Source organism: Lissotriton helveticus, chromosome 4_1 (genome assembly GCF_964261635.1).
Source record: "Lissotriton helveticus chromosome 4_1, aLisHel1.1, whole genome shotgun sequence".
NCBI lineage: Eukaryota > Metazoa > Chordata > Amphibia > Caudata > Salamandridae > Lissotriton > Lissotriton helveticus.
The window spans coordinates 1,239,248,381-1,239,320,469 of NC_136063.1; positions in this window are offsets into that span (position 1 = coordinate 1,239,248,381).

Consider the following 72,089-nt stretch of genomic DNA (forward strand, 5'->3'; position numbering starts at 1 on the left):
ATCAAGAGAACTGATTTATTGAAAGAAAAACAACCACCAAACCAAGAGGACCAGAAAATTCGATTCATCACCACTCACTCAACAGCGAATAAAGCAATCAACCAAATCCTGAGGAAGAACTGGCACATACTACACATGGATTCTACTGTTGCTCAAATTGTAGGGGATCATCCTAACGTGACATACCGAAGGGCCAAAAACGTAAACGACAAATTGATCCACAGTCACTTCCAAGAACAAAAAAAACCTGAGACATGGCCAAAACCGAAGGGTTTCTACAAATGTTCAGAATGCAAAGTCTGCTGCATCGCGAAAACAACAAAAGAAATAGCAATGGCAAATAATAAAACTTGGAAAATCAACCAATTGATCAATTGCAAAACTCAATTTGTGATATACGCCCTGGAATGTCCGTGCTCCTTGAAATATATTGGCAGCACCAAAAAAGAACTGAAATTGCGCATCTTGGAGCATGTCCGAGCAACCATAAATTCAGATCGCAGTAATGCCATGGCGAAACACATGGAAAAGGAACACAAAGGAAATTAGAAAGAATTGACTTTTTATGGAATTGAAAGTGTTGGACCAACCCCCAGGGGTGGAGATCGTGAAAAGGTGATGCGACAAAAAGAATCCAAACACATTATGACATTTCGAACTTTAAGCCCTTTTGGACACAACCAGGATGAAGAACTACATTGCCACCTTTAAATATGCTTCCAAATGAATCTACAATCTGTGTAAAAATGATGCCTCCCTTGTAAATAGTTTTAAAGACACCAACTTATTGAATTTTTTCATTAGTTTTCTGAATGAATGGACTTGTAAACTTAATGAGTTAGTTCAATCGATATATGTTGCTTTGGAAATGAAGAGTATAAACACTGTTTCTGTTTTCAATATAGTGAAACCAAGAGGTGGTTCACAGCCCACTGGAGGGCTTTAGTATTAGACAATCACTTTTTTCAAACTCGAAAATGTCAGTATATATATGAGTTTAACAGTTTCAAACATTCAAACTACAAGTCCCAGAAACCCTGTGTGTAAACAGGAAGTGAAGTAATTGTAATGATTAATTTCCTTTGATCGTTTTATTTAAATGTCAAAAAATGGCCGATGTTTGTAAACCTGTGAGCAAGATCTCTGTGGAGATCGAAACGCGTAAGGTGTTGCTGGTTTATGAAGCAAATAAACTGTAATTCCGGCTGAAATTCGAGTGTGGAGTTATTACCTATCACACGAGAGTGCATGAGGAAAAGCGTCTCTGCCAAGAGACAAACGGAATATTATATATATATATATATATATATATATATATATATATATATATATATATATATTACCTACTGGCGGTCGCCAGTAGGTATATATAGTTAGGATTTTTTCCCTATGGGATTTTTGAAAATTCTATGTCTAATAACTTTGGCGTTTGTGGACGGAATTGGCTGAAATTTTCTGGAAAATGGAACATTTTGTTTCTGAGCAGCCCCTGGAAATTTGGGGGGGTTCGTCAAGGGGGGCCGAGAAAAAAGGGGGGTCCCAAAACGTGTTTTTAACATTGAGTTTTCCATAGGGCGGTTGGCCTCACTTTTAGCCCGAACGGCTGAATGGATTTGCACGAAACTTGGCAAAATTGTAGGGACTGGTAGCCCGATGTGCCTTTTGTAGATCTCAATATATGTGCTCCAGTGGATTTTGAGAAATTAACGTTTAAAAAAAGATATATATCTGTAACAGCGGACCGGGCAGCGCCCCGGTTCGCGGACCTTACGCGTAACGGAACTTCGCGTAGCGAAGCTGATTGGCTCTCCGGTGTCTGTCAACATTCTAAACAGTCCGGAGCGGCCGCCATCTTGTCTCTCGGTAGGATTGAGAGACAAGAGGAGGCCAAAACAAAGGTGGAAATAACCATAAGGGGGCATAGTAGATCCTCCCTGATCCCCTAGGTTTAATGTGGAGGCTTTAAAAGGGCCCCGCGGGGCAAAAAAAATAATATTTTTTTTGTTTTTTTTCGTGGGTAGCGCCCGGTCCGCGAACCGGGAAGCGTTCTGGGCAGCGTACTGCAATGAAAAATGAATGATAGACTTTTCAAATGCTGTATGTTCATTGATTGTTGGTTTTGTTGATTATTTTTAATTTTTTTTTATTTTTTAAGCAATTATTTATTATTGTAATTGTGTTTGAAAATTTAATAACATTTCTAACATTTAACTAGTTTATGAATTACATATAAAAATGATTAAAGACTCAAACAATTTTTTAATATTACATACAATTTTATTTTTCGGATTGTTTTTCAAAATTTAATAGAACGTCTAGCATTTGACTGTCCGATATGTCCTCTTGTTGAGTGAACATAAGTTCCCACATTTGACCGTCATCATAATGAAGTAAATGATCCACAGATTCTACACATTGAACTAATTCATGGTCCCGTGATTCATCCATGAAATCTGAGTCATCATTGTCCTCAATATCTTTTTCTGTGTTGTTCTCCAGAACAATTTCGAAGGAAACATTCTGCTCACCTTCCATTTTATTGCTGTAATTTGCATAAAAAATAAATATATCAGTAGAGATAGGGCACTGTTGGGTTTAAGTTCAGACAGGTACTTGTGAGGCGTGAAGTAGTACTATTAAAAAGTGCCTGTGAAGAAGCCTAAGTAAATTCATAATTATACCACAGAAACCTAAATCAATCCATAATTATAATAAACAAGCCTTTCTCAATGTCTAACTCTTACAGAGGGATAGTATATAACTATCTGAAAATGTTTTCAAATTTATAAAATAATATCTCACCTTCTAAAAACAAGTTTAAGTTGTGAGTGAAAATGATCTTGCAATGTAGTTCAGGAAGTAGTAGTCAAAATGGCTGTGTTTCTCTCTCTTCCTTTATATATATTCAGGTACATAGCCAATCAAATGTCAGGTAAAAAAAGTAGAAAATTAAAGTAACATTTTCATTGGTTGTCAATTCCAACACTTCAGATGTGTTTTGTGAAGTAATTTACCTCAGGGTATTTAGAGAGGTCTACAGGCTAAATGACTAAATGGAATTCCAACCAAATTTGTGAAAATGGTAGGGATTGGTATGTAGTATGAGCTAATCTATATTTGGTGAAATTGTCTCCAGTGGCTTTTCTGTAAACTACTTTCCCACCTTTTTTGATGGTGCGCTTCCCAGGGACCGACCCGGTACGCGAACCGTTGAGCGCCTCGGTTCGCGAACCTTAAGCGTTCCGGGAGTCACTCATTCTGTCTCTATTAATGTTACTGTTTCTGAATGATCTCAAATTTTTTTTAAAACAAGAACTGTAAGTATAAGGATAGGAAACAGACATTTATGTTACAAGAAAGACAGCTATAGGAAGTGAACAAAAGATACTGTTACTTGCAATCCACTGCTGATGATGTCACTGACCATGTCAAGAATGATATAATATGTGACATGATCAGAAGTGGATTGCGGGTAACAGTATGTTTTCTTTACTCCCTGTAGCTGTCTTTCTTTTAACATAACTGTCTGTTTCCTTCCCTTATACTTACTGTTCTTTTTAAAAAAAAAATTTTTTGGTTCGCTCCTGGTTCGCGTACCGGAGTGCGAACTGGAAGCGAACTATAAGAAATAGAGATTGGCAGAGTTTCAAAAATTCTACCAATTTTTTTTATAATGGGGAGGTAGTTCTGAAAAGCACTTTTTTTTTGGTTTTTGTTGTTTTAAATTTTTTTTATTATTTTTCTGAACATTTTTTATATTTTTTTTGTTTTTTCTGAACATTTTGTAATTTTTTTGTTTTTTTGGGGGGGAGGGGAGAAACAAAAATGATTCATTGAGAAGGGCTCAACAGGAGCAACGAAAAAAAGAAGAATTTATTTTTTGGGGCGTTTCGGGCAATCATGATTTCTGATAGCTCTCATTATAAGAATAATGCTTCTTTCTCCGTTGCAAAGTGTTTGGCCGCACCACACGCACACTTGCCTTACTTCCCCCATGTTTATTTGAATGTTCGGGATCACCTCCCTCGCCTCTGGTCCCGATATTTCTTTCACAGCAGATGTTCTCACCATTGCCAGGGGATTTTGTTGTTCATCACGAAGCTGGGCAGCACTATAATTATTTGGGTGCCACCTACTCATATGCCTGTGCATTGTATAATTGCCGAAGCTGTACTTCTTGTCAGTGCCCCTTGACAGTCGATCTTTGCAAATACGGCAAAACACATATCTTGCGTTAACTTTTTTTTGCCCAGCTGGAAATGTAAAAAATTGCCAGATGTAATTTTCTTTTCTGTTGTACCTCCTGGGCTCCTCTGGCAAAAACTCAGGCTCTTCCTCCTCTTCCTCCTCTTCTTGATCTTCCTCAAACATTGGTTGAGCAGGTGGTCCTTTCTTCCCTTGAGGAGGTGGGGGTGGTGGTGGGGGAACACTACCTGAAGCAACAATGGAAGCCATTTCTCAATAAAGTAAAAGGGTCTTTCTCTCACCAAGATGAAAGTCAGAGTGAGGAAAGAAGGAGGGGTTTTCATCATTTGGGAAAAGCAAAAGTTCTCAACCAATGAAAAGTGTTATTTTTAGGTCACCTGACCTAGCCTTCCATTATTATGAAACCAAAAGTGAAATGAACCAATGAAAAGTTTTATTACCAAGTCACATGACCTCTCACGCTCATGTTACGCGCTGCGGAACGCTCCCCGGTTAGCTTCCGGTTCGCTGCGCTTCGCGCCTCGGTCCGCGCCCCGGGACACTTCCGGGTGCGCTAACGCGATACGTCACAAGACGCATTACGCGGCAACGCGATACGTCGCGCTTTCGCGACGCGCCGCGGATCGCTTCCGGGTCGCTGCGCTTCGCGCCTCGGTCCGCGCCCCGGGGCACTTCCGGGTGCGCTAACGCGATACGTCACAAGACGCATTTCGCGGCAACGCGATACCGTCACTATGTTGATTTCTTACTGGTTCGCGGACCGGGTCGCGGCATCTATTTGAGCTAACGGAAAGCTTCCCGGTTCGCGGACCGGGAGCGAAACAAAAAAAATATTTAAAAAAAATTATTAATAAACATATAAAATATATTTTTATATTTAAAGAAGAATACATTTTACAGCTATAGATATTAGCTTTTAAAAAACCAATGAAATTCATTGAAAAAACCATAGGTTATAGACCATATATAGTTAGGAATTTGCATTTACAAAACCTTGAAAATTCACTGAAAAAACCATAGGTTATACACCATATTACCTACTGGCGGTCGCCAGTAGGTATATATAGTTAGGATGTTTTCCCTATGGGATTTTTGAAAATTCTATGTCTAATAACTTTGGCGTTTGTGGACGGAATTGGCTGAAATTTTCTGGAAAATGGAACATTTTGTTTCTGAGCAGCCCCTGGAAATTTGGGGGGGGTTCGTCAAGGGGGGGCCGAGGAAAAAACGGGGGTCCCAAAACGTGTTTTTAACATTGAGTTTTCCATAGGGCGGTTGGCCTCACTTTTAGCCCGAACGGCTGAATGGATTTGCACGAAACTTGGCAAAATTGTAGGGACTGGTAGCCCGATGTGCCTTTTGTAGGTCTCAATATATGTGCTCCAGTGGATTTTGAGAAATTAACGTTTAAAAAAAGATATATATCTGTAACAGCGGACCGGGCAGCGCCCCGGTTCGCGGACCTTACGCGTAACGGAACTTCGCGTAGCGAAGCTGATTGGCTCTCCGGTGTCTGTCAACATTCTAAACAGTCCGGAGCGGCCGCCATCTTGTCTCTCGGTAGGATTGAGAGACAAGAGGAGGCCAAAACAAAGGTGGAAATAACCATAAGGGGGCATAGTAGATCCTCCCTGATCCCCTAGGTTTAATGTGGAGGCTTTAAAAGGGCCCCGCGGGGCAAAAAAAATAATATTTTTTTTGTTTTTTTTCGTGGGTAGCGCCCGGTCCGCGAACCGGGAAGCGTCTGGGCAGCGTACTGCAATGAAAAATGAATGATAGACTTTTCAAATGCTGTATGTTAATTGATTGTTGGTTTTGTTGATTATTTTTTAATTTTTTTTATTTTTTAAGCAATTATTTATTATTGTAATTGTGTTTGAAAATTTAATAACATTTCTAACATTTACCTAGTTTATGAATTACATATAAAAATGATAAAAGACTCAAACAATTTTTTAATATTACATACAATTTTATTTTTCGGATTGTTTTTCAAAATTTAATAGAACGTCTAGCATTTGACTGTCCGATATGTCCTCTTGTTGAGTGAACATAAGTTCCCACATTTGACCGTCATCATAATGAAGTAAATGATCCACAGATTCTACACATTGAACTAATTCATGGTCCCGTGATTCATCCATGAAATCTGAGTCATCATTGTCCTCAATATCTTTTTCTGTGTTGTTCTCCAGAACAATTTCGAAGGAAACATTCTGCTCACCTTCCATTTTATTGCTGTAATTTGCATAAAAAATAAATATATCAGTAGAGATAGGGCACTGTTTGGTTTAAGTTCAGACAGGTACTTGTGAGGCGTGAAGTAGTACTATTAAAAAGTGCCTGTGAAGAAGCCTAAGTAAATTCATAATTATACCACAGAAACCTAAATCAATCCTTAATTATAATAAACAAGCCTTTCTCAATGTCTAACTCTTACAGAGGGATAGTATATAACTATCTGAAAATGTTTTCAAATTTATAAAATAATATCTCACCTTCTAAAAACAAGTTTAAGTTGTGAGTGAAAATGATCTTGCAATGTAGTTCAGGAAGTAGTAGTCAAAATGGCTGTGTTTCTCTCTCTTCCTTTATATATATTCAGGTACATAGCCAATCAAATGTCAGGTAAAAAAAGTAGAAAATTAAAGTAACATTTTCATTGGTTGTCAATTCCAACACTTCAGATGTGTTTTGTGAAGTAATTTACCTCAGGGTATTTAGAGAGGTCTACAGGCTAAATGACTAAATGGAATTCCAACCAAATTTGTGAAAATGGTAGGGATTGGTATGTAGTATGAGCTAATCTATATTTGGTGAAATTGTCTCCAGTGGCTTTTCTGTAAACTACTTTCCCACCTTTTTTGATGGTGCGCTTCCCAGGGAGCGACCCGGTACGCGAACCGTTGAGCGCCTCGGTTCGCGAACCTTAAGCGTTGCGGGAGTCACTCATTCTGTCTCTATTAATGTTACTGTTTCTGAATGATCTCAAAAAAATTTTAAAACAAGAACTGTAAGTATAAGGATAGGAAACAGACATTTATGTTACAAGAAAGACAGCTATAGGAAGTGAACAAAAGATACTGTTACTTGCAATCCACTGCTGATGATGTCACTGACCATGTCAAGAATGATATAATATGTGACATGATCAGAAGTGGATTGCGGGTAACAGTATGTTTTCTTTACTCCCTGTAGCTGTCTTTCTTTTAACATAACTGTCTGTTTCCTTCCCTTATACTTACTGTTCTTTTTTTTAAAAATTTTTTTGGGTTCGCTCCTGGTTCGCGTACCGGAGTGCGAACTGGAAGCGAACTATAAGAAATAGAGATTGGCAGAGTTTCAAAAATTCTACCAATTTTTTTTATAATGGGGAGGTAGTTCTGAAAAGCACTTTTTTTTTTGGTTTTTGTTGTTTTAAATTTTTTTAATTATTTTTCTGAACATTTTTTATATTTTTTTTGTTTTTTCTGAACATTTTGTAATTTTTTTGTTTTTTTGGGGGGGAGGGGGGAAACAAAAATGATTCATTGAGAAGGGCTCAACAGGAGCAACGAAAAAAAGAAGAATTTATTTTTTGGGGCGTTTCGGGCAATCATGATTTCTGATAGCTCTCATTATAAGAATAATGCTTCTTTCTCCGTTGCAAAGTGTTTGGCCGCACCACACGCACACTTGCCTTACTTCCCCCATGTCTATTTGAATGTTCGGGATCACCTCCCTCGCCTCTGGTCCCGATATTTCTTTCACAGCAGATGTTCTCACCATTGCCAGGGGATTTTGTTGTTCATCACGAAGCTGGGCAGCACTATAATTATTTGGGTGCCACCTACTCATATGCCTGTGCATCGTATAATTGCCGAAGCTGTACTTCTTGTCAGTGCCCCTTGACAGTCGATCTTTGCAAATACGGCAAAACACATATCTTGCGTTAACTTTTTTTTGCCCAGCTGGAAATGTAAAAAATTGCCAGATGTAATTTTCTTTTCTGTTGTACCTCCTGGGCTCCTCTGGCAAAAACTCAGGCTCTTCCTCCTCTTCCTCCTCTTCTTGATCTTCCTCAAACATTGGTTGAGCAGGTGGTCCTTTCTTCCCTTGAGGAGGTGGGGGTGGGGGTGGTGGTGGGGGAACACTACCTGAAGCAACAATGGAAGCCATTTCTCAATAAAGTAAAAGGGTCTTTCTCTCACCAAGATGAAAGTCAGAGTGAGGAAAGAAGGAGTTGTTTTCATCATTTGGGAAAAGCAAAAGTTCTCAACCAATGAAAAGTGTTATTTTTAGGTCACCTGACCTAGCCTTCCATTATTATGAAACCAAAAGTGAAATGAACCAATGAAAAGTTTTATTACCAAGTCACATGACCTCTCACGCTCATGTTACGCGCTGCGGAACGCTCCCCGGTTAGCTTCCGGTTCGCTGCGCTTCGCGCCTCGGTCCGCGCCCCGGGACACTTCCGGGTGCGCTAACGCGATACGTCACAAGACGCATTACGCTGCAACGCGATACGTCGCGCTTTCGCGACGCGCCGCGGATCGCTTCCGGGTCGCTGCGCTTCGCGCCTCGGTCCGCGCCCCGGGGCACTTCCGGGTGCGCTAACGCGATACGTCACAAGACGCATTTCGCGGCAACGCGATACCGTCACTATGTTGATTTCTTACTGGTTCGCGGACCGGGTCGCGGCATCTATTTGAGCTAACGGAAAGCTTCCCGGTTCGCGGACCGGGAGCGAAACAAAAAAAATATTTAAAAAAAATTATTAATAAACATATAAAATATATTTTTATATTTAAAGAAGAATACATTTTACAGCTATAGATATTAGCTTTTAAAAAACCAATGAAATTCATTGAAAAAACCATAGGTTATAGACCATATATAGTTAGGAATTTGCATTTACAAAACCTTGAAAATTCACTGAAAAAAACATAGGTTATACACCATATATAGTTAGGAATTAGCATTTATAAAACCTTATTTTACTCACACAAAACCAAGGAAATTCCATATATAGTTATTGGTACTAACTATATATCACGCACCCGCAATCCACTGCTGATCATGTCACATATGACATCATTCATGACATGGTCAGTGACATCACTGATGACATCACTGATGACATCTCAAATGACATCACTGATGACATCACTGATGACATCACTGATAAAATCTCATTTGACATTAATGATCACATCACTGATGACATCATTCATGTGATAATACGATGAACCTCTTCAGACTCTAATATAACCTTAGATACACTCAGTGTAAACAGACACTCACAGACTGTCACTCATCCATGGAGTTACTTACACACCTAGTCAGTCATGCAAAGAATCAATCACAGCTCCATTTTCACAACTATACAGTTATACACACCTTATTTATTCAAACATATAGTAAAACATATTTACTCACTTATACAATCCTGGATACAAGAGCACAATGATCCATACAGCCACTCACACATTCACTGGCTCTTATGCACAGTTATTTATATATGTCAACTCTCACATGTACAGTATTTTACATATGTACTTACTTTGACATGTAGCACTGAGATATGTATTCACTCACCAATACAGTCATGCACACAGTCAACCGCCCATACAGCTGTTTCCACATGCACTTTTGAACCCATACATCTATGCACAGTCATACACCTCCCAGCCACCCACACACACTCTCAGTCTCCCATACAAATGCTTGGGCAACCAATCAATAACCCATATAGTTACTCATATAGCTAATGATCAACACATGCAGCAGTTTACAGAACAACAGACATAATGATGCACAAATTAAGACAGTTTAGTCACTAACCCATGCACTCAGTGAGACAAATGTAACCACTCACTCATACAGTCAGTCATGTACCTACTAAATCCTTCATCCAGACACATATACATCCACTCATTCTTAAATATGTAAGACATATTTTCACTTTACAGAAAAATACAGTCACTGGATGTTGTCATCAGTGATGTCATCAGTGATGTCATTTGAGATGTCATCAGTGATGTCATCAGTGATGTCATTTGAGATGTCATCAGTGATGTCATCAGTGATGTCACTGACCATGTCATGAATGATGTCATATGTGACATGATCAGCAGTGGATTGCGGGTGCGTGATATATAGTTAGTACCACTAACTATATATGGAATTTCATTGGTTTTGTGTGAGTAAAATAAGGTTTTATAAATGCTAATTCCTAACTATATATGGTGTATAACCTATGGTTTTTTCAGTGAATTTTCAAGGTTTTGTAAATGCAAATTCCTAACTATATATGGTCTTGACCTATGGTTTTTTCAATGAATATATATATATATACATACAGAAGCAAATGGTGCTCCACTTATTGAACATTAACACAAAAGTTATGAAGTCTGTGTCCGAAGTTATTCTTCAAATCTTACTTTATTTAATCATAGTTATTTTAAACATATCAAGTCCAGTAGAACAGCCAACGCGTTTCATTCAAAGAGATGGTCTTTTTCAGGGCTGTAGAATAACAGATATATACACAAAAATCAATACACAAAAAAAACATTTAAAGATTCAAACATTTAAAAAACCACATCCTGTGCTTTGTGGCAAAAACATTTTGAACTTAACAGGACTGGCTGTGTTCTTGTGTAATTTTGAAGAGGTACTACACAAGGATTTGTACAATAAATGTGATGTTATGTTATGTTAAATTGTTTTATATAGCGCATGGCTACCCCAGCAAAGGGGCGTCCCAACGCTCACGGACATGTGTGACATGGCAGCAGTGTATAGAGTGAGAAAGTGATAACAGCATCCGCTGCTTGGACTAATCAGATGGAAGAAAATAGCCAGGTTTTAATTAGTTTGCGGAAAAGCTGATGATTCGTGGTGGACCGTGCTTGAAGTGGAATAGAGTTCCAAAGTAATGGAGCCTTATGTTTGAATGAGCGTCCACCCGCTCTGCTCCTGCAAACCCTAGTGGTGCAGGCAAGATGGAGATCTGCAGAGCGGAGAGCACGCATCGGGGTATAGAAAGTGTGCAGTCCCTGCAATATTTGAGGACCATGTCCACGGAGAATTTTGTGAGCCACACAGAGGGTCTTAAATTGAATTCTCTATTTCAGAGAATGTACAGCATACACAATAACAACATCTACAATGACAGACCAAGACAGGACTCTGTACAGCAATATATTTACAAAAAATATATCTTTACAAAAAAAAGAAAAGAGAGATAATGGAAGAATCCAAAACCTTTTATCATCTAGTGTAAAACACTGTCGCACTCCCCATCAAAGAAATGTCCAGGAAGGTTTTGAGGTGTCCCTGCATAGAGACAAGATTCCAGAAATGCAGAATGAGGAGAGAGAAATAGATTTCAGAGTGGTAATGCTTCTGGTGGTTCCAATGAAAACGTGAGGGCAATTCATAGTAATACCCACCATATGCAAAGTACTCCTGACCTATCACATGAAGGTGTCTATAGTAGATAAAAACGACCACCGTAGGAAAAATAGAACACTTCGTAACCAGTCTATCTAAACAAAGGGAAAAAATAACATATCTCAATAACCACAAAGAATATTCCAGCTAGATATATGGAACGAGAGCAACTCTAAACCAATATCCAACACTCACTTGGTTTGGATGTAACAGTAATTATGTGTTGATAATGAAAGCCGGAATTCAGGGGTATCAAAGTAACAGCTAAATTCATATGGTCATGCACATATGAGGTGGGCCAAATCAGAAGTAATCAAGCGTTCCACACCTAAAAGCGGAGAACGAGAGTGTCATTCATGGAGCTTGTGTTGGTCTTCCAAAGAGACTTGTTAGTGTGTTAAGTGTATCATTGTGTCCATCCGCCTTCATCGTACATGCCTATATTAAAGTGTACTTGTCACATCGAGAGAGCAAGAATATTGCTCTAAGATGTGTCTATAGAAATGGACAGCATCTTGATATCTTTATTTACACAGAAAAACAGCACCTATCTACACTTTTGACCGAAGGACCCTGGGACCTCAAAACATCGGCATAACTTTTGTGGTAATGTTCAATAAGTGGTGCACCATTTGCTTCTGTTTTGCTATACATTGTTAGTTCCAGTAGTGGACTGCACTGTGACAGTGGGTGCATACACCGTGTGCACACGTCATTTGGACATTTCCCATTGTTCATTTCATACAGGGGATAGCAGGTTAGGTGCTAGTTTCTTACAGGGTTTCACTGCCTACGGAAACACTACTGAAATGTGATTGGCTGCCAACACTTTAACCAGGAAGTGTTGGCACCCATCTTGGCACTGGGTTGAGCCGAGTTCCACAAAAATGATTTACAAAAAAAGACAAGGGGGCAGGGTAGAAACACCCTGACCCCCTAGGCCTCTTGGCAGGGTCCCACAGGGAACCCCCAAGGCCAAGCAAGCATTTTATTTAAAAATTTTGGATGGATCCGGGCATCTTGCCAAAAATGTAAAAAAGAGTGTGGGCTCCTGCGCTTCATTCATTATCCACCCCCTGATAGGCTAGGTCCTGAGGCATTGTTTTAACAATGCAGGGGGATGCACTGGGCTGCCATCAAGCGGCTTATTATGTCCCGGGAACCACCACCCCCCCCATGCGGAGGAGGCCCAAAAGTCCTCCCCGCAGCCCTTCAGACCATCACCCCTCTGGGGCTTATTTAATTTTAAATGGGGGGAGGTCTCTCTGGCACCCCCAACCCCGGGGACCACCACCTCCCTGGGGCTTTATTGTTTATTATTTGTGGGGGCTTCATAGACCACTGACAGCCCTGTGAGCCTCCAGCTCCCCAGGGCTTTCATTTAATAGAAATTCAGGGGGGCTGCACAGACTCTCCACAGCCCCTGGAACCACCACCTCTCTGAGGATTTCTTTCCATTTAGTGTTGCGGACGCAGAGCCCCCTGCAGCCCTAGGAACCACCACTTATCCAGGGTAAATATAAACAAAAGAGGGGAGCCACCTGAAACCCCTCCTGGAGCCGTGGGTGGCACTGGAGATTTCCACTCACCAGGGCCAGCTCCACCAATGTCCTGGGGTGCCCATCACTGGGACATTGCAGTTTGCTACCACCAAGCCATAGCAAACACTGCTCCACCTGGAGTAAGCAAGAGCAGCACATGCTCTCTCTTACTCAGAGGACAGCAGAATTGTTTTTAGACAGAAGGAGCTGCATGTTCAGCAACCCCCATTGTCCAAAAGCAATGCCGGCTCCTGCAGGAAGCAGAAAGATGGCAGGGACCATGAGGTCCTTTAATGCTCCCCCCACGATCCCCAGTGTGAAAAAGTGGGTCGGACCAGGGCAGCCAGTATTGTGGCCCAGCCCGGGATGGGTTCCTCTGGGCCAAAATCAGTCCTGGAGAAGGGCCCTCCCTTGCTCTATATATTTAAAAAAAACATGAAGTACAGGCCCCAGGGTATGGGGTCCTGGACCAGAATTTGCCCAGGGAAATTGGTACATGCGCCCCCCTTTCTTTGATTAAAAAAATATATATATATATGTTTTCTTTTCAAGAAACGCTGGGCCCTGGAGGATGTGGTCCCTGGGCCCATAATCTGCCCGGGGTGCCTGGCCCCGGGGCTGGGGTCTCCAGTGCTAAATATGATCCAATGGATGGGGGCCACATGGCCCCCTTTCTTAATAATTTAAAAACAAAAGAGAATTAATCATCGAAGAGCTTGCCTCTCCTCAGTACCACTCTGCAATCACCACTCCTGGCGTGCTGCTGGTTGGTGAAAGAATTCCCCTTGGTTGTTGAGGGGCCTTAGGGGCCAACAATACCTCATGTTACCTCCAGTAAGAGCCACACACCTGGATTGCTGAGAGGTGCTCAGAGGCCATGCCCCCTTTCTCTACCACTCTGCAAATGTGCCTCTCTGCACACTGCTGGAGGAGGGATGATATCCCGTTGCCTCCTGAGTGCATCAGGACTAAAAAGGACTTCTTCCCTAATCCAGTAGTGCTCCAGGAGTTATGTTTGCGTGTGGTGGAGAATATAGGCATGGCATCTGATGACATCTCAGCAATCCAGCTGTGTGGAGGTAAGAGGAGGGGTATTTTGCAAGCCTGGATGGTTAACTCCACTCCGTTTGTGGAGTTTTTGGACCCTGCCCCCAAGTTTTTTCCTCGCTCTGCTTTGCCCACAGTAAGTGGGCAAGCACATGCAGGGAAAATCCATTGCTAGACCACTTTCCTTCAAGATTTCTCAATGCGGGCATTTGTTAATGGTCGCTACTGCTCGCATTGAGAAACCTTCTGTTCATGTTGAGGTAACTGCTGCTATTCAACGTGAACAGAACTAGAGAGGCAGAAAGAAGCAGCACGTTTGCATTGTGGGAGATGTCATTTTACAGCGCAGGACAAGTACCTGGCACTAAGCATCAGTGTGAACAGCGCAATGTAACCCACTCTGCCACTCGCAGAACTCCACCCAAGCTTAGTAGTTGGCCCGAGGACCCTCAAGAGCCATGGGGACTTCACCCCCTTGCTAATAGTACACCCAGGAGGTGCATTTGCAGAGTGGTAGAAAAAGGGGGAGTGGGCATTGACAACCTCTCAAATATCCTACTATGTGGAACTTACTGGAGGTAACAGGAGGGGAAGTTGGGCTCCAATGACATCCTTTTATACAGCTACTCTCACTCCCAGACAAACATTCACAAACCCATACACAGACCCATACCAGTACTTATACATCCACTCACTGATTCATAGACCTACACACAAATCTACTTGCTCATTGATACAGCCACTCAAAAGTAGACTCACTCAATAATGCAGCCACTGAAATATCCATTCATACACCCATGTAGCCACTCACACATTGAGTTAATCACCCATAGAGCTATATGCACACCTAATCACTCACACGTACAGTCAATCACACAGCCACTTACTCACACATTCTGATACACACACAAACCCATTCACTTACTCATACAGATACTAACACATACTCACTCACCTACACAGTCACTAATACAAACGCACACTCATCCATAAAACCACTCTGACAGTAACTCACTCACCAATGCCAGTTACTTCAATACCCTATCACTCACCTATAAATCCTTTCACATACCCAGTTACTCACCTAGATATCACTGGCACATCCACTTGCTCACCCACACAGCCATATACATGCATACTCACCCATACTGTCCCTCACATGCGTACTTACTAAACCATACACCCACAGACGCACCCACACACTCATCCATATAGGCAGTCACATACCCCCTCACCCACCCACACATTCAGCCAACCATCCAGGCACTCAGAAAACCAATCCCTCAGCAATACAACCAATCATGTACCCACTTACACGCCCACTTAGACACCAGCTGACTGACTGATTTATACATTCACACAACCAGCCACTGACCCATAAATTCACTGAGATACCTGATCACTCACTTTTACAGTCAGTAATGCACCCACTGAAACATCCATACAGGCACTCATATACCCACTGATTCACCAATACACCTTGGTATGTATATTTAAACACTCATAAACCTTTTAAAAACAATCACAGTTACCAGATGATGTCACCAGTGATGTCAGCAGTGATATAATTTGAGATGTCATCAGAGATGTCATCAGTGATATAACTGATCATGTCATAACTAATGTAATATGTGAGGTCATAAGTAGTGCTTTGCGGAACACAAGTTATAACTAGTTCAGATAACTATAACTGCTGAATTTCACTGGTTTTGCATGAGTGAACCCTGAGTCTAACTATAAGTTCCCTGTTTTTTCAATGAATTTCTAAGCTTTTTTAAATTCCATTTCCAAACTATAATGTTGCTAAAACCTTTGTTTTTTTCAGTTAATTTCTAAGGTTTTTCAAATTCTATTTCCCAACTATAACGTCGATGTAACCTATGATGTTTTTTTCATTGAAATTGTGAGGTTTTTTAATAGTATTTTCTATCTTTATGAGGTATTTTTATACGTTTGTATTTTCTTTATTCGATTAATAAGCATTGGTTTTTTTTGTGTACATTCTTTACATTCACAACGACATTGCAATCCCCGAGGACAAAAAGCAGAAAACAAAAGCAGACATACAATGACTATAAACACCTCCAAAAATAATATGTACAAAATGCATTGTGAACTTTACCCTACACATATTACTATATACATTCTTCTTTAAAAAAGTGGACTAAGTTTCTTTAAAATCCATCTCTCAGACCAATTTCCATTTTTGCAATTATTCGGAACATTGTGATGGTGTCATTATCTACGATGATTGTTATCTATGATGATTGTGCCTTTTCCATAAAGTGTAAAACACATATATCCACCCATACAACAATATTTCACACACTAGGGGTTTCCTACAGTATTCTTTAGAGTCATGTTTTAGTAGAGAGTTTCCTAAAAAACATCAAAAAAACTGATTTTATCTTTTCGTTGTGACTCCGTAGACCGCAATGACGTCCATAATAGTGATCCCTGCAGATACATCGTGAAAACGGAAAACAAAAGCAGACATTCAATGACCACCAACACTTTCCAAAAATAATATGTCAAAAAATCAATTTTGAACATTACCCTACACATATTACTTAGATAAAACTCATATTTCGTACTAAGTTTCTTTGCCTATTTTCCGTTTTTGCTGTTATTTAGGATGTCAGGCCCTTTCCTTGAAGTGAAAACACATATATGCACACATATTACAGTATTTTACACACTAGGGGTTTATTACTGTGTTTATTAATGTACACTTCAAACACTTTTTCTAGTGTATTTCTAGAACAACCATCTCTAAAACCAATTTTCCATTTTCATGGTAAGGTTGGAGATTGCAATGACGCTGGTCATTGCAGTCCTGGCGGTTGCATCATTAAAGAGGAAAGCAAAAGCAGGAATTCAATAGCCACCACCACATTTAAAAATGATAACTAAATAATTATTTCGAACCATCAAAGTAGATAACTCACTATATAAATAACTCTATAGGAACATTTATAAAAATCTCAATATCTCTATAACAATAGATGTATATACTCACTGAAGAAACCAAACGTTTTACTGGGACGTTATAGTTAGGAAATAGAATTAAAAACCTTAGAAATTCACTGAAAAAACCAAAGGTTACAGGGTCGTTACAGTTAGGCTGACATTTCACTCATAGAAACCCAGAGAAAATCAGCAGTTAAAGTTAGCTGAGCTAAGTATCACTCATGCCCCCGCAATGCACTGCTTATGACAACACATATTAAATCACAGACAATCAGTGACAACACTGATGACATCTCAAATGACATCACTGATTACATCATCTGGTGACTGTGGGTGTTTTAAAAAGGTTTATGAGTGTTAAATATAGATACCAAGGTCTATTGGTGAATCAGTGGGTGTATGAGTGTGTGTATGGATGATTCAGTAGGTGTGTGACTGACTGTAGAAGTGAGTGATTAGGTGTCTCAGTAAATGTATGGGCTAGTGACTAGGTTGTGCGAATATCTGCATCAGTCTGTCAGTTGATGTCTAACTATCTGTATGGCTTGGTGAGTGGGGACATGAGTGGCTGTGTGGGTGATTGATTGGTTTCTCAGTACCTGTATGAGTGTATGTGTGGGTGGGTGAGAGGGTGAGGAGGTGTGTGACTGCCTGCATGGATGAGTGAGTGGGTGAGTCAGTGCCTTCTTGGGTTAGTGAGTGTACATGTAAGGGGCTGTATCATTGACTGAGTATGTATATTGATGTTTCAGTGAGTGAATTAATGTGTCAGTGGTGTATGGGTGGGTAACTCCATATGTAAAAGGCAGAATAGGTGAATGTTGGAGTATATGAGTAACTGTATGTGTGAGTGAGTGAGTGATTGCGAGAGTGGCCATATGGTTGAATGTGTGTTTGTGGCAGTGACTGTGTAGGTGAGTGATTATGGGTTATATCTGTATGAATAAGCGAGTATGGGTGTGTATAACTGTATAGTTGTGTAGATAGCTGTGTAGTTGACTTTATGGGTGAGTGACTAGGTGTGTGAGTAGCTATGTGGGTGATTGACAGTGTGTGAGTGGCTGAATGGGTGTAAAAATGAATATATCATTAGCTGTATTGGTGAGTGAGTTGGCTATGAGCAGCTAAATGTGTGAGTGAGTGAATGAGTATATTGACCTACAAATGTGTATGTTGGTGTGTAAGTACTGGTATGAGTGTGTCAATGGTTTTGAGAATGGTAATCTGGAAGTTGGAATGGGTTATAAAAGGTTATATTGGGATGTGAGTGGGTGCGTCAGAGATTTTGTAGATGATGTCATCAGTGATGTCATCAAGATGTCATTAGTGATGTTTCTGACCATGTCATGAGTGATGTAATATGTGAGATCATAAGGAGTGCATTGCGGGTGCGTGAGTTATATTTAGCTCAGCTAGCTATAACTGCAGATTTTTTCTGGTTTTGTAAAAGTGAATTTTCAGCCTAACTATAACATCAGGGTAACCTTTAGTTTTTTCAGTGATTTTCTATGGTTTTAAAAAAAATCTATTTCCTAACTATTACGTCCCTGTAACCTTTGTTTTTTTCAGTGAATTCCGAAGGTTTTTTAAATTCTATTTCTTATTTTGTCCATTTTTTGTGAGCTTCTAAAATTTTCGTATTTTCTTTCTATAATTAGATATAGTACTTTATGTACATAATATATACCATCCATTTTTTTATTTGGTATGTGTTTATCAGAAAGTACATTAATAACTGTTTTTATTATTAATACTTTTTTGAGTCAGCACAACATTGTCGCATTTACTGTGGAGAATCTGTGATCAGCAAATGTATTTCACATTCTACAAAATTCTCTTACAGACATTTTTTTAATAAAGTATACATCTAGATATGATGTGAGAACTTGTTTTAACTTATCTTTTTGTGATCAATTTTGAAGAAAATCATCTCTAAAAAAATTGTTTTTATATTTGAAACTACTGACGTCATCCCAATGACTTCAGTAGTCGCAAACAGTGCGTGCTTTGTACAAAGTGCTAAACATATACATAGACACGTGCTACAGTATTTTTAACAGTAGAGCTGAATTAGTGTTTAAACTCACATTTTTGTAGAGAGTTTCCAGAAAAATCATCTTCAAAGCCTATTTTCTGTTTTCGTGGTGACGCCAGGCATCAAAATGACATCCATAGTTGCAAAGAGCGCATGAAATTTATGAAGTGTAAAACATATATTTGGACACATTTTACAGTAACTTTGACAGTAGAGGTGTTTAAAGTTATGTTATTGTAGTTATTATGTTAAAAACTAATGTTGAAATCTAATTATCTAATTTTGTGGTGATGCTGGTCATCGCGACCTTATTTATAATCGTGACGATGGTGTCTTTTTGAAAAGTTTAAAATATAGTATACACATATTTTAGAGTAAGTGTGACAGTAGGGTCTTATATACCAGAACTTTAAAGTTATGCTTTTATAGTTACGTTATTCAAACCTAGTTTTATATTCCATTTCCAGTGTTCATGAATATGTACGTAGTTGGGAAGATCACGTAATCTGAAAAGAAAGTGATATTATTGGATAAAACAGTTTTCAACTATATTAATTGGAAGTACCCACCTATATTTTTTTCTTGAATGTTCTATTCATTGTGGAATCATACTGTGCAGGTGTGTGTGCAGTGTGGAGGTTGGTTGCTTTTTCATTTTTTAACATAAAATGTCAGCAGGTGGTGCAGAGGTGAAACAGCTCCAACCGGAGGCTGAGCAGGATACTGAAGAGGTGGAAGGAGAAGAAGAACAAGAAGAACAGCCCCAGCTGAGGAAGAGCAGTATAGCTCAGGAGTTTTTCACTATCCCATCTGGGGAGTATAAGACAGTTGCAACATTTGTAAAATGTTCCCTTTGCCACAAGACATTGTCTAGAGGTTCCAACAAAACGTACTCATGTTGTACTATGTCTATTCTCTATCATCTTAAAGCATACCACAAAAATGATTTAAAAAGAGCAAAGAAAGCCAGAAAAGCTGTGGCACCATCAACATCATGTAGTGCTCCACCTGTCCCCAGAGAAAAAGTGCCAGCTGAAGTAGAAAGTCATAATGTGGGGTTGGTCCCAGAATCTAGAAGGATGGCTATGTATTCCACGGACTGTTCAACTATTGTTACTGCTGGAGAGCAGTCATTTCCATCTTTGAAAAATGTAGCAAAGAAGCACAGTTGTAAAATTTATTTTGATGCAATCCTTACTTTGTGCAGTTTGTTTCTGCCGCATGTCTTAATTTTTTACACCGTACTTACAATTTGCTTGGAAAAAAAGACATAAAAAAAAGTATAAAAACAAAAATAAATTGGGTGTTTTTAGCTGCATTTCATTTTCATTTAAAAAAAGAAAAGCTGAATGAATTTATGACTGCATGGGTAGTAACTGAGTTCTAGTATAACTGCAGGGGTAGTATCCGAGTGAATAAATAACTGCATGTTGAGTGCCTGGGTGATTGTATGAGTGCATGTGTAGTGCCTGAGTGATTGGATCAGTGTATGTATAGTGCCTGGGTGATTGAATGAGTAAATGGATAGTGCATGCATGAATAGATCAGTGCATGTAAAGTGCCTTGGTGATTTAATGAGTGCATGAGCAGTACCTAGGGGGTTAGATCAATGTATGGGTAGTGGCTGGATGATTGGATGAGTACATGGGTAGTGCTTGGGTGATTGGATGAGTGGATAGCTACTGCATGAGTGATTTTATGAGTGTAAGTGCAGTGCCTGTGTAAATCGGGGAAGTGTCAAGGGGAGTGTCTGGTGAATGAATGAATACAAGCGTAGTCCCTGGGTGAATGCATGACTGCATGGGTAGGGCCTGAGTGAATTGAGGACTCCACGGTAACTGCCTGGGTGATTGGAGGAGTGCAGGTGTAGTGCCTTGGTGAATGAAGGAGTGCAATTGTAGTGCTCGGGTAAATGGATGAGTGCAATTGAGGTGCCTGGGTGACTGGATGAGTGCAGGGGAAATGCCTGGGTGATTGCCTGACTGCATTTATAGTGCCTGAGTGAATGGATGAATGCACGTGCAGTGCCTGCATGAGTGCAAGTGCAGTGCCTGGGTGAATGGATAAGTGCAAGTGCAATTGCTGGGTGAATGGATGAGTAGAAGAGCAGTGCCTGGGTGATTGTATAGCTACATGGACAATGCCTGACTGATTGTATGAGTGCAAGTTCACTGCTTGTATGATTGCATGACTGCGAATGCAGTGCCTGGAGTGCAATGCCTGGGTGAATAGATCAGTGCAAGTGCAGTGGCTAGGTGATTGCATAACTGCATGGGTAGTGAGTGAGTGAATGTATGAGTGCAAGTGCAGTGCCTGGATGATTGTATGAGTGCAGGTGCAGTACCTGAGTGAAAGGATCAGTGTAAGTATAGTGCCAGGGTGAATGGATGAGTGCAAGTGCAAAAGCCTGGGTGGCAAGTGCACTGCCTGGTGAATGAATGAGTGCACTCCACTGCCTGAATGATTGCATGACTGCTTGTATAGTGCCTGAGTGAACGGATGACTCTATGACTACCACCTGGGTGACTGAATGAGTGCCTGAGTAGTGTCTGGAAGATTGGAGGAGTGGAGGTGTAGTGTCTTGGTGAATGAATGAGTGCAAGTGTAGTGCATGGTGATTGAACGAGTGCAAGTGCAATGACTATTGATTGCATGACTGCTTGGGTACTGCCTGAGTGAATTGATGAGTTCCAGTGCAATGCCTGGGTGAATAGATGAGTACAAGTACGGTGTCTGGGTGATTACATGACTGCCTGGGTAATAACTGAGTGATTGTATGAGTGCAAGTACAGTGCCTGCATAAAAGTATTTGTACAAGTGCAGTACCTTTATGTTTGTATGAGTGCAAGTGCAGTACAGGCCTGATAGCATGATGCAAGTGCACTAACTGGGTAAATTGATAAGTACAAGTGCAGTGCCTGGGTAAATGAATGAGTGCCTGTATGATTGTATGATTGCATGACTGCGAATGAAGCGCCTGGGTGAATGGATGAGTACAAGTGCAGTGGTTGAAGAAATGGATAGGTTCAAGTACACTTGCTGTAAAATTGCATGAGTATGAGTGAAGTGCCTGGATGATTAGATGAGTTCAAGTGCAGTGACTGAAGGACTGGATAAGTACAAGTGCAGTTCCTGGGAGAATGGATGGGTGCTAGTGTAATGCCTGGGTAAATGAATGAGTACAAGTTCAGTGTATGGATCATTGGATGAGTGCAAATGCAGTGCCTGGGGGGATAATAAATAATTGCAAATTGCATGAGAGAATGGATGAGTGCAAGGTTAGTGTCTGAGTGATTGCTTGAGTGCATGTGCAGTACCTGAGTGATTGCATGGCTGCATGAGTAATTCCTGCCTGATTGCATGACTGATAATGCAGTGCCTGGATGATTACATGAGCAGACGTTTACTGCCAGGATGATTGAATGAGCGCAAGTGCAGTGCCTGGGTAAATAGATAACTGCAAGTGTAGTGCCTGGGTGAATGGATGAGTACATGTGTAGTGCCTGGGTGATTAGATGAGTGTATGTGAAATGACTGGGTAAATGGATGAGTGCAAGTATACTGCATGTTTGTTTGCATGACTGTGAATGCAGTAGGGCTATATATGTGAGCCTATGTTCCTACCTTTCAGACAGATGGTTGATAAGCCAGGATAAATCCTTATTATCCGGATGTATTTCTGTCAAAAATCTTTATTTCATTTGTGTTCATTCACCACTTAATTTATCCATTTCACTCTTGGTTTGATTATAAGTTTTTATTGAGAAGAGAGAAGACGGCTGACACGTGTTTCGCCCTATGTGGCAGGTAGGGCCAGGGCTTTCTCAAGGCTGTAACAAAGTAAAGATGCAATAAGTACTGTATAAGGCAGTAACCAATGACCCCAAAGAGTGTGCAAGTGAGAAGAGGAAAAACCAAATCTAAAAAATAATAAAATCTAATTTTATTATGGTACTTAAAAATTCTAGAGAAGAACGAAAGAAAGAACCTTCTACAAAATATCACCATATTTGTGAAACTTGTGAAAGTGAGCCATTTTCCCAAAGGCAAAGTATCGGAAATGAATTATTTAAAAAAAATATTTGGTTAAGGTACTGACACACGGATATTTCTTTGAAACGTTGAAAAGTTTAGAATACAGAGGGACTATTTATGTTTTTTAGTATAAGTGCATCATACAATTAAAATAGGTGCATTCAAATAGTTAGATGAAATCATGCAAGCGCAATGCATGCCATATGAGATGGATGTAAACCCAAGATATTCATTTGCAATACCTAAACAGGTTCTATAGTCTTGCACTCAAGTCGCGATGATAAGCATTTCAATACATTTCAATGTCAGCATCCAATTTCTAAAAAAAATACTTGTTTTGGTAAAGATTCGAAAGCTTCTTTTTGTTTATGTCATAAAACATCTTTAGAAAAAATAAATATGTTCTCAAATTACAGGCTTATATGCATGTCCAATAATGTACAGGCCAAATAACAGGTTTCACTGTCGGGTCCCTATTAATTCCCATGAATTGCAAATTAAGCTGCATTTTGTAATAAAACAGTCCACACTCATCGGAGTAAATTCTTTTTGTGTAATACGGTGAGCAAAGTTTTTAGCTTTTCCGCAATAGAGTAAGTCTAAAAACGGGCATAGCATAAACGACTCATTGACCCCAATCGTTGGGGCATTGATATCGCATACACCTTTTCAAAACTGAAATTGAATACTTGGACCTGTCAATTTACATCGAGAACAACAAACTGAACACCAAAATCCATAGAAAACCTACCTCTGCCAACTCAATCTTACATGCGACAAGCAGTCATCCTTGCCACACTATAACTAACATTCCAGCAGGAGAATACCGTTGTGCCCGCATGAATTGTAGTTCAAATGAAGAATATAAGATGAATTCTGACAAAATAACACAACGACTGAAACAGCGCGGATATAAAGACCATGTCCTAAACACAGCTCAGAAAAAACTTGCTGATACTGAAAGTCATTTGTTACTGCATAACAACAATGTTAGAGATTGTAAAGAAGTGATTCACTTCTGTACCCAATATAACAATGGACATCACTACATTCGGCAGACTCTTAACAAACATTGCCATCTTCTGAAAGACAATCCGACTGTATCCACTGCTCTTCATGAAAAACCACAACTCAGTTTCTCTAGAAGTAAAAATCTGAGAGACATTCTTTGTCCATCTTTTTGGGAAATATCAAACAAGAGCCAACAACCTTCCTGCAACAACCCAAAGTCATTTTCACATGTTCAAATAGCTTGAAATGCAAATTGGGTAAGTCAAGAACGAAGGAAGTTACAGTCAATGGCCATACGCACAACATAAATGATTTTACCAACTGCGAAAGTACCAACATGATCTACCTTATCTCCTGCCCTTGTGGACAACACCACATTGGGAGCATCATCAGATCATTGAAAATTCGTATTCAAGAACATTATCGGAACATTCACAAATCAGATACAAGACAACCTTTGGTAGATCATTTTTTAACACACCATTGCCACCAATGGACCTCCTCCTTTGTCGGCCTAAAAAAACTGAAACAACACAAACGAGGTGGGAATTTAGAACTACGCCTCCGCAATGAGGAAAGCACTTTGATTATAGGCCTGGAAACTGTTGAAAAGGGACTCAACAAAGAACATGAGTGGCACCACTGGCTTTAAACTAACTACATGGTTGACATATTCGATGAGACACTAAATACAACGTCTCTGACAAGCAGAACTCATGACTTAACATCCAATATTTTACTGAATATGTGTTGACTGGTTTGATATGAAAAAAATGCATTTGTTGTACAAATTATCTGAAGTACGTTGTTTCATCAACATATCCCAACTTTAAGACTTTCGGTATTCACAGAAGGCATTTAGGAGTCCTAAAATTAGGAGTCCTAACTTTACTACTCCTAAACTGAGAAAAATCCCAACTTTAAGAGTTCGGTATTCACAGAAGACATTTAGGAGTCCTAAAGTTAGAAGTCCTAACTTTACTACTCCTAAACTGAGAAAAATCCTAACTTTAAGACTTTCGGTATTCACAGAAGGCATTTAGGAGTCCTAAAGTTAGGAGTCCTAACTTCTGTGAATACCAAAATGATTAAGTGCCTTCTGTGAATACCAAATTGAGTAAGTGCCTTCTGTGAATACCAAAATGGTAGTAAGTTTAGGATTTTGTCTTAAGTTAGTTATGTGAAACGGGCCCTGGATGATTGCATGACTGCATGGGTAGTGCATAAGTAAATGGAGGAGTGCAAGTGCACTGCCTGGGTTAATGGATAAGTGCAAGACCGGTGCCTGGGTAAAGGAATGTGGGCATGTGTGGTGTCTGGGTGATTGTATATCTGCATGGGCAATGCATGGTTGATTGTATGAGTGTAAGTACACTGCCTGTATGATTGCATGATTGTGAATGCAGTGCCTGGGGAAATGGTTGAGTGCAAGTGCGGTGCCTGGGTAAATGGGTGAGTGTTAGTGTAGTGCCAGAGTGGATGTATCAATACACGTGCAGTGTCTGGATCATTAGATAAGTGCAAATGTAGTGCCTGGGAGCATAATAAATAATTGTAAATATAGTGCCTGGGAGTATGGATGAGTGCAAGTGCTGTGCCTGAGTGATTGCATGACTGCATGAGTAATGACTGACTGATTGCATGAGTGATAGTTCAGTGCCTGGATGATTGTATGAGTAGAAGTGCACTGCCTGGATCATTGAATGAATGCAAATACAGTGCCTGTGTGAATAGATAACTGCAGTTGTCATGCTTGCATGAATGGATGAGTACACATGTAGTTCCTGGGTGATTAGAAGCGTGCCAGTTTAATGCCTGGGTGAATGGATGAGTGGAAGTGCAGTGCCTGGGTGATTACATACCTGCCTGGGTAATGCCTAACTGATTGTATGAGTGGAAGTGCGGTGCATGGATAAGAGCATTAGTGCAAGTGCCCTGCCTGGGTGATTGGATGAGGACAAGTGTGATTCCTGGATGAATGGATGAGTTCAAGTGTTCTGCCTGGGTGAATAGATGAGAGCAAAGTGCAGTGCCTGGGTGATTCCTACCTGCATGGGTAGTGCATGAGTGAATGGATGAGTGTACTGGAGGTGCCGTGTTGATTGTATGAGTGAAAGTGCAGTGCTTGGTGAATGAATGAGTGCAATTTTGGTCCCAGGGTTATTGCATTACTGCTTGGGTAGTTCCTCTGTGAATGGATGACTCTATGGCTACCACCTGGGTGACTGAATGAGGGTCTGAATAGTGACTGGGAGATTGGAGGAATGCATGTGTAGTGCCTTGGCAAATGTAGGAGTCAAGTGTAGTGCCTAGGTGAATGAATGAGTGCAAGTGTAGTGCGTGGGTTATTTGATGAGTGCAAGTGCAATGTCTGGGTGATTGCATGACTGCATGGGTGAATGGATGAGTGCAAGTGTACTGCCTGGGTGAATAGATAAGTACAAGTGCAGTGCCTGGGTGTTTGCATGACTGCATGAGTAATGCCTTACTGATTGCATGAGTGATAGCACAGTGCCTGGATGATTGTATGAGTAGAAGTGCTCTGCCCAAATGATTGAATGAGTGTAAGTGCAGTGCCTGTATAAGAGCATTAGTGCAAGTGTACTGCCTGGGTGATTGGATGAGGGCAACTGTGATGCCTGGATGAATGGATTGGTTCAAGTGCACTGCCTGTGTGAATAGATTAGTGCAGGTGCAGTGCCTGGGTGATTCATGCCTGCATGGGTAGTGCACAAATGAATGAATTAGTGCACGGGTAGTGCCTTGGTGATTGTATAAGTGCAGTGCCTGGGTGAATGAATGAGTGCAAGTTTAGTGTCTGGTGAATAAATGAGTGCAAGTGTAGTCCCAAGGTTATTGCACGATTGCTTGGGTAGTGCCTCAGTGAATGGATGACTCTAAGTTTACCACTTGGGTAACTGAATGAGTGCCTGAGCAGTGACTGGGAGAATAGAGGAATGCATGTGTAGTGCCTTGGTGATTGAAGGAGTGCAAGTGTAGTGCCTAGGTGAATAAATTAGCACAAGTGTAGTGCATGGGTGATTGTATTAGTGCAAGTGCAGTGCCTGGGTGATTGCATCAGTGCATGTGCACTGCCTAGGTTAATGGATAAGTACAAGTGTAGTGGCTGGGTGAATGGATGTGTGCAAGACCAGTGCCTGGGAAAATGGATAAGTGCAACAGCAGTGCCTGGGTGATTGAATATCTGCATGGGCAATGCCTGACTGATTGTATGAGTGCAAGTATGCTGCCTTTTTGTTTGCATGACTGTGAATGCAGTGACTGGGTGAATGAATGAGTGCACGTGTAGCACCTAAGTGATTGCATGAGTGAAAGTGCAGTACCATATATTCGTACCTGAGTGATTTTATGACTGCATGAGTGATGCTTGATTGATTATATGAGTACAAGTGCAGTGCTTGGATAAGAGCATTAGTACAAGTGTACTGCCAAGATGATTAGATGAGTGCAAGTGCACTGCCTGGGTGAATGCATGAGTGCAAGTGTAGTACCTAGGTGAAAGGATAAGTGCAACTGCACTGCCTGGGTGAATAGATGCGTGCAAGTGCAGTGCCTGGGTGATTTGTGACTGCAGTGAATGGATGTGTTAATGAGTAGTGCTTGAGTAATTGTATGAATGCAAGTGTAGTGCCTGGATGATTGGATGGCCACAAGTGGGTTGCCTGAATGAATGGATAAGTGCAGGTATAGTAACAGGGTGAATGGATGAGTGCAAGTGCAGTGCCAAAGTGATAGCATGAGTGAAAGTGCAGTACCTGAGTGATTCTATGACTGCATGAGTGAAACTTGATTGATTATATGAGTTCAAGTGCAGTGCTTGGATAAGAGCATTAGTACAAGTGCACTGCCTAGATGATTAGATGAGTGCACACGCACTGCCTGGGTGATTGCATGAGTGCAAGTGTAATACCTGGGTGAATGAATGAGTGCAACTGCACTGCCTGGGTGAATAGATATGTGCAAGTGCAGTGCCTGGGTGATGTGTGATTGCAGTGAATGGATGAGTTCATGAGTAGTGCTTGGGTAATTGTATAAGTGCAAGTGTAGTGCCTGGATGATTGGATGAGCACATGTGGGTTGCCGGAATAAATGGATACGTGCAAGTGTAGTACCAGGGTGAATGGATGTGTGCAAGTGCAGTGCCTGGGTGAATTAATCAATTCAAGTGCACTGCCTGTGTGATTGCATGACTGCATGGGTAGTACCTGAGTGAATGGTTCACTCTATGGGTGTCACATGGGTGACTGAATGACTGCAAGTGTAGTACTTGGGTGAATGGATTAGTGTAAGCGTAGTGTCTAGATGAATGAATGAATGCAGTGTAATGCCTAGGCAGTTGCATAACTGCATCAGTAGTGCCTGAGTGAAGGCATGGTTCCATTGGTACCACCTGGGTGATTGGATGAGTGCCTGAGTAGTGACTGGAAGATTGAATTAATGGAAGTGCAGCACCTGAGTTATTTGATGACTGGCTAGGTAGTGGTGTGGTGATTGGATGAGAGAAAGTATAGTGCCTGAGAGATGGGATGAGTATATGAGAGGTGACTCAATAAATCCAGCACTAGATTAGTGATTTGACACATGTAATATATTCCGATCTGCAACTAATGAAAAAGATATAAACAGAGTAAAATGTATACGGATTTCATTTTGAACATTAGGTAACCAAAATAATACACAATATTTTCTCTCCAAATCTTTAATTCAACATCGACAAATGTTTTTCTGTTTTTGACTGTTTTTAGCTTTCATACTTCTTCACTTTCAACAGTGCTCTGTATGAAGCATCATCCTCAATGGGGAATACAATCAATCGGTTTGTTGTTATTAATTTCCAACCCATAATCTCTGCCATATACATAGAACTTTTCTAAGAGAGTAGATAAACCTGAGGGTTTTTTAGATAACAGCAAGGTGTCATCTGCAATAATAAGATATTTTCTAATATTTAATCTTTGGGGAGTCATTTTTGCAGATAAAAAGATATGATAAACACTCATTAATATATAAAAGGAAGAACCTGAGAGCAAGTATGCACCCTTGGGGTACTCCTTCAATAAGCATTTCATCTGACAAAACACCTGCAGGTCCCCACCTAACTCTTGCCTAATTGTCAGTATACAACTCCTATATTAGGGTCAACAGATCTCTTGGAACCGTTATCCTAAATAATGTCTCCCATAGTTTGGCCCTTCGGATCAGATCCACAAAAGCCACAAATAGTCTCCCATTCTCAAGTCAACAGTCCTCCACTTGATAGCTAAAGAATTAATGATTTGGTCAACCGTACTAAGTTTTTGCCTAAACTTCAACAGTAAGTGGTATAGAACCTTATTTTGCATGACCCCGTCCCATAGTCTGTTAAGTATATTAGAGCTAAAGACTTTCTGTATATTATCAATCAGGCTTATGTTCTGTAGTTGCTTGGAATAGCTCTATCTCCCTTCTTATGGATCTGAATCATTATAGCTCCCTTCCAGGAGTATGGACACTGGATTCCTGCCATCAGGGCATTGGACACTGAGTTTATGTATGGGCCCGAATCTGGGAATCACTTCATAGCAGTCTACTGGAATTTTGTCCAGGCCAAGGGCTTTCCCAGATTTCTTGCTAGTATAGCTGTGATTGTTTCTTTAAGAGAAAACTCACCTTTCTCTTTGTACCCATCAGTGGTCAATGTTGTTGAATTGAATTTACTTTCAAATATTTGGGGTCTTTACCACATAAAGTCCCCCAAATATAAGACTCATTCATCGGGGAGGATGTGGCAGTCTGTCCTTGATTTGTCAATGCTCCCATTTTGGTATACCAGTTGCTAAAAGCGCTTGCGGTCTTTTTTTCTGGTTGCCACTAATAAATTGTCCCAGACTTCCTCCTCCCAATAGGCTTTACTTTCATAGTACGGGAGCCAGAGTAGGGGTAGGATGCAGTCTAGTTGCGCGCCACCCGTTTAATCGAGCAACAAAGTGCTCATTTGGCTAAACCCATCAGCACCGGACCTCAATTTCAGGGGTCTCAACAATCCAGGCCGCAACCCTGGAACTTCAAGAGCAATGCCGGTGACAAAAACGATATTCAGCACCGGCATTGCGGTAGTGTTGTTAGGAATACATTTTTCCTTCCCCTTTTTAACTATACACCGCTCCTGAAGAATCGCCGATTGACCAGTTAGGGGCTGTAGGCGATAAACATGTCGACCACTTGCAAAATCTTGACCCTGTAGGACCATAGCCTTCTGACAGGGTGCACTTATTTTAGTTAGGTTAGTACACCCCCAGAATAAAATTGTGTTCCACACAGGGCAGTACTAGACCTATTTTAACTCATTCTTCACTCTCAACTCACTACCTTGACCACATACCCCCACGCACCTAACGGCTGTCTCTAAAAAAGATCTCCGGCAAAGAGCCCCTTCGCTGGTGCCAGTCAGGCATTGCAGGACCGGCCTGACGAGGAGCACAGCCCAATGGTGAAGCATGATATCCTTCGGGGGGTGTGTGGGCATTCAGTAGATTCCTGTGCACTCCCCTCTCCCCCTTTCTCAGGAACTGCATCCCCACTTGACTGACTGACTTTCAGGAGCATGGTGGAGGACCTAATTTAAAAAGCTGCAGGTTCTTCCTTTTTGTAGACCTTACTATCATACTCCCTTCTAGCCAAAGTAATCAGGGTTCTATCCAGCGGCGGCAATGAGCATGAGGTTAAATAAAAAAAGTAATGCAACTTACCTGCTTGCTGCACCCTCCTTGCTATTCTTCCTGGTTGCGTCTCTGCTCCTCCTGCTGGCAGAAACATGAAGCATCCTGGAAGCACCCAGGCTCCCCTGAGCCAATCACAACACTGTAATGTAGTGCTGTGATTGGTCTGAGTGCCTTGGCTCAGTGCTCAGACTGGGCATTGGGGCCTGGGTATGTTCTCAACCCAGGGTGTAATGCAGCCTGGGTGGAGAAGAGGGAACATGCGCATGACTGTTATGGTCAGCCCGAGAGGGCCAGCCAAACAGTCATGTGCACTTAGGAGTGGGGGCAATCACCTCCTCAGCTGCTTAGTCAGCCCAGCCTGCCATGCCTCTCCTCGCAATGCTGCCAGGCATGAAAAAGGGAAAAATTAAATATATATACCTGAGTTATTATAATTGTATTTTTTCTTATACTGCAGAAACAAAATGTGGGGCGACGCTTCTCCACCTTAAGGGAGGAGCCGCCACTGGGTTTATCGTTATGTTTTATGGCTTCAATAAGGGCACCCTTGGCAATTATGCAAGTGTGGTTAAACCACTTATTGGACCTCACAGGTTTAGGACCCATTTTCCCCTTCCAATCTTTTACGAATAAGAGGCCCAGTCTGATAAAGGAATTGGTATAAGCAGCCCCTGTTTGTCCTGGTGTGACTTCTTTTGTAGCAGTGCTTTAAATTCATTCTTTACAAGTTGGTATAAATTAGCTAATAATTCCTCAGAGTTGAGGAAGGCCTCCATTTGACAGTGTGTTGTTGTTTTCTAAGGCCTCTCTTCCCTTGTTTATCATCTTGTTCCAGAGTAACAAAATGGGAAAATGGGCACTATCATAGCGGTTGCTTACTACCAGGTTTGATATTGGGTGCCTGATTCTTAGATTTAATTGGATATAAGAAATGTGGCTACAATTATTCCCCCTAGTCAAAGTAGGCTTCACGTCACTGTCTGAGGGGAATCGCCCGTTCCCAGGGCTTAGAACATTTGAAACCATGATATCTATAAGCTGTAGTGCTGCTGCACTTATTGTGGACAATTTCAATGTAGAACTGAGGGATGGGATCACCCATAAAGTGTCCTTTTCGTTCATAAGGTCCAGATAAGGTGCAAAAGGCTCAAAGCAGGATTTAAAATCACCAGCAGTAATTTCTCGATGTTACCATTCAGAGCTTAACTCAATAAATAATGTCACTCTTCATAAAGCAGATACCACTCATCAACACGAACCACTCATCACTTTCCTCAAATAGAAAGCGCTTTGACCTGTACATTACATAATATGACCCCTTAAGCTTCAAAAGTCAAACCTGCTCCAATTTACAGTCATGTAAAGGACATGAGGGAGACATAAATTGAACTGCAGTGGCATAATGCAAAATGAAGGACCCCTCTGCAGAATGTGATTAGGAGTCACTAACCCCATATCTCTCAGATATTCGTTGGCCTTGGGCTGAAGGGTTGGGGGACTCCTTGTGCCGTAAGGGCTGTTGGGGTCTGTGTTACCCCCCTAACGAACTGCCACCCAACTAAATGAAGGGGCTTGGCTGCACAAAGTGGGGCACTGTCAAAACAAAATGGCGCTCAGGTAAACCATGCCCATAACTATCTAGGTACAGCCCAATGCAACATGCTCCGTGTATTACATATAATGACTCCATCGGCTCCAAAATTACAGCACAGTTGTCAGAGCTTACATAACGACGTGAAAAACAATTCTGTGGAATGCGTCTTGTCTAGATTCATATATTTTCCACTGAGCAGAAACATATTTTGACAGACATGGTATATTAATTATTGTAAAAGTAGCATTCACTTGTAAGTGGAGGATTTTCAATGATCCTATATTATGCTTCCCTGCACTGCAGCGGGGAAACCTTCAAAATGTAAGATGGTTTTCAAGTAAAATCAATTTCTAAAATGACACCTGCCACAGTCAAGCGACAGGATGTTAATCCTGACCTACTTTGGAGGCAAGAAATATGTTCCTTTCTACTGTAAGAGAATGACAATAATACATTGCAGTTCCTCCCTTGGTGCAGTTTTCCTTCACATCCCCCTGTACGTTTCCTTAAACTTGCATGCACAAGGAAACTACTTGCAGCCAATATCACACCCAAATAGTATCTAAATGTGAGATGGGGAATATGCTGAGAGCCCACAGACATTTGGTTTGATGAAAGAATATTTTAATGGAGGCGAAATTTAACGAACAATTACAAACTTCCTTGAACTTTGACCTTACAAACTCATAGAAAAATATAATCAGGTAACAAGCATATACATTTCTGTGTCTTGGCCTTTCCCCACCTGCTAAATAAACCCCTTTGCCTCTAATGTCCCCTTATTGGAAGCATGCCTGCCCTTCCATGGTTATGGAAAACGGCCCCTTTATTGGCTCCTAAGCTTCCTTATCCTATGGATTCCTCGATCTTTCTGGTACTACTGTCTACCTCCCCCTCCCCCCATACAAACAGAGTGCAGTCAAAACTCCTTCCCCTCTCGCTTTTTAAAGAAACCCAACCTGCATAATTTTACAGTATACTTTAAAGCCTAATCTATTGTTTATTTTTTAGTTCTTCTCATGTACTGTTTTCTGAAAGCCACAGCTTCTTTGTGAACATTGTTTCTCTGACCTGCCTCAATTCGAGAAAGCATGCTCCTCCAAACTCAATCAAACAACTCCTACCTTATTACAAGATCTCTTCCTCTATATCGAATATCTGCCTAGCGTTTTTTTCTCCGACCCCATATACCTCGCAGGAGGAGAGTGTAACTACACTTGATCCCTCCGCTTCATTATTGGTCATGACAGGATATTTGTGATAATAATACGTGCCAGGGGCGGCTCCTCCGCTAAGGCATAGGAATGTCACCTCACAGGAAAGATAAAATGATATTAACAGCATGTTATTATCATTTTATTTTTCAGTACTTCTCTGTAAGGGAGGGATGGTCTGGACAGCCCACAGTGGAAGGAGTGGTGCGCATGGCGGTTTGGCCGGCCAGCCAATCCGTCATGTGCACTTGGTATGTTCTCCACTGGACTGTGTTGCACATCGTGGGTGCAGAACATGCTGTTAGAATAGAAAAATTCATGTTTATGCATTGGTCTATGTGTGTTAGCATTCGCAGCGCCATTTTGAGTTATAATCAAAACGTATTCTTCACTATTTCGGAGAAAAGGCCTCTGTTGAGTTGTGTTTCTCCAAAGCTGTTTTGCTTCACTAATGAATACACTATTCTTATTAGCACATACCTTTCCATCTATATATAGGCCTTCTCCCACTTGTCTAGTTGCGGGCATGGGCAGAGCGGCCTTGAGTAGCAGATAGTGTGTGCCCAGCCTTAGAATTGAAACGTATCCTCTGTACTTCATTGTTTAGCTGCATCTGCTTGGAAAATTCAATTGTGGGCGTGCTTTTATTGGTTCTAATATGTACATAATGTATCTTTATACTGATGACAATCCCGCTGCAGCACTCCTAAGCAACTGGCCAGCCTGGGCTCCACTTTGAGTGTACCTGAATAAAAAGATATTGGTTTGTATTCTCTACTGTCTGACCAACTCCTCATTTGGTACAGAAGGCTGACAGGTGGTTGTGAGTGACCTGGGTTACCCTAATCAGGTCACTTCCTTGAATGCTCAGGCTCCCAGTCCCCATCTGAGCGCTGAACTAAGGCACTCAGACCAAATACGACGATGCTATCAGCAGCGTCATGATTGGCTAAGGTAGTCTGGAAGCCTGAGTGCTCCATGTTCCTGCTTCCTGCGTCAACGGAATAAGAAGACAACAGAAGAGAAGCGTGAGCCTGCATGTGAATTAGATTTATTTTCCTTTCAATTTTTCTAATTTTTTAACCCTCCTACTCCACCACTACTGCCCTGTAGTAGCCACTACTAAACGTGGATTCGAAGTGTATTTTTAGAAAATGCTTAACAGTTAGGAGAAGTAAATCGAGTATGGATTCTTAGTAAATTAATTGTTGGTACAGAAAAGTCTACTGCATGGTGGCGGATGCGTACCTGTGACCTGAGTGCCCCAGCTGCAACAATATCTGGATGCCTGGTACTGATTTTTGGCCATGGGCAAACATGGATCATACATGAATGCCATGACCTAAGCCTGACTCTGGGTAAAGCAGTCTGGGAGTGGCATACCAAGTGCTCCCCATTGTGAAGCTAGGAGGCTACTGCTCCTATCTGGAACTAAGTGAATCAAGCATGGTAGTGCCAGAATGCCAGTTTTTGTTTTCAGTAGAATCAGAAATCTGAATAGGCCTCTTAACCTGTGTCACAGGCGAGGTCTTACTGACTCATTAGGGTAAAGTTCAGTAGCTGTGTACTTAGCTCACCATTGGTGTGCATGGGTTGTGTACAGTGCCAATCAGTGCATGATGCTTTTTTGTGCGTGTTGGGACGCCACATTATACTTGTGCATGCTTGCTGGAATGCATATGTGTGTCTGTGAATGGTACATACCATGGTGTACTGTGGTTCATTTTTTGAAGCACAGGGTCTGCAGATGCTGAAGAGGTGAGGATTGCAACCACCAGACAGGATATATCTATTGCTCTGAAAACTGGCTCTGACCATGTAATCCGCCTGGATTTTTCGCTTTTTGATCACCTGGTTTTTTAGCTTTTACCATGGGAGAACTTCACAACCTGTGACTCACCCACAGTAAGCTCATAATAAAATGAATAGGCCATTACGTAGTACTGCATAGTGGGCATTTTTTGCTTGCTCGCAGTCCTCAACGTTAAGTTCGCGACCGCGAGCAAGCAAAATCAACATCCCGGCGAGGCTTTCCGCGATCAGCAACATCAAGTTGCCAATCGCGAGCATGGAAAATCAACCTCCCGGCAAGATTCTCAACATAGAGGGGTCAGGTTTCTCATTGCGAGTGGTCGCATATGATCGTGGCCGCTCGCGATGAGAAACTACCAGTCCACGTTGAGAAAGCTTCTGCTTGAGTACAAATCTACTTGAGCGGCAGAAAACGACTACTTGCACTGTGCAAGATGCCGTTTGCAATGATTGCACAGTACGGACAAGCATCTGGCACTGTGCAATCAGTGCAAACAGCATTTTCCCTACCGCACTACGCAGTTTGCATAGCTGCGCATAGCTACGCGTAGCGCTACTACACAAACTACGCCCAGGGTTAAATATGGACTACACGTGTTTATCGCCAGTGTATGCCTTTTAAGGTAAGGCTGCTGCAATGCAGCCAGAGTGAGGGGCACTTGGTTGGTTACCCGTGTACTTGTGTGCACATGTGTGTGAACATGTGACGGCTGTGAATGGGAGACTCCTGTAGTGCCCAGCCCCGGAATTGCACACAGAAAACCTGGTGCGGGAGGGACTATGCAGGGTTGGGTAGTGACCCGCAGTAGGCCTTTTAATGTGGGTTTACATGTGTAGGGAAAGTCAGTGTGCTTTACTGTCTTAACGATAGTGATGCTCCATTATATTCTTATAGGAAAGGCTGTTTTGGGGAGCAGCTCCAGTTCCCTTTGGTCTACAGACTCCAGAGTCTCACCAATTTACACTGTAACCTGTGTGAAAAGAACAAGTCTGGAAAGTTCAAAAGCATATCTGTACAGCTTATGAGTCATCCAAGGATGACATATTTCTCTGGCTAAGCTCAGAATCAGAGCCCAATACTTTTGTCACCCTGCTAGGCTGAGTTAATTACTTTTCTCAACAGTGGCAGGAACAAATTCCTCCCCCCACCAAGTGAGCAACAACCCTTGATTAGGTCTGTTCCTCAGAAGGTAGAGATGGGGTAGACTGCTTTGCCTCAATCAGCCAGCTGTCAGCCTGTGCCAGGAAGACGGCTGGCCCAAGCCCACTAAACAAAGGTAGAGAGCCCAGACTCTGGAGCCAGGCTAGCAGGAGGGCTCCTTTGACATTTTGAGGAGGCAGGCCCTGGCAGTGATGTTAGTATGGGGTGGGGTGGAGCTGAGATTCCCAGAGCACATTTGGCAAGTGACTCTTTGGTGATGCATCTCCATTCTAAAAGGCTGTGCAGGAAGGTTGAAACAGGGGCGGAGAGTTGATGTGGAACCTCTGGATAGGCCAGAGGTGCATCCAGGCTCTTACCTCCCTCCCCCACTTAAAAAGTCTTGGGCAGGGAGGAAAGCTCTCTCTTGAATATGCTGGCTACAGACTCCTCCTGTGATTGACCCCAGGACCAGGGATGTTGGTACCCTGACAATCCCTAAGAACCAGTTGTGAAAAATACTGGGCTTCTGCGCAGGAAGGAAATAAGTCCAGAGGAAGAGCAAGCAAACGGCCAGGGCAGGGAGCCAGTGAAACCAGCTGCCTGCAATGTTTGCCACCCTTTGAGGCCTGGAGGCCTGAAGAATTGCTCCAGGTAACTAGGGCTCACCACTAGGGGCAAAACGAGCCAAACACTATCCAAATTGGCAAACGGAGCTGAAAAATATCTGTTTAAAGTCCCAGTGACCATTGGCATTTGGCAGCACCAGCCAGGAAGCGTGGGAGCTCCACTGTCATTTTTCTCCTCTGGGGTGGGCCAGGGCCCTGAGGCTGCCCCCCTCCCTAGGCCCAAAGAAGATTTATGGTGTGATGAAACACTGTTGCATTCCCCCTGTGAAGAAGAGGAAGGGCCTCGGATCCCTACCTAAGACCCAAAAAGTGACAAGGACGAGGTAGAGATGTCATGCAACCCTGTGAGTGCTGGAAGGGTGCCCAGGACCCCGTCTCTGGGTCCTGTCCACAGAAGAGGAGTGGGGAATGCTGTCTCATTCCATCCCACATGGCCTGCCTTCCCCGATCTGCATGCCTGAGCCTGGGGGGAGCAAGAAGGCCCATCACATAGAGTGTGTCTGTCCGCAGGATTGAGCAGGTAGACAAGAATGCTGCTTCCAGCTTTTGTGGCAGGACGTCAGTGTGCTGATGCAGGGAAAGCCAGCTCAGGTGAAGCCCTGGTTGGGCTCCTGAGGCTGTCCCTCAATGATGGAGTAAAGTAAATATGGAGCGAGGTCACTGCTAAAACAAATTTCAAAAAAAGAAACAAAGGGAACCCTAACCTGACTAGGATTCCCTACCTGGACAGGGTGTATACCTCTGCTGAAGGCATGCCAAAGGCAAACCCTGTCTGCACGATCGACCGCTGCCAGCCGCCAGGAACCTTGCATCTTCCTTGTTAGAATTAGGATACACTACTAGACTGTACTATTCCAATGGTGCTGTTATGAAGAATAATACAGCAATTATATCACCGAAGCCGAAAGACTTATTGTGTCTGTTAGAAATGGGGGTCTCTAGTTGGCAGGGGCTTATCTTAGAGGCAGTGTGTAAATCATTTGCACACAACCAACAGTAATACAGTGAAATCACTACAAAAAGACACTACACCAGTTGTAGAAAATATCCAATATTTTATATACTTAAAACAAGACCAAAATGATAAAAATCCAAAATACAGCACTTAAAAAGATATGTGTTGCAAGAATGCTTGAATATCACAGTTCGTATGAGTTGTTAGCTCTGTCCGGGGCTACAGCAATGCTGAAAACAACACATTGTAACAGTTCCAGCCTACTGCGTTGGTACGGGCCAGAGAAAGCGGGGACAGACACGGTAACAGAACCTTTCTTGTTGCGCTGACACAGTGGTGCGAGCTGGTCGTGGCAACCGTCGCGGTTGCGTTGCAAAATGGAAGCGGTGCAGGGTGGAGTGTCCTCTTTAATGCGGTGCAGGCAGCGACAAGTTGACGATCATCCAGACGACATCGGTGAGACCAGGGCTTATGGTGCAGGGCCAAACGGTGCTCGATGCGATGCTGGCAAGTTGCGGTGCAGGCGACAGAGCCGGCTGGCAGGAGCTGGAGTCGGTGGGCCTAGGCGGCTCTGTGGGACGAGGCGGTGCATTGTGAAACTTACAAGTGTTGCCCCTAACCACGATGCGGTTACAGCTGTTATAGTCAGCAGCAGCGACACCGCTGGTGAGACCAGGATGGCGAAGTGAAGCAAGGCGGTGCGGAGTGCAGTACCCACAGGTCACAGTGCAAGCAGCGGCTCGGAGGTAGTGGCGGGTGTCGTCGTCAGTGAGACCAGGTTTGTGGTGCACAATGCAGACGATGCGGTGTGTGGTGCCGTCAGGACACAGAGCCAGCGACAGAGTCGGTGACGGGGTCGGTTGCATTTCCCTTCTCTGGTGCAGCTTAAACAGCGGTTCCAGAAGTGGTACCCACAGGTTGGTGAAGTCTTTGCAGTCCCTGAGACTTCAGAACAGGAGGCAAGCTATATTTCAGGCCCTTGGAGACACTCAATAAATAAGTTGCAGAAAGTTCAGTCCAGTCTTGTCACTGCCCAAGACAGAAGCAGCCACTACAAGCCAACACAGCAGAGCACTCAGAAAAGCGGTAGTTCCTCCTCACAGCTTCTCCAGTTCTTCTTCTTGGCGGTCTTCTTGGTCCAGAAATATTCTAAAGTTCTGGGGTCTGGAGCCCAATATTTATACCATAAACTCCTTTGTTCTGTGGAGGCAGAGAGTGTCTTTGTTGAGCCAGAAACAGTTCGCTCCTCTCTGGTGCAGCTTCCTGGCAGGAGGTGGAGACAGCATTGTCAGAGGCAGAGCAGGACCATTCAGGTGAAAGAAAATCTCCTCCCCCTACTCTAAATGCTGTCCAGACCTATTTAGTCCAGCCCTGACCCATCCAGACTCGCCGGAGCCACTGTTCCTTCCCAGCCCCTGTCACCCAGGCAGATGCACACTGGATGGCTAAGCAGGAAAATACCTAATTTCTAAAAGTGGTATTTTCAAACACAGAATGTAAAAAATCACCCTAACTAAAAGATGCATTTTAACAATCTGAGTCCAATCATACTAAACTGTATTTTCCTACCTTGTACCCAGGGGTAGTTAGGTTTATACAACATTATAAGCAAACTCCCCATTTAGGTAGGCTTGCAATAGTGAAAAACGAAATTGGCAGTGTTTCACTATCAGGACATGCCACACACTCCAGGGAATGTCCATATTTCACATGCAATGCACCCTGCTCACAGGGGTATCTTGGGCCTACCTTAGGGGTGACTAATATGTGAGAAAAGGGAAGGACAGGGCCTGGCAAGTGGGTGCACATGCCAAGTCAACATGGCAGTACTAAACTGCACACAGATACTGCAGTGGCAGATCTGAGTTACCTTGTCAGGGCTACCCGTGTGGGTGGCTCAATCAGTGCTGCAGGCCCACTAGTAGCATATGATTTACAGGCCCAAGCACACTCAGTGCAGTTTACTATGGATTGATTAGTAAATCAAATATGCCAATCATGGAAACCCCAATCCATAATAACAATTTACAACATGAGCATTTGCACTTTAATACTGAACAGCAGTGAGAAAGAGCATGGAGAGACTAAACCAGCAAAAACAAAGTCATAACCAGGAGATCAGAAAGCAAAAACACATGGGAAACATGCCAAAAGATGTCAAGTCTAACAGTGTGACACTCTGCTATCACTGGAACATGGTATGCCAATTAAGTGCAATTCTTGTAGCATTTCCTTTACTACACGTCTTCCGATGTCATGTAGGAGGCACTACCTCTCAGGTCCATTTTACAAGCACTCAATGTGCACCCCTAAGAGAACACACTGATAAAACTCATCCTGTGATAAAAAAGTCTTTATTGCAATGTCTGCTCCCTTCGCTCACATACAATTAAAATATGGGACCTTGTCATCAACCACAAACCCGATTTATGTTACTTTTCTGAAACTTGGTTTAATACTTCGACCACTCCATGCATTCCCATAGCCATCCCCAAAGATTTTAATTTACTCAGACCATAGAGAGTGAAATAAAAGGGGGTGGAGTTGCTATCACTTTTCGTAGCACATTTAAGGTCCTTCGTTTAGACACTCTCTATGAGGATAGGATAGAGCTGGGTATATTTAGTCTAGAAGTTACAATGGGAGAACCTTGGAAGGGTGCCTTAGCCTATCGCCCTCCAGGACCCAAAAACTACCTTAGCCATAAACTCATGGAATACCTTGCCCCCCACCTGCTTACCTCAAAAGATTTTCTTCTAGTCGGGGACTTTAACTACAATGTCAAATTCGTCATAGATCCGAAAACTCAACTCAACGGTTTCTATCAATGCCATGCAAACTAGCAGGAATAAGGAACCAATAAATACAGAACGGGCCCTAGAAAAGTATTTCTGAGTCCTCATTCTCCTCTAATTTTCCCACTCAGTACATTACAGAATTATCAAATATTTATAGTGTGCTCACATCTTCTCAAGAGTCTTACTCAGACCTTGGATACAATTGCACCTTTAGGATCTGGTTGTGTGATGGAACAAAGCATGCATTTACCATGCATGCCGGTTTCACGCAGTATCAGCCAAGTAAGTCTTGACCACGCATATGCCTTTACCATGCATGCCTTTAGAAATTAATTCTGCGTTGTTAAGGCATGTATGGCAAATACCTATCCGTGTTTAAGACTTTCAAGGTAAGTCTTACCCCGAACCCTGCCCCCTCCCTGAGTAATACAACTTCCCCCTTCCTCCTGAAAACCAACTGACTCCCCTCCAACTCCTAAAAATGTCCATGCTCCTCAGTCCTCAAAACTACCCCACAATCACATCCACTAAGCCCAAAAATCTACTCTGATCCCTACCCCCATCCTGAGCCCTAACATGGTTCCCAACCTGCTGCCCTGATACCTAAAACGACCCTTTCCCTCCTAAAAACCAAGCTCCTCCCCTCCAGCCCTCAATACTTCCCTGCCCCAAACCCTAAAAACGACCCCAACTCCCCATAGCCCTAAAACCTTCCCCAACCCCACCTAAGCCCTGAAAACAAACCCGATCCCCCCTGACCTGTAAACTACCCCACCACCACAGGCCCTAGAAACTACCCCAACCCCCAGCCCTGACAACGACACTGACCCCCCGAGCCCTGAAAACTACCCAAACACTCCAAGCCCTGAAAACTACCCAACCTCTAGCCCTGAAAACTACCCCAAACCCCCAGCCCTGAAAACGACCCCAACCCATGCAAATTATCCTCCACCCAACCAAAACCGCCACCTGCCACATATACCTCACAGGGTCCTCTGGCTCTCCCTATATTTAATGCTTCTGCCCAGCAGTAGCTAGACCACGCATTGCCTTAAACTACACATATGCGTGATGAAGGCATATGCATGGTTAAGGCAAGAAAGGTAGCGCTGGCATTGTTGGAACACATGTGGGTGAGCCTTCATTTTTCCGGCTGTTTCCCTTAAGATCTAATTGCTGCAATTCCACTGACCTCCTGCTTTATGGTTCATCAAGGAATTTAAGCCAGAGAAATGAGCTTGTATGAAACTGGAGAAGATATGGTGTATATCCAAAGCTCTCTCTGATAAAATTACCTACAAATCAGCCCTAAGTAGCTAGTACAAAAAAAATAGAGCCACTCGCAAGCCATCTCCTCAACAGAGTTGATAAAGCCGGCAACTCCTCCAAAGTACTTTTTAAAGTTCTCATACCAATTGACTTCCCTGGTTCTGCAGGATACTGGGTCACCCCATTTGCTTTACCGACATACAGGCTGCAATAGTAGGCATGAGACATGAGACATGTTTAAAGGGCTGCTTAAGTGGTTGGCACAATCAGTGCTGCACGCCCACAAGTAGCATTTAATTTAAAGGACCTGGGCACATGTGGTGCCCTTTTACTAGGAACCTACAAGTAAATCAATATGCTAATTTGGTATCAGCCAATGTTACCATGTTTTAAGCACTTTAGCACTGGTTAGCAGTGGTAAAGTGTGGAGAGTCCTAAAGCAGCAAGACTCGATCAGCAAAAATGGTGGAGGTAAGCAAAATGTTTGGAGGAAGACAACCCTAAGGCTGTCGAGAAATCTACTGAGCCCAATCATATGTGAAACATGTCACAAACTATACTTTAATCAAGTAGTAAAATTTTATTTTTGTTACGGTACTCTTACGAGGACCACAAATAAAATATACATTTATACATTCCGTATTAATACATTTTCAATGAGATTTTCAAAAACTTAAAAATTCTGTAACAAACGAATTCATCAGGGGGGCTTTTACATAGTGATAAAAAGTCTTGTGAGCTAGTGATCCTGCAGGACCGGTAGATGGGCATAAGACATGTTGACCTTGCATTTACAATTTCTGCATTAGGGCATATAAAAAATAAGTGTTCCAAATTTTGGTTGCCTCCTTGACAAAGGGTACAAAGGGCAGAGCTGTCAGGCCTCCAAGAGGAAGTGAAGGTTTGTACAGGAAGTGTTCCAAGGCGCAACATCATGATTGCACGCCTTGCGCCATGTTGAAGAGTATACTCTAGGTAAGGCTGACGTTGTTTGTATTCCTGCGAGGCTACATAAAATTTATATGACGATAGACTATTACAATGAAAGTGATCAATCTCGTAGCTCAATTTGGGAGTGAAGTTTTTTAGAAAAAGTTTGAGTTGAGCTGGTGACCACGTAGACAAAATTTCCACATTGACTTTTGCAAGCTGTAGAGCCTCTCGCATATTTTTAATAAAGGTAGTATGAGTAGAGCTACTCTCGAATGTTTCTACTTTTAGCAATCTTCTTAAAGTACCTTCTTTTGAAAGAAGAAGATTATGGGCCCACCTTATGATACTCGCTATAGCTGTAGCATATGCGCTCGTGATGGTGCATTCCAGTCTCAATGCCTGTACTGGGGTAGATGTTGAAATCTTCAGTAGTTTTTTCAATATTCTTCCTTCTGTTAAATCCATATATGACCATTGATTTAGAGGAATATATTCCGATGCATAGGACAGGACCGGTGTGATTTTAGCTCGATAGACTTGAATCAGTGCAGAGAAATGTCTATGTCCAGTGGCCGAATATAAGCGTGACAAGGCCCCAGCATGCAGATCACTTTTTCTTTTCAGGTGGTTGATTTGATTGATGTTACTCATGTTTTGTGAGAAAATTCTACCCAGATATGTATACTCCTTTACTTGTTCTAGTTTCTCACCTCCCAGCTTCCATTCGTACCGTACCCTTTTCTTCTGCTTTGAAAAGGCAACCACTTTTGTTTTGTTCGTATTTGGAATTAGGTAATTTTTCCTTGAGTACTTATATAAAATATGTAAAAGATTTTGTAATCCGAAAGGTGTTAGGTCAAACATGACTATGTCGTCTGCATACAGCAGGGAATGGATATATTCAGTGGCTATCTTAGGAGGAGTGCATATCCCTTGCTGCAGTTGGGAAGGTAGGTCACTTAAATACAGTGAGAATAAAATTGGAGCCAAGAGGCACCCTTGTTTCAGGCCATTTGATGTTCGTATTACCTTCGATAGGCCCTTGTCACTTCCCATTTGGACGCGGCACCAGGTGTCACTGTGTAGATTCACTATCAGGTGTAATAGCTGCTCCGGGATCCCCATTATTCTCAATTTTAACCACAGGGTCGGTCTATCCACTCGATCGAAGGCTGTCGAGTAATCAATGAACGCTGCGTAAATAGTTTGTTTTTTCCCTGTTGCGTACTTATCTAAAATAGTTTGGAAGATTGCTACATTGTCAGTAACAGAATGGTGTGGGCGAAATCCGGACTGAAATTTAGGAATTAGACCTAATGAGAAAGCCCAATTTTTCAGCCTATCCAGGATTTCTGCTGCAAAAATCTTCCCAGCAGCGTCCATGAGGGCAATTTGCCTATAATTTCCCGGTGTGTTTCTTTTTCCTTTTTTGAAGATCGGGATTATGATACTTCCTTTCCAGGAATTTGGCATTTGACCACTGTCAAATACATAGTTAAATAGCGGCGAGAGCACCGTTCCCCACTCTTTATGGTCAATTTGGTAGACCTTGACAGGTATCTGATCGGGGCCAGATGCACCTGTGCTCCTTGCCTTCCTAATATTCATAGAGACTGACACTGCCGACGTTTTATTGATCTTAATATCTTTAGTTTCCACGTTTTCTCCTCCCACTTCTTCATTTTTAATATATTGATTCTGTTTGTATAGCTCGTGTAGGTATATGTCCCAGTTCTCTTCTGATACAGGTGTAGCCTCCAGCTTTTTTTTGGATCCTGTCATTGTTGCGATCAGTGACCAATATTTACGCTGGTTATTATGTTTAACTGCTAGCTGAATTTCAGTCCAATTAAAGTCCTGCTTCAGTTTTTTTCCTTTAGTTTTTTCTCGTCGTATTTGATTCTTTAATCTATTGATTTCCTTTTTGTTTACTGACGAGAATTCCAGATACTGGGCACGTATCAGTCTATTGATTTGTTTTACGACTGGTTGATTCCAGTTTTTATTCTTGTTTTTCCATTTTCTTTTTGCTGGTCTGTGGTATTCTAGCTTACTTTGCAGAGCTTGTTTGAGATTATTCGTTAGATGTTCAAAGTTCTTTACAGGGTCATCTGAATATATGTTGGTCAATATATTGGTTTCAGTAATTAGTTGGCGCAGATATTCCAGATTTTCTGTCCCCCAGTAAATGCGACGCCTAGTTGTGTTTACTTCCGTTTTTTCTGTAAGAAATAATAGCAGGTTATAAAAAGAGGACGGTGCAATCCAGTGGGTTGAAAGGTTTAAAAAAGCGTGATCACTTTCTGCAGTGAATATTATCGAAAGTTGACTCATTTGTTCTTTTCCTTCTGTTCCGCATATAAAGTAATCAATAGTTGAAGGAGATCCATTTCCTTGCCGTGTGTATGTTGCTGGTATATCACCATTGATGTTACCATTTAATATAATCCCATTAATGCCAGAGAGAAAAGCTAGTAGTGCGCGTCCCCTCTTATCCGATTTAGTTCCTTTTGGGAATTCAGGGAGTGATGGTTCCAGAGATTCCTCTTTGAGGAGACGAGCCCATTTCTTTATCTCGCAGTTAGAAATTTTAGCATTCAAGTCCCCCATTATGAGGTATGGCAAGTGAGATTGATCATCAATTATATGGGTGATAATTTCCATTAGGCGGTCAAACAGCAAATCATTATTATTACTGCTGGGAGGTGCGTAAATATTGAAGAGTAATATTTTTTCTAGTTTGGCTGAAGCATGGGTTCTAAGGGATACTTTTAAACATTGTAGATTGTCTGTGTTTGTGTTAATTATTTCCTGTGACCAAGAGTGATCTTCTTTTAATAATATTGCCAGACCACCCTTGGCGTGTCCCCTTCTTGATCTTTTTGCCAATGTTTCGTATACATAGTATCCTCTTTGAGTAAAGGTATTGATTAACCATGTTTCCTGGAGGGCGATGATATCAGGGGAATTTTTTATTGCATGTTTCATTTTTATATCAGTTTTCCCTGCCAGGTTTCAGGACAATAGCGTCAGACCTTTGCTAAACTTCGCGTTGTTGTGAATTTACCATTTTTTTGCTGTTTAAGGTTTCTGATAACCATGCCCATGATTTTATTGAGTTCTCATTGTTACTAAAGGTGGAATTCCGAGACCAGACTGACCTCTCTCCTTGAATTACTTGTGTTTTAAGTAGATCTTTCCTCATAGTACTTGATGCTAGGTCTCCCCGATTAGAACTGTTGTTTTCTTTTCTTCTGTGGGTTTGTCCTAATATACCATTATTTGAGTTGTTGGTTTTAAAATCTTCCACCGAGATTACATCATAGCCATTTTTGTGAAGAATTTCCTTCTCTCTGATTATTATTCCAGGCAAAACCGGTGAATAAAAGGATACCTGTACTAGTTTGTTATTTTCTTTTATTGGAAACAGAACTAAGTCAATTTCATTGCTGGTCAGAGATTTCAAGGATGGAATTTCATGTAATAGATTAATGATTTTACCGCGATTAAACGGCTCCTTATCTGAAGGAAATAGCTCTTCAATAGTTATGTGTTTGGATGGATTTATTTCCCATGATTGGAAATTATTGTCATATGATTCTTTTATGACCATGTTATTTTGCGATGTAGGTCTATTTTCTATCGGAGGACAAAATTCATCTGCTTCAGGATTTAAGGGTTTTTCTACTGATGTTTTTTGAATTACTGGAGTGTTCACCAGATTTACAGGATTAAATTTTTGGAATTTGAGCCTATTCCCTTTTTTCCTCTGTATTCTCCTCATAGGTTGTCTCTTCTTCTTCCCCCTTACTATTTCCCTAGTATTACTTTTTTCAGACTGTTCTCTTTGGTTGAAATCCTGTTCAGCAGTAACTCCTGTTAGCTCAGTTTTATTTTTTCCGATAATCTGATCGCGATTGTTATCGGATACTTTATTCGAAAAAATCGGATAGTGTTTGGTATTGTTCTCAGCTTTGATTTCCAGTTCTTCTTTGAACAGTTTTTTAAGTGAATATGTGATAGGTGATTTTTCTTTGTTTTTTGATCCGTTAGTTTTATTGTTGATTATTAGTACGTCGTTCGTTTGTGTGCTTGCTTCCTGTTGTTTTGGGGCGGCACTTCCATTTTTATGAAATTCATCTGTTTGTTGTGATTCGACTTCTCCAGTTTGTTTTGATGAGACTTTAGTTAGATCTTTTTTCTTTTTTTCTTCAACCAGGAATTTAAGTATTCCTATTTGTACGTCTAAAGTATCATCCGAGTTAGCTAAAATGTGTCCAAGATGTGTTAGTACTGAATCCAGAATTTCTTGCAGTGAGAAGAGTGCTTTTGATATGGGAGAGACAGTATTTCCAGAGTTTAGGTTTATAAAATTTGGGTTTATAAAATTTGGGTCTGATAGATTGGTCAGATTAGAAAAAAGGTTAGGTGATTTTTCTGGCGAACTGGTTTGGGGATGTCTTTGACTTAGCAATATTTCTTTATTTTCTTCTTCAGTCTTTGAGTTATGGTTTGCGGATACGTCGAAAAATAAGTCATTGTCCTGATTTTTTATAGGTGTTATAGTTGTTATTTGAGACACAACCAGACGAGATTTTTGACATTCTTCCGAAGGAGAGTAATTTGCCAAATTACTCTCTATTGTTATTTGACCTTGTTTGTTGGATTTCTGGTCAGAAAAATGTAACGGATCAGGTTCAACCAACTTATTTTGATCATCATTAGAATTTGGGGAAAAAAACTTTTTCTTGGAGAGGGTAGAGAAGTATTCACTTATAGCAGGAGTGCTTGATATTTGTCCTGGTTTTAGTGACTTGTCTACAGAATTTCTTACAGCTGCGTCCGTCCCCATTCGCCTCATGTAGATTGTCCGTGAGCGTAGTTTTTTTAGCGCCCTCATACTTGGGGACAGAAATCTATTTTATAGATGTAATGTATAGTATTAATTATATGCTGTGGCTTGTCTTAATCACACTATCTCAGTTGATCAGTTAAGGAATGAGGGTTTTTTTACACGTATGAATCAAAAGTTTAGTTGAAGAGTTTCCTCTTATAGTGAGAGTTAGTGGGGTGGCCCGTCCCGTCCTCGGTCGTCCCCGGACGGCCACAGACGGCCCGCCCTTTTGCCCGGGCTTATCCCCGCGCTTAGTCCCACGCGCGTCCCGCGTCGCGGGATGCGAGATGTTATCTATATACGTTTCGTTGGGGGCGTGTCCGTGGGCGGTTCGCCTGGGGGAAGAGGAACCAGGTGGTCTCCGCTAAGGATTCTGGTCCTCGCAGTCCCCCAGGCTAGGTGCTCTCGCTGTTTGCACCCTGGCCTCAACCCCTCTGACTCCAGTTGGGAGCGACAGGCAGAGCGTGCCGAGTGCAGCTCACGCTCACACCAGCGAGTCAGGGGGAGGCAGCACCACGACACAGTGAGGAATCAGCGTCAGCTTCAGACAGCCAGCACAGGCTGCAGACGGTAGAACGAGTTCTCTTGCTCAGCTGAAGTAGAAACAGTAGATCAGCAACAGTGTTTAGCTCCTGTGAGTGGCGCCCGCGAAGCGGGTGTCACGAATCTTTAACCAGGTTGTTGGGGGCGTGTCCGTGGGCGGTTCGCCTGGGGGAAGAGGAACCAGGTGGTCTCCGCTAAGGATTCTGGTCCTCGCAGTCCCCCAGGCTAGGTGCTCTCGCTGTTTGCACCCTGGCCTCAACCCCTCTGACTCCAGCTGGGAGCGACAGGCAGAGCGTGCCGAGTGCAGCTCACGCTCACACCAGCGAGTCAGGGGGAGGCAGCACCACGACACAGTGAGGAATCAGCGTCAGCTTCAGACAGCCAGCACAGGCTGCAGACGGTAGAACAAGTTCTCTTGCTCAGCTGAAGTAGAAACAGTAGATCAGCAACAGTGTTTAGCTCCTGTGAGTGGCGCCCGCGAAGCGGGTGTCACGAATCTTTAACCAGGTCGTTGGGGGCGTGTCCGTGGGCGGTTCGCCTGGGGGAAGAGGAACCAGGTGGTCTCCGCTAAGGATTCTGGTCCTCGCAGTCCCCCAGGCTAGGTGCTCTCGCTGTTTGCACCCTGGCCTCAACCCCTCTGACTCCAGCTGGGAGCGACAGGCAGAGCGTGCCGAGTGCAGCTCACGCTCACACCAGCGAGTCAGGGGGAGGCAGCACCACGACACAGTGAGGAATCAGCGTCAGCTTCAGACAGCCAGCACAGGCTGCAGACGGTAGAACGAGTTCTCTTGCTCAGCTGAAGTAGAAACAGTAGATCAGCAACAGTGTTTAGCTCCTGTGAGTGAGCTAAACTATACATTACATACCACACGCTAGGTGGCAAAAAATGCTACTAGTTATGGAGATCCAAATAATGTTGTCAATAGGGAATGGCCAGTAAGGGTAGGTGTAAAAGGCCTTGAGCTTTGAACTTTGTTTACTTGTCACTGGCAATCAGTCTTTCCAGTGCTGGTGTTACAAACAATAACCACTCCTGGGTGGGGAACATAACATGCAGGTTCTTCACTTTGTTGAAATTGAGACTTAGGAATAAAAATAATGCAAAAGTTAGAAAATGCTTCTATGTGGCACATTTTCTCTATCTGTGTAAGAAATGTTGTAAACACTGAAAACACAGAAAAATTGTCTACCATCTACATTTATATCAATATTTGTTTCAAATCCTCATGTAACACTTCAATATTGGACAAAAATTAATTCTCCATGCTGCTATTTTTAGTGGAACAAATGCATCAGAAGGGATTGTTTGCTCATAATTTTGCTGTTTTTTTTAGTTGTCTAACATTCCAATGTATTTATTGTATAGGAGTTTCTTTCCCATTATTCCAGTTAGTCTAAGGGAGTTCAGAAGTTAAAATAATAATAACTACATCCCTGCAATAGGCATTCTCCTCACTCTCAGTAGTAGCATTACTAAAAGCAATAAGGATAATTAAACTGACGATGAAGCTGCTGCTGCTACTGCTATTACTACACTTTCAACTACTGCTAGTACTACTAATACTACTTATATTACTACTGCTACTAATAATAATAATCATCTACCAATTTATGGTTTATATAAACCATGCAAACACCTTAGCAATATTAATGGGCTTATCCAGTGGTACCAAAACTACACAGCTCACTTGTAAAAGCATTTTGAAATGTAATAAGTGCCTCAATAATCTTCATTCATTAAAGGCACTGCAGGAATCATACAGAAGGAGGTAGCTCCTTCTCCCACATTGCAGCAAAGATCTGGAGTAGCCTCCACACACAACTCAAGACCATCAACTCACTTGCAGTATTACAAATGGCAGTCATGACCTGGCTGTTAGAATAAGCCTATGGCACTTGCGGGCACCTGAATGCCCTATTGGACGATTAGCCTTTATTTATAAGTCATGATTGATTGATTGATTGCCATTAATTGGAATGGTAATCGTAACTTCCTTTCTCTGGGTCCTGGTTTAATAATGTATGATATGCAGTCCAAGCCAAGGTACCAGACCATTTCCTCAGATCCAAGACAGTGCCAATATGAGGGTATCTAAAGGGTGTTAAATACATTTGATAATGGTAAGAAATTAAGTTATTAGTTCCGCTGGGTAAGTACCCAGCTCAATTAATACCACAAAGCTTGTCATGGGGAAGCAAGAAAATCACCAAATTAACCAGAGCTTAACCCGTTGTAGCTATGCCACAGAGCAGACATGCCTAACATAGAGGTAATGTGTGAAGTATTTATACAGTATCAAAACAGTAATACAGTTGAGACACATCACAAAAAAACTCAAACTAATGAAGAACAACAGAGTACATTTTAACAAATAAAATCAAACTAAAACAACTAAAAGAAAAACTGGAATTATGATTTTTTCAAAGATTAAGTTTCAAATTAGAGCCCAAAAAGTTAAGTGCCAACCTCAGTCATCTAGATGCCAGTTAAGGCTGACCATGATGGAGCGCAAGTGCGATAAAGAAACTAGGTTAAATCCAGTCAGACGTTTTACCTTTGGACTTAGTCTCAGAATTGAAAGTTGAATATTCTCAGCAGAGCAAGGCAGCAGGTTGTGCAGAAGAGGGCTCCACATTGTCGAATAGCCATTGGATGAGGTCTCTGTAAAGTCATTGACTTTTGGGGACAAATCCTTAAATGAGAGAAATGTGAAATTCAGGCCCAAGGAAGATCCCTTACCAGCCGGATACTGTTTCCACCTTTTTCCAGGGATGATTCCTACCTTCAGACTTTTTTTGGAGCTTGTATACTTCCAGCCAGGAAAGATTGCAAGTTGTTGAAGACGAAGGCTCCATGAGGCTGGATATCTTCTCTGTGAGATGTCACTTAATTGGAATTGCTGCTTCAGAAAACCTCAGAGCGGAAGCAATTTGAATGTTTGGCCCAGTGGCAACACACTTTTGTTGGATCACTTGCCAGGTTGGTGCTGGTCCTCTGGAGATTTTTAGGAGCCAAAAAGTTTTTAGGAATTCACGATATGATAGAAGAAGCACACCTTGACACCTGTCAAGGATCCAGGAGCATAGAGTCAAGACTCACTCAAACAGAGGCCAGCAGCAAGGTCCAAGGCAGGTTCTTTTGGAATTTGGCAGCTATGCAGTTGTAGAAAAGGAGTATTGTAGCTTGGACTGGAGGTCAGCCTTTTGACCCTTGGAGTCAACCTTTTTGTCCTGGGTACAAGAGGAAGTGTAGGCCAACTTTCTAGGCTCTTCTCAGGACACAGACAGCTGGTCCAGTCCTATTCTGTTCTTCTACAGGTCCAGAAAGTACGGTGGAAGATGCTGTGGGTGCCACATTTATGCCTGGCACCAGCCTGTTGGTGTTGGCAACTACTGACCACTCCATAATCAATAGGGTAAATCTCACAGTGCCCATCTCTACCTTACACCAAGATGGCAGAATGGTTATTCCCCTGTGCAGAGGTCCTGTGTCCGCCAAGGGACAGTGGCAAGAGAAATGAGCAACCTTTGGTATCTCTCGACAATTTGTGAGGTCAGCCGTACTCCCTTTGTGATTAGTGTTTGCCTGACATTTGCTTGAGATATTGGCACAGACCAGATGCTCAATCTTGCCAGAGCAAATATAAAATATCCTCATCCCCACGCCCAAGGCCTTGCCTTTGTCTCTACTCTGGGAGCAGTTAATACACCTCATCAAAGGGGCTTTTCAGCTGCCATTGACAGTGAGAGTACATGCAAGTGGGCCTCTAGAGACTTTAGTCATGGAAAAGAGTAACATTCTAAAACTACGTTTTCCAAAATATTTATACAAATCCAATTTCTCCATTATGCACGGCTTGTAGAAATCTAATAACAAAATGTCACTGTATCCTAGCCAGAGGTAACTTTGTTAAATGTAATATTGCATCCCATTGCTTTCCAAGGGAACAGGAAATGCCACTACTACGAAAATCGCTTTTAGACCCTTTTCACTTAAAGGGCTTGTGAAACATTAAACTTTCACATGTCCTACATTTACATACCATGCATCATGCCTTATGGGCAGTAAGCGCTGCTTAGGCCAGTTACAAAGGGTTATTTTGATAGATTGAAAATGCAGTTTTAAAACTGCAACAGCCAGGATTCAAATGGTAGACCGAAGTAACTGTTGTGGTGGCACAAAGGGTGCTGCAGTCCACTAGTGCCAAGGAACCTAAAGGCCCTGGGCACATGTCAAATAGTCTTCACAAAGCTAAGGGGGTGTGAGTTCAACCTAAAAATTTGGTTGCACACTATTTCTACTCTAATGATTTTACGTGTTTTTATAGGATAAATATATATGCCAATGGTCATACATGATGAATAGTCAATATTGCAACTTTCAAAGAATACCTTGATTACTATGCAGCATTTGCATTGACACCCAAATATAAATAGGGTCCAACAGTCATTGATATGATCAAGTGAAGTCAAACGTCTTTGTAGCATACTGTTTTTTGAGAGGTAAAAATACAGATGGGCCACAAAATTGCAGTTAACTTTAGCAAAATGAATGTGGGTTTTGTTGTAAATTATGTTCGTTCAGCAAACCAATGGGTAAAATTTAAAACAAAGATTTTACACACACATGCATTTTTACTATGAGTCATTCAAAAAAGGCAAATTTGACAAGTTGGTATTAGATGTTCATCTTAAATCATTTGGGGCCAGATGTAGGTAACTCATTTTTACCGACTCTAAAATACCGATTTTTACCGAATCGGTATTTTAGAAAAGGGAAATGAGATGTAGGTCAAAAATCGGTAAAAAATACCGATTCGGTAAAATTCGGAAACACCGACTCGGTATTTACCGAATCGGTATTTACCGATACGGCAAATACCGAATCGGTAATTCACATGCAATCCTATGGGCCCGGAGGCCCATAGGAATGCATTGAATCTACCGAATCGGTATTTACCGAATTGGTAAATACCGAATCGGTAAATACCGAGTCGGGATACAAAATATCAGGCAGTTGATGTATCAACCAATCACGTGCCTCCACCCCGCCCCTCAGCCAACAACCAGAGCAATAGACCAATCCTGTGCATCCACCCCACCCCACAACCAGGAAGTGGCCACACCCATGCAGGTGCAGTGTACCTGATCACACAGGAGAGCAGTTTCACAGAGACAGGCTGGTGTGAAGCAGAGCCCTGCAGGACATACAAATGGATCCCCAAGACTCTCAGAGGGAAGGTGCAGAGAGGAAGAGGAAGATGAAGTTCAGCACTGGTGAACTTCAGGTGCTGGTGGAGGAGGTCGTCAAGCACTACCCAAAAATCTTTGGGAAGCAGTCCCTGCAGGTTCCAGAGGCTGTCAAGAGGAACACCTGGCTGGGGATCCAGACCAAAGTACACGCTATAGGAGTGACCACCAGGGAAGTGGACGATCTCAAGAAGTGATGGTACGGTCTAAGGATCGGTACCAAGAAAAAATTGGCTGCAAGGAGGCCAATGCTACAGGAGGAGGGAAGAACAGGGCAGCTGCTCTCACGGACCTGGAAGAGCTTGTGGAGTCCACACTGGAGCCAGAGTGCGTTGTGGGGATTGGTGATGCAGACAGCTCCGCCCGAGCTGCAGCTAAGAAAGGTAAGGGACATGTCCATCATCCCACACCCCCTGCCTGTGTCCCTCCCCCAATGTGGCTATGAGTTGAGGAAATCCAGTACTGACTTCAGTATTCACCTGCAATGCATTATGGGAGTGGTAGTCATAAGAATAGCCATATCAGCAGTCTACATGAAATGTTGACAATCAGAGACATGGGAGGAGCAGGAAATAGTGAAATAATAATGTTATTTAATAGTGATTTACACGGTGAAAGCACCACTAAGACACTGTCCATATCTGTCCACAGGGGAGACATCACGCAAGTCACTGCAGGTGAGGGAGAAGACACATCCCCAAAGGGATAGGAGTGAGCAAGAAGGCAGGGTTTCAGGGCCCAGCACTGCAAGACCTACAGCACCCTGCACACAAGCAGCTGACACACCAGAGGCAGACGACACCATGCACCTTGAAGCATCTCCAGGACTCCTTGACTCACCACAAGATGAGTCACAACAACCACACACACCAGCAGACACAGAGGTCTCAGACATCTGCAGGCCCGTGAGGCATGAGGGTCCCCCGCAAAGGATCCTACAAACATCCTCCGATGAGGAAAGGGAGTGTGAGGAGTCAAGACAGCCAATGGCAGGAAGTGCACCATGTCATTCATCCACTCCTGTCAGGCGATCCGGTGGAACAAGACGTCGTAGGGTCCATGAGTCAAACGTCAGTGGCCGTGATGCGGATGTCTTCCAAGGCCTTGAGACCACAATGGTCAAGGTGCAGCGCCTGCAGGCAAAAGGAATAAGTGCAGTGCACAGACAAATGCGCCTTTTGAACACAAATTTCACTGACATGAACAAGGGAATAGCATCAATGGCAGACAGCATGAGGGACATGGCAGATGGAGTCAGAGACATGTCTCAGTGTGTGATGACACTGTGTGAGGAACTACGAGAGGACCGTGCACAAAGGCGCAGGGAGAGCCATCGTACGCACCAGCAGACAAGGGGAATGTGCCAACTTGCAACTGCGACTTCACTGATGTGTCGCCGTTCAGTTGCGATGCAGGAGGGGCTGGTGCACTGCTGTACTGATCTCTCCCGGGGGATGGGGAGAGTCACTACAGCACTTGAAGTGCTGCTGACAAACCAGTCAGCCACCACAGGAGCAGAAGTTGTTGGGGACACAGATACCCCTAGTAGCAGGAGCAGCACCCCTGTCCCTGAAGTAAGGAGGAGCAGCAGACGCCAGAGTGCCGGCGCTGGCACAACAGACTCGGAACTTAATCAACCTCAGGCATCACGCGTGGCTGTTCATGGGCGCAAGCAGTGAGTCTGCCATATGCAGATGGACATGTGAGGGTGAGGTAACCCCCGTCCACACAGTAGTGCTAGGCACACTAGTATGTGTGTTTTGTGGCTTATGTCATTTCAACGTAGTGCAAAATAAACTATGTGCATTGAAGTACAACACGTGCTTTGTCTCTATACTTACTCAGAAGTAGTTGTGTGTGATTTCTGCCCGTCTCTGTCTCCCGTCTGTGGGTGTTGGTACTCCTACTGTGTTGGCTGCTGGTAGTGCCTGCTCATCGTCATGGTCTTCATAGTCCTCCAATTCCACCTCTGTGCCCCTCTTAGTTGTGAGGTTGTGCAACATTGCACAGGTAGCAATTATCTTACAGCATGTTACAGGTGAGTACTGCCGTGCCCCCCCACTTTTGTGGAGGCAGCGGAACCGGCTCTTCAGGAGCCCAAAGGTGCGCTCAATGATGTTGCGGGTGGATTTATGTGCCACATTGTAACGTCTCTGGCTGGGGGTTGTGTGGTTGAGGTAGGGTGTCAGGACGAAGGAACGGAGTGCATATGCACTATCCCCTAATGTGAAAGAAAAAAGATACATTACTCAGAGGCACACATTGACATACCTCTGCTTCATCTATCAAGGGAGTGTCACCCATTTATTTACCTAGCAGGTATCCTTCCCCGAATTCACCCGCTGTCAGGAGGGTATAGATCCCACTATTTTGGAATATGTATGAATCGTGGGTGCTTCCTGGGTATCTGACCACTATATCTGTGATAATGTACTTGGCATCACAGATTGCTTGTACATTGATTGTGTGTGAGGACTTCCTGTTCCTGTATATGTGCTCAGTGGCAGCTGGGGGGCAAATGGGGATGTGGGTCCCATCAATGCAGCCAATCACGTGTGGGAAATTTGCCATGAGGTAAAAGTCAGTCTTGGTTCTGAGCAAGTCCGCATCAGTGTCTGGGAAGTGGATATAATGCTCCATTCTTTGCATCATGGCATCCAGGAACTTTCTGAATAAACGCGAGAGGCAGCTCTGGGACACCCCACCTACCACAGAAACTACACTCTGGTAGCTCCCAGATGCAAGGAGGTGTATGATACAGAGCACCGGCACATGGGGTGGGATGGCGTGGGCCCTTGGTCTTGAATGGTCTAGGAGTGGGTGCAGGTCCCTGATCAGGTCCATGATGGTTTCGGGGTGCAGTCTGTATCTTTGTAGTATCTCTGGCTCTGTCAATTGGAAGATTGTAATCCTCTGCCTGTAGACCTGCTCCTCCCTTCTCCATTCCATCTCACCTGCTGCCTGTAGCCTTAGCCGTCTTGCTATGACTTAGAAAGCCGCCATTCTGGTTCCAGTGTTGCATTTTGGGGCCCTTTTTTATAGGCTGCACCTGATTACCACCTGCTTACAATCCATGTTAAATACCGATTCATAAATACCGAATTTTGGTGAAATTCTGTAAATTATGGCTCACCTACATCTCAATGGTGTTGTTTTTTCCATTTCTTAATTTCCGATTCGGTAATTTTACCGATTCGGAACATTTACCGACTCTGTATATTTTCCGATTCGGTAATTTTTCCGATTCGGTAATATTACCGATTCGGATTATTTACCGAGCCGGTAATCTACCGAATCAGATTTTTTTCCGATTCTGTGAAATTTGGGCGAGCTACATCTCAATGTCCAAATACCGGTCGGGAACGGCCGAAATTACCGATTTTCGGCCGTTACCGACCGGTATTTGGCTACCTACATCTGGCCCCTAGTAAATTGACAATTTCAAAAAGCAAACAGCTGCAGTACTTCACCTGGTTACTAGTCTTGAGTCACATCTAACTTCAAAGCTGTACTACCACAAGTTGTTAATAGGTGTCTCTTGACACAGAGCTACCTGCCTTAAAACTTTTTAAAGCTTTAATATATCAAGTTATAACTAGGTGTCATTCCAGTCCACAGGTGGAATGGCTTGCAGTGTCATTCATAATAATCAAAGGTTGTGGCTTCAAACTAGAAGTGCGCTTATAAGCTATGGTTATCCTAACAATTTGAGCTTGTTTTCTATAGGACACATAAATATGCCAAAGTTAGTTTATGATAATTACTCAGTATTGTAACTTTCAATAAATGTTTTGACTACTATGTACAGTTTGATATGGCACCCTGATATAGATTGGGCTAGCAGTCTTTGATATTTCCAGTATTAGAAAACTGCCCTAGGGGATTTCAAATTTCACTCACTAGCACGCATTTCTGGAGCTTCCTGTGATAAAAAAATTCACCACCCAGCGATTGGCCGAATTTGGATGAGATGCCACACTACAGGAGTAACGCAAGATCACTAAATGTATCCATCCACCCACCTCTAAGGTGCTTTTCATCATCATTTTAAAGCAGTTGTTGCAGAGAGAAACAGTGTATTTATGCTCGTAAATGGCATTTGCCTTTAGGACTGCTTGACTGTTTTGGTTCAATAGACTCTTCTGTCTTTTGCTATGAAACATCAACCTCAGGTGACCAAATCAATTAATAAAATTATAAAGATTGATCATTCTTTAATTCACATATCAAAATTCCTTTTTTTTTACTAAGAATTGTTCTGGAAAATGTGAGTTTAGTGAGTCTTATTAACCCCCTGGCTGCGGCCGGAATTCTGCGCCTGAGCGGCACATTCCGATCGCAGGCGTGGTCATGACGGCTCCCGGCCGTCATCAGCACATGCCCACCGTAACTGATGACGACTGGGAGCCGTCATCAGCACCGAAGAGGTTAAAGGCAGACTACTGCTCTCAGAGTGCCTCCTATACCTTCCTGCACCGTGCAGGAACTCGGGGTGAAAATGCACGCCATGGGCCCTGAGGTGGGAGCGGGGCCTATTAAGTCCCCTTAGTTGTATCACGCGGAGAGGCATCTCAAAATATGCTTGGCTTTGCAGCTGAATCAGCTCCAGCACATTTCTGCCTCTGAACACTGCGTGAAACGCCGCTGGATCCTGTATCCCGGGCTGTAGCACGGTCCTGTTATGGTCACACAAACACCATGTTAAAGAGAGAGTCCAATCAGCATGGTTTGGTATATAGCAGTACTAATTATTAAAGTTAAGCCTTCCACCTCTAATGCTCCATTATATAAGAGGCTCTCTATTGGACCTAACTTTATTAAACATAAAGAAGTCCCTTCGACCCAAGCCACCATCTTGTTTCAAAACTATATGTCAATTGATCATCATCGGTAGGTATCCTAACACGAATTATATAAGAAAGAATAATCAAGATATGAAGCTATTGATAACTATCAATCCTAAACAGGTCTCAATTAATTCCCTTGTCCTTTTCTGAGTTTTAAAGAGCAAATAAATATTATAGCAAGTGCGCACACGAAAACCTGGCCCACATTTACTAAAGCTTTGTGTTGGGTTTGCATTTTATTTGTAATGTTAACCCGAAGCACAGTTTAAGGTGGGAATTACTATTGATTGGAAATCTAGATTTGCATTGCATAGTACCCCAAAATAATGCAAAGTTGCGCAAAGCACTACCTTACGTTACTCTGCATCAAGGGGGCGTTCCATCGGAGGTGCATCGCCCATGGATTTTGACCCTTGAGGAAGGCATAAAGAGGAGCAATTTTTTCATTCCTCCTTGTTTTTCCTATTTTGCAGGGACCCCTTCCAGTACAAAACCTACTATTTAGAGAACAATGGGAGAGAAGAGAACAGTGTCACTTCTGAGTAGACTTGGTGGTGTTCTGCTCTCTCTATATCAGGCAACATAGTGCAGCAACTTTAATTGCTGGGCTGTGTTGACTGACTTCTCAGTAAATCTGGACCTCAGTATTTTGCATGCTTTTACATATGCTGCAGACATATAATGGAATATTGTAATTTTCTTTTGTAAAATAAGCAATGTATACATTTATCTATAGAACTATGATGCATTCCTACATAAAAAAACATAATGAACAATTGCCCAGATTAACAAATAATTCATGCAACACAGTGCAGCAAGTTGCTTCTCTGCGATGTGTGAACGCGAGAGAACAGAACAGCACCACATCCTCAAAGATGTGGCACTGTTTTGCTCTCTCCATGCACTGGGAAACTTTATGCTGCCATGCACCAACGCAGACATCCTTGCACAATAGTGCAAGGGTGTCTGCTTTGTGGTCAGCATAATTCTTGTGAAGAAAGGGGTTCCTTGCACCACACATGGAAGACCTCCTTAATGCAAACAAACACAAGGTAGCTCATTGTGTTGCACTGCGCTAGTTACGGTTACAATCCAACACACCGAGTGTGTTGCATAGGATTGTAAATACTAAGGGCCTCATTTATGGTGTTTTTGCCATAGGGCAATGCAGCAGGCCTTGCTGCTGCACTGCCCTATGGCAAAAGAAAAGGGCCAGAATGCACGGTATATATTAGCTACGGCGCATTACTGTCCTTTTCACCTGCGGCGGCACACAATGGGCTGCTGTGCGCCAACGCAGGCACATTTACACCATGGTGCAAGGATGTCTGCATTGAAGGGATGATTATTTTTGTGCAGGAAGGAAAGCCTTCCTGCACAAAAAGAATCACGAGGCTTTTTTTTCTTTCCATGTGTGCTGCAGAACATGGAAAGAAGAAAAACAAGGAGAAATAAAGATATTACTTCCTCGGTGTGCCTCCCTTACGCCTTCCCTGGGAGGCATACGTTTTTGGCGCTGGCTCGGATAATTCCTCGTAAATCTGGGGCAGTGTCAAAATGCCATGGATGTTACTGGGAACACCCCCAGGAACACCCATGGAATGCCCCTTTCACGCAGTTTCCACGTGAAAGAGCACTTATTTATAAAGTCATGAAAAGCCATGTAACCTGGCTTTACGTGGCCTTATAAATATGCCAGTGGCACATTGCGCCACCGGAACGTCAAAAATGTTATGTGCTGGCGTTGCAATAGTGCTGATAGGCCTAATCTAACACTTTGTATCAGGTGAGCATTAAAAAAAAGTAACGCAGACCTACGCAAAGTGTTTGGAAATTTGGGTCAATGAGTTGCTACTCAAGTAAAAGAATGTTTTAAGAACGCTACATCCCAAAATAGCGATTGCATAGTCCAAACAATGGATATTTCATTTTTAAATTCGCTTACTCTGAAAGCAAAGTTCACGCGCATCCAATATTTGTGACCAATGTGTAATTTAATATTATTAAGAATTATGCTTGTTAGTGAATCGAGTACATTGGTAACAGTGTTCATTTTCACAATAAAAAATAGCTTAACGTGTTTACAATCCGCACATTCCCTGAAGGCATGCATTTGTAAGTGGAAGATTCAATTTTGTTTTCTCTCTTTCCTTCAGTCCCAAGTGTCTTCCTAATAATGGTTATTCATCAATCAACAAGAAATCAGATAGATGAAGCATGTTCCGTAGACAGTTTGTCATATCCTATCACTCATTGACAAAAAAGCCTAGAAGAGTGTGCCTCAGGGAAATTTCGTCCTGACCCTCAAAGTTTAAAGAGCATGTAAGGGCAAGCAACAAATACAAATTATACACAAATCAATTTTCTATAACATATTTTCATGTTTACTCTTTATTTTTCTCTTATCTTTTGTAGACATAAGTTTCTTTTCTTATTAGTGTATATTTTCTTCTAGTGTGCAGATTTCTCTTTGACTGTGCCACTGGACTTGTGTTCCACCACTGATCCCAAAGTGCTTTTGGGGGGCAGATTCTTTTGGAACGAGTTCAAGAACGTTAGCACATAAGGCACCTTCAACACAAAACAACATGAATAAAGTTAGAACAAAGGTTTGTTAGAGTAATTCTAAGCATTGTAACTATTGACCTAATCTCGATGCCATCACTCAAGCTATTTAAAAAGTTCAGTCTGAATCTGATTTCAGTTCGTTTCTTGGTAGTTTGAATCTTAATTTTTAATTTTGAGGCTTTATATAGAATGGACTTGGCTCAAGGGCATCAGAGTGCTTTACAAGGGAAAAGGAGAAGAATGTGAATAACAATAATCATTCAAGAAGCAACAAAAAAGGCATATAGAACCAACTGTTGGAATCATGGGAGAAAGGTCAGGGGATTCTATGAGGATAGATTGGATATTGGATGAAAGGTGATGTGGAGAAGTGACCACAGTTTAATTCAAAGTGTCTCCCAAATAGGAGGACTCTGAGAATCATCTTAAATGTGGCAAGACTCGAGGATGCATACATAGCTATTGGGATGGTGTTACAGATTCATGTTGCACTGCCATATAACTCTTGTTTCATAAAATGTTAATGTTGGAGGATCCAGCAGGAATATTTCAGCATTTCTTGATTTCCATTGAATTTCAGAGATGTTCAGTTGTTCAACCAAGCAGGAGAGTGTAACATAGTGTGGGTCTTTTTGAGTGATGTCTGCACTCTTGAATTGGCATTTGAGTTTAGTGGGAAGCCATTGTAGAGTGCAAAGAAAATAAGAATTCTGGTAAATTGTTCACTGCACTCTGGAGAGTCAAGTATGCTTTGGTGAGACCGGAGAGGATAGAGCTCCCTTAGTCCAGTCTGGAGAGTACCAGCACCTGGGCTACAGTTTTAAGGTCCTGCTCTAGAATGAATTCCCTGGTGTCCCCCAGCAGTCTAAGTTGTCGGCAGGTGCTATTGTCCATGGATGGAACTTGCTTCTGAAAGTTAAGACAATTGTTCTGGTTAAAACATAATGATTTAGCATTCTCCATGATGGTCGGTTTACAGTTTAGTGGAGAGACTGAGCCAAGTCACTCTTGGGCACACAGTTTTTTTGGGGGGGGGTTGGTTTTAGTTGGTGGTCAGCCTTTCACTTTTGAATCCTGTTGAGGGTGTTTGAGAGGATGTCATTAGGAAAGGAAATCTTAAGGTAGATATGGGTATCATTTGCACATTGGTAATAAGGAATCCATGAGATACTCAGACTCTGCCCAAGTGGTTTAAGATATAGCTTAAAAGAGATTGGAAACAGGAATGAGCCCTGTGGGAACCCCTTGTTTTAGGACAGTCTTGCTAGAAAGACAGCTTCCCAGTTAAACTATTTGTAATCTGTTAGACACATAGATGTTGACGCAGGTTAGAATGGCACCATTGATACCCATTCATTCCTTCATGATGTGAATCAGAAGAACACATCAAAAGTAGCACAAAGGCTTATTGACCAAAGACAGCTGAGATGTTCAGAAGCACAAGTAGGTAGCAGTTACCTGAGTTGAGGAAGAAAAAGAAACATCAGCAGTTTGCAGAAAAGCCCTTTCAATGATGTGGCATTGTCTGAAACCAGATTGGAAGGGAATGACAAGGGCGTTTTGCCTAGATATGGAGGGATAGTTGTAAAACAACTACAGCTTTCCAACATCCTCCATATAAAGGGAAGTGCTGATATATGGAAGAGGTTGCTTAGGTCATTGATGTCAGCAATTTGTGCTTATTAAGGATGGGGGAACCTGGCCAAATTTCAAACGTTCCGAAAACATTTCTTGCTCCAGTAAGGAATTCACCAGGGAAATCCAGTATGGTAGGTATAATTTGGCCTTTTCCTTGCTCAAGGAAGTGTGTTGGAATGAGAGTTGAAAGGTGTAAGAAATTGGGTTGTTGGTTTAGGGAGAGGAGGTGAGAAACCCTACTCCAGCAACAGCTAGAATCCGTGTCAGGGTGAACCACAAAAAGTCACTAAATTGACCAGTGTTTAACCTTCTGGTAGCTTGGCACAAAAGAGTCAGGCTTAACTTAGAGGCAATGTGTTAAGTATTTATTCTGCAAACAAACAGTAATAAAGTGAAAAACTAACACAAGACAAATACCACACAAATAGAATAACATAACATTTAATAAATTATTTGGCACCGAAATTGCAAAAATGTAATCAAGAGAACTGGAGATATGAAACATTAAAGATTTCAGGTAAGTATAGTGCCTAAACAGACAAAGTGCCACTTGCGGTATTCCAGTCGGGCAATTCTGGGTAAAAGACACAAGGTCAGGCTGACTGCGATGAGCAAAGGCAGGATACAGGGACCACATTAGTCCCACTGAAATAGTTACCTTCTCAAAGTCCACCATGAAGAGTTCAGTCCACAGTGGAGGAGGACGTGAGGAGCAGGGAGAGCATTGTAGATGGTCAGCGCCATAGCTCAAAGAGCAGGCCAGGCATCACAGATGGTCAGCGCTGTAGCTGAAAAATCCTGTTGGGTGTTGTGGACGGTCATTGCTGTAGGTTTCCATTGGCAGTTATCATGGGCTGTTGATGCTGTAGCAGAAATTGCAGATCTCATGTTGCCGGTTGTCGCTGTAGCGCATAGAGTCAGATTCACCAGAGCTTCACTTTGGTGGATAGCACAGATGGTAAGTTGTTGATGCAAATGGGCACCTTAGTGTTCAAGTAGAAACCCAAATTTCACTATTTCATTTCTTCCTGTAGATGAGCTCAAATGATGCCACAACAAGGGTCCAGGAGCTGGGGGGCACCTTGGGGTATTAGTAGCGTCACTCCATCAGAGGCCAGCAGGGCTCATGCAAATCCAGTTGAAGGTCTAGGTAGGTTTGGTTGAAGTAGGTCAGCTAGGCAGTTGCAGAGAGGTCTCTGGAGCTTCTTGTCTCCCTGTAGCTCTTAACAGGAGATCGGACATCTGACCCTTGAAGTCACTTCAGCCAGGAACGAAAGTGCAAGTCCAATCTTAATTTTCAGCAAGCAGGGCAGGCCTCAAGCAGTAGGGCAGCAGGGCGTCCTTCTTCAGTAGTATCCACAGGCGCAGGAGTGTACTGAAGAGTGGGTCTTAAGGTCCTATTTCAATGATTTGTGCCAAATTTGAAGTTGGAGAAGCTTCTGGAGTTTTCCCCCTATGGCAGGGTCTGGAATTTCCTGCCTCCCTCCACTGGTACCAGTCTGTCTGGGGGATAATAGGCTAATGTGAAGTCCTTTGTATGTGAGCTTAGCCTGTTTCTTTGAAGGGCAAGTGTGGTAGGCGATAGCTCTACCCCTAATCCTGCCAAAGATGTCATATCCTGACAACACCCTGAGGCCAACTGCCAACTACATATAGTCATGCGAACCAGGCACAGGTTGCAGGCACCACTTTCTAAAAGTGGCAATTTCAGAATTGTGATTTTCAATCTGATTATACCATTCAAGAGGGATTTAAATCATAATTCCTCAGACACCAAACATGACTTTCGCACCTGCTCCCAATCAAAATATAGCAGGTATTAAATGTAATAAAGGTACCCAAGTTATTGTATGGGAGAGGTATGCCTCACAGTAGTTAAAATGATTTTGGGAGTTTTTCACTACCAAGACTTTTAAAACTTAAAAGTACCTGTCCAACTTTTTAATTACAATGGACCCTGGCCTATGGGCTGTCTAGGGCCTACTTTAGGGATGACTTATATGTAATAAAAAAGGAGTTCAAGGCTTGAAAGTGTAGTTATTTGCTAAGTCAAATTAGCAGTTTAAAACTGCAAAGAGGCTGCAATGGCAGGCCTGGGACATGTTTTTCAAGGCTACTTAAATGGGTGGCAAAATAATTGCGGCAGGCCCACTAGTAGTATTTGCTGTACCAGTCCTAAATATATGGTATACCACTTTACTAGAGACCTATAAGTACATTAAATATGGCAAACAGGAGTAACTCAATTTTACCATGTTTTAGAGAGTGAGCATATGAATGTTAGCACTGGTAAAGTGCAAGGAGTCCTAAGGTCATCAAAATGACTTCAAGGATATAGGAGAGGTGAAGGCGAACGTTTTGGGGGAAGACCATCCTAAGGGTGACAGATCTAACTAAAGGTTTGTTATAAGTTATGATTTTAAGTAGCTCTGACTTGAAAACGTTTTAGAGTGTGACCAGGTCCATTGGCCTTACAGTTTGTATTCAGGCGTCAGCATTGTCAGATCTTGGTGGACGTGAAAGTTAAATAGAGTCTACTTTCTTTGCTAAGAAATTCACAAAATCTTCACATTTGGCTAGAGAGTGTTGACCATTCTAGTTGAAGACTGTCTGTTGTTTTCTTGTTATTTCTTATTGTATCCTGCAGACTGGCCAGTTTATGGGGGTAGGACAGGGGGCATGTCTCAAGAATCTTTTGTCAGCAAATAGAACCTTTGAAACCCAAGGAATCAAACATTTACGTATTTTTCTCTTGTTTTTCAATTGGGTGAATATATTAATCAGGTTTGTTATGCACTTATAGTATATTTTTGCTGCACCACTAATATCTTTCTTGAAGCCAGGATGTGAAAAGAGTATTGGTGGCAATTTTAGCAAGATTAGGGAGGGTACCTGACTCAAGAGATTTGTTTTCCCTGTAGAGATGCTTTGAAAACCAAGGGAGCAAACCTTTAAGTCTTTTACTCTTGCCTTTCAATTGGGAAAATAAATGAATCAGGTTTTTCATGCACGTAATGTATTTGTCTGCTGTATTAGTTTCCACCTTATGTGGCTGGAAGCCAGGGGTTGGAAGGGTATTGGGAGCAATTCTAGCATGGGGGTTGATGTCAATGTATTTTGTGTCATGACATTTTTACTTTGAATTGGCCTGAAAGTTTCTGTTAGAGAAATTATAGTGTAAGAAGGATTTGTCAGGTTATCCGACCAATCCACCAAGAGTGGGTTCTTGGCAGTCAGAAGCATATTATTGGAGATAGTCAGGTCAGAATGGCTCCTGCTCAGTGGATGACCTTTTGGCATTTTTTTAAAAAAGGCCATTGTCTAAGATAACTGATGAGAGCAGACTAAAAGTCTTTTTGGTTTCTTCACCACAGTCTCAGAGGTTATTAGCTGTGATGAAAAAAATCCATACATTCCTCGAGAGATGAACTGTTCATCCGGAGGGTGTTATGTGACATTTATTCTGATATTATAAGGTGGGGGGGAAAGGGTAGACCCTCGGGAGGGCTAACGATTTGGATTAGAACTGATCTAGGCTGCACTGCTAGGGTCATGAACACGGCATCAGAGGATGTTCAATGTGTGATCCTGGAGTGGCAGAATGGAACAAGACTTGCTCTGGTTAACATCTATTCTAGACCTGTGAGTGTCACGTCCGAGTCTAGAGCCATCGAGAAGCTTGCCTCCTTCCTTGATGATATCCCTGAGGGAGTGACTCATGTGATAGGGGGAGATTTCAACTCCCACTTCGAGCCACTTGCGGGCCTGGTGGATGCTGTAAACCAGGAGGAGGATGATGCTTGGAAAATCCCTCAGGGTGCTGGGCCTCCAGTAAGCTCATGGTCCCCTCTGGCACTACAAATAACCACCCTGACATTGAACCACTCAATCAGGGCCTGTAATGGTCGGGTGAAATCGGATATGCCTCCTATGAACACTTTTAATAAATCAGGGAGGGAGGCACACCTTGACTATATTCTAGTAGAATGTAGTTCTTGGCATAGGGTTCTAGATTTTAGAGTGGCTCCCAGGGGAGAGCGTAATCACAATCCACTGATCCTTGATTTTGCACTTCCAGATGTCATAAGGGGTAGTTTTATATCTGAGTCTGGGCAAATTAACAGAGCTCTACTCTTAAACAACAGACGCAGGGTAAGATGGGATAAGCTGGTTACCCACCCAGATCAGGTAGCGGAGCTTTAGGCCCGGCTTATCCCAACACTAGAAGCTGCAAGCGAACTTAAGGCACTACAACCGGCACATGAAATCTTCTACAAGCTGGCAGAAATCAACAGGGCATTATTTACTAGCCTAGCTGAAATTCTAACCCCCCCGGATTCCAGAGGGAGCCAGGCAGGTAGTAAGCCCAGCTGGTATAATAGAGCCTGCAGACTAGCAAAAAGAGAACTCCTTGAGGCATTGAAAGAAAATATTGATAGCGCACTTATAAAGCATAGGAGGAAAGTATATCGTGAATTAACTCATCATGCCAAGATTGAGTGGGGAAATGAGAATTGGGCTAACTTAACATCAGCCCTTGCAGCGAAAGATGCCCGCAAATTCTGGCAAATCGTAATCTCAGGCTCGGCTGAACCGGAGCTGGCAGTAGCACCCAATATTGCCGCAGAGGTATTGGAACATCATTTCCATACCTTATACCAGGGCGATATCCCTATTGGGAAATCACACAGTGTAGGCACAGAGTTCACCTCGGATCCAGCCATATCTGACTTTGAGTTTACTGAAGGGGAGGTCAGGGATGCTATTATTAGACTCCCTGTTGGGAAAGCCCCGGGGCTGGATAAGGTCCCTGGAGACCATTTTAAGCATGAACCCGGGATATGGGCTCCATATTTAGCGTTCATTTTTAATGGAATCCTAGGGGGCATGGCGGTCCCAAGTACTTGGCTGGGAGCTGAGATAGTCCCTATCTTCAAGAAGGGGTCACCTCTGCTCCCAGCCAACTACAGGCCGATCAGCCTAATAGATGTCTCACAGAAACTTTTTGCGAGGCTGATTCTAGATCGCCTCGAGTGTTGGATGGAGGAGTCTGATATATTGAGTCCATATCAGGCGGGCTTCAGAAAGAATGTCTCGACCACGGACCAGATTTTTCGATTAACCATGCTTTTCTGGAAAACGGTGAAAATTAATCACGGCTCACTGTATACGGTATTCGTGGACCTCCGTGCGGCCTTCGATCTGGTCCCACGTAGGAAATTGTGGAGCGTGCTTTCAGATATGGGCATCCCTGCCCCTCTACTGAATATTATAATACGACTCCACACAGAAAATTATGCGGAGGTCAGGTGTGGGAGAGAAGGCAAACTGTCATCTAGCTTCCCCGTTGGCAGAGGGGTGAGGCAGGGGTGCATCTTGGCACCCACCCTGTTTTGCCTCTTTGTCAACGTGGTAAACGCCCACCTGATCACGGTCTCTAACTGAGACGCACCAATGTTAGCAGTGGTTGGGGTCTCTGCGATTATGTTCGCGGATGACACCCTACTACTTTCGAAGACCCCTATGGGTATACAGCGAGTCTTGGACGCCTTTGTAAATTTTTGTAACGAACGAGGGTTGGAAATAAATTCCTCCAAAACAAAATTTATGATTTTTACCCCCCCCCCGAGAAAAACGCGCCCTAGCCCTGTGATTGGAGGAGCTCGGCTGGAAAGAGTCCAGACGTTTGAGTATCTGGGTCTAACTCTCAATTAGACCATGACCTGGGCTCAACTCAAGTAAAATCGCAATTAAAGCTCACACAAAAAGTGGGGGGCATCCTTAAACTTTTGAGTAAAGCCACAGTTAAGCCAGTTGGACCACCGCTGGAAATGTATAAATTGCAGGCACGAGGGGCGGTAGTTTACGGTGGCGAATTGTGGGGCCATAATTGTGCTGCCGCGATAGTTGCCACCGAAAACAAGTTCCTTAGGCAGCTGGTCTCACTTCCACCTAGTACGCCACTGCTACCTCTAAGGCTTGACCTGGGCCTCAGACCTCTTAATGAGGAATTGGGCCTTAAACCTCTGACTTTCTGGAGGCGAATCTGGGTAACTCCAGAGCTTAACAACTACAGGCAAGAGCTTTCTGAGGTTTTAAAACTGCCTAATGCAGGGAAACTCCCCTGGCTAAAATACATGAGACAGGAATTTGACAGGCTGAACCTCCCTCTTATGTGGAGTAACCCTGAGCAAGCTTGCACTAACATATCACGCAAGCAGCTGGCTAATCTGTACTTTGAATACAATCTATCTGCCCGCCTGTCTAACCCCAAATTAGGAACCTTGACCAACACCTTTTTAATGAACAAGGACTATTATAAATTAGAGTCTGTCCTGAATGACATCAGTCCCCCTGGTCTTAGGAAACTTTATCTTCAATGGAGACATGACTCTCTGCCAATCAGAACCCTCACAAGTAAATGGTGCCCTCCTACCCCGAAAAACTGCCCGGGATGCTCTGCTGAATCAGAAGATGAATTGCATGTTGTATTTTTTTGCTCTGGTTATCAGATCCCAAGAAAAAAGTGGATAGTTCCGATCTGTAAAAACTTGGGAATTAGACAGTGTTATGAAGCCTTTCGAATACTAAAGACTGATCTTTCCCCCCCAATTGTATTTGCTGTATCTACATTTTTAACAGCAATGTGGCTTTTGAGACGGAACTATCTGAATGCTCAGCCTAGTGGGAGTGGGTAGACACATGTATATAGTCCTGGGGAGACTGATTGCCAATCACATAAGTGCAGGGTTCTATGACGACTATGTTTTAATTGTCTCTTTTTTAACGATTTTTTATTGCACTGTGATGTTATAGCATAGATGAATTCGCTCTGATGGTAGTTTTTAAGGCAATGAACTGATTCATACTATTCTAAATTTTACTGCTCTATGGATTGAAATTTCTTTTATGACAATATTGTCGCAATAAAGATGATAAAGAAAGAAAGAAGAAGATATTATAAACCTTTGGAGAATAGATTTAAAGAAAAAAACATTGGAAGGAATGAAATCATGCAGTGGGAAGTGATTTGTAGCTTAGGGTGTTGCTGTGGCTAACATATATTTCCCTGCCATATCTGACTGCTCAGGATGGAGAAGTGTCGGGGGAGAAAACATTGCTTCAAGTGTTATTGAGCCACATTTCTGTCAACACCAAAATATCTGGGTTGTAGATCATAATTGTGTCTTAATACCCCAAGCAATATTTAACTGTGGATCAACATATATGTAGTAGACAGCGCAGCGATGATAGAATAGATTTTAAGATAGGAACTTTAGCATACTCAAAGGTGACAAAAATGAGGTTGGACAGATCCTTCTTTCTGGATGGCTGGTATGCTCAAGGAGGTATGAGGTTCCATAGGATCCACATGTGGAAGTTGTCTTTATTATGGTTGTGGACAGGGCTGTTGATAAGGCTTGAGACACCATAGTGTAAGAAAACAGGGCCTTTTTCCACATGTCCCTCCCCTACTTTTTGTCCTATTTGGAATACTAGATAGTGTTTTTTGACTCTGACAGTGCACTGAAGCCTGCTAACCAGGCTCCAGTACCAGTGCTCTCCCCCTAAAAGTGACATGTGTTTTTGGCATTGGCAATTGAGAAACCTCATACATTCATTGTAAGCACCTGATAAGTGGTACTCTGGTACCCAGGGTATGGGTGATAAAGGGGTACTCAGGGCCTGCAGCACTGGTTGTGCTACCCTGAGTGATCCAGGTAAATAGATGACAGCAGGCCTGCAGACTACAGGGACAGTGTTTACAGCTCCATTTCAATATTGTCCTCACCATGTGTGTCAGTGTCAGGGTCACTGCACTTCTCTTAAGTATATGTCAGTCACCCTTAAAGAAGGTATCTTGTGCCCAGGAGTCATGGTGCAGTGTGTTCATAGTTTAGACTATGCATGCTTATATGTCGCTATAGTGGCTTTAGTACATTATAGTACACAATAAGTGATAGGCGGTCTATAGGTTAACATTGGACTTGCATCGAGGCACACCTGGGCTTCTCGCTCCAGAATGGTACAAACTAAATATGTTGGGTTTGGTGTCAAATAACATCCCTTCTCTCTCCTGAAACAAATCTGGTGCCAAGGGAAGGCTTGCATGCACCCAGGTGGCTACCTATTGGATGCCCACCTGGTTACTTTAGCTGACATATGCTTTGGCTGGCAGGCCCAGGTTCACCTCCCCCAGCTGCCATAAAGACAGGGATATGACCACCTGTCAGGCAGGGTGAGCACTACCAGGAGTCAGAGCAAAGGCTTGGACAGGAAGGCGGTCACACCTCCCTCCTAGCAAGTGGCCTAGTGAAGTGACACATCAGAGTGGTGAGCTTCAAAGGCCACCCCACCTCTAATATACACCCAGGCTGTCTCCCTGAGGAGGAAAACAGCTCTTCACTTGCCCCAGGTGCACTCAGATCTAAGCATGGTGGGAAATTAGGTAGGCAAAAGGTGTACACCTCCAGGGTGAACAGCCTGATCTGTACACCTAAAGTTGATTTCTACCATCTTTAGTAGGGCATACATAGTGCTCTCTGGATAGAAAAGGTGACCTACACCACCGGATGTGGTCACCTCAAGGGCTCATTAGTTGTAAGGGACTAGCTGCCCATTGACTACCAGCTCCCACACCCCTAACTCCCTAAATCCAGGATTTAAGGGACACCCTAATACCATATCCTCAGTTCTGATCAATGTACTACAAAGAAAGACCAAGAGGAGACCAATGTCACCGGCCATAACACTTTGCTCACCAGCAATAGGCAGAAGAGGGATATTGTGTCCCTGAGGCAACAGACTTGGACTTCAATAAATGATCCTCGTCCTTAGCTGAAACCTGACACTCTGGGACGCTCTTCTGTGCACGGACGCACTTGCATTTTGAACTACTCACGGCAGCATTTCCAGGGACCACAGGACACCACCTACTTCTTGCCGCACCCGCTTCGCGGGTGCTGCTGCGCGCCTCCAGACACCGGGACACGGGTGAAGGTG